Source organism: Dendrobates tinctorius, unplaced genomic scaffold (assembly GCF_039654945.1).
Source record: "Dendrobates tinctorius isolate UK_male_01 unplaced genomic scaffold, ASM3965494v1 ptg000151l, whole genome shotgun sequence".
NCBI classification, from domain to species: Eukaryota; Metazoa; Chordata; class Amphibia; order Anura; family Dendrobatidae; genus Dendrobates; species Dendrobates tinctorius.
The window spans coordinates 12,284,461-12,356,549 of NW_027361818.1; the positions used below are offsets into that span (position 1 = coordinate 12,284,461).

The following is a 72,089-nucleotide window of genomic DNA, read 5'->3' on the forward strand; positions in this document are numbered from 1 at the left end:
CTGTGACATAGCGCTCAGATATTCAGTGGGCCTCACACAATCCAAAAGTGTCCAGTGTCCACTAGTGTGAGCAGAAATTCAAAATCTCACTTATCCTCTAGTCACTTTGGTCACAGCTGTGCCATCGAGCCTGTGACATAGCGCTCAGATATTCAGTGGGCCTCACACAATCCAAAAGTGTCCAGTGTCCACTAGTGTGAGCAGAAATTCAAAATCTCACTTATCCTCTAGTCACTTTGGTCACAGCTGTGCCATCGAGCCTGTGACATAGCGCTCAGATATTCAGTGGGCCTCACACAATCCAAAAGTGTCCAGTGTCCACAAGTGTCTGCAGAAATTCAAAATCTCTCTTATCCTCTAGTCACTTTGGTCACAGCTGTGCCATCGATCATGTGACATAGCGCTCAGATATTCAGTGGGCCTCACACAAACCAAAAGTGTCCAGTGTCCACAAGTGTCTGCAGAAATTCAAAATCTCACTTATCCTCTAGTCACTTTGGTCACAGCTGTGCCATCGAGCCTGTGACATAGCGCTCAGATATTCAGTGGGCCTCACACAATCCAAAAGTGTCCAGTGTACACTAGTGTGTGCAGAAATTCAAAATCTCCCCTGTCCTATAGACACCTTGTACCTTGTTTTACATTACTATATAGTTTGTTGGATTTTGTCTACATTTCTACCAAAAATGAGAAAGGCTGGTGGAAGAGGCCGTGGAATTGGTCGGGGGTTGGCAGCTGGTAATGATGGTGTTGGTGGTGGATCTGATGGTAGTGGCAAGAGCAAAATAGGACCGAATGCAGGAGGTGTTGAGCCTGCATCATCGTCTGGCTCCATAAGGCTTCGAAGGCTTAGTTTTCTAGGAGTTGGCAAACCGCTTTTAAAGCCAGAGCATCAGGAAAAAGTTTTGTCTTACATTGCTGACTCAGCCTCCAGCTCTATCGCCTCCTCTTCTGAAGTTGTAAAAAGTAAAAGCACTGAGTCGTCATTGGAGGCTCATGTTCATGAACCACACCTTTCCTTGTGTCCTTCACCCCAACCAAGATTGAAGGATGACGCAGGCCATACTACTGATTACTCCATGGAGCTGTTTTCACATACCATGCCTGGATTATCAAGTCAAATGGTGAATTACCCAGGCCAAGATGAATCTGACATGGAGTGCACCGATGCACAGCCACTGATGGATGATTCTGCTGGTACATTCACTCAGAGCACTACATTGTCCTCGCAGTGTACAGAGCCAGATTCTGACCCTGATGAGACTCAGGTGCCCCTTCCCGCACACTATACCACCATACATGGTGACACAGAGGAAGGTGCACATGACATTGAAGAGGAGGTGATGGATGACCCAGTTGTTGACCCAGATTGGCATCCATTGGGGGAAGAGGGTGCTGCTTCCAATAGCTCAGATGAGGAGCATCCACAGCAGACATCGACATCGCAACAGCTGTTATCTGGCAGGCCCGGAGCACTCCAAAGACAGTCTCTCATCCGCGTACACTGGGTTTTTCTGTCACCCTATGTGTCATCAGGGGAAGGTGGGACAAAATCCTTGGAAACCCATGCGTGGTTCATTTTAATGAAGGTTAGATCATCCACATTTTGGGTTGACAGACGGGTCCTTTTTTCTGTCAGGATTGATCCAGCTGCACTGAAGACTCTTTCCGATAGCACACTTGCAGCTGGGCAAGCGAGCTCCTGTAAGGCATATTGTGCCAATTCAGGCAAGGTGTCCAGTTTAGCGGCCCAATAGTCAAAGGGGAATGACCTGTGTGGGAGAACATCAATATGGGAGGAAAAGTAGTTTGTAACCATAGTTGACAACTGCTGTCTCCTGTCACTTTCCATCGATGCAGTATTACCAGTTGTGTGAGCGGTACTTGAAAAATCAGTCCACAACATTGTCATGAAACCCCTGTCTCCAACGCCACTTCTGCTGTGTGCACCACGAACACCTCTGCCAAGCTGCCCCCGGCCCGCACGGCTCGTGTGAGAACCATCACCACCTGCTGTGTGCTGGGAATGCCTCAAGCAACCGATTTACCAGAGTTGCTTGTTTATTAGCCAACATTAGGTCAAGGTTCTCCTGTGGCATGATGTTTTGTAATTTGCCTTTATAGCGTGGATCCAGGATGCTGGCCAACCAGTAGTCGTCATCGTTCATCATTTTGGCAATGCGGGGGTCCCTTTTTAGGATCTGCAAGGCATAATCTGACATGTGGGCCAATGTTCCCGGTGTCAATGATGCACTGCGAGTACTGGTTGGAGGAGCACCTTCTGGCAAATCCACATCCCTCCAGTCACGCACAAACCCTGTACCAGACCTTGCCACGCCAACATTTTCACTTGCCCCACGAGATGCATCCTCCTCCCCTAAGTAATCATCCCCATCATCCTCCTCCTCCTCTTCTTCCTCCACCTCGTCCAGGAGAGGTCCCTGAGCAGACAATGGCTGAATGTCATCAAGGAATCCCTCCTCCTCTTCCTCCTCATCAAAATTGGCTGCAGAAGCCTGCTCCTTAAGGTGCGTCAAAGTTTGCATGAGCAGACGCATAAGTGGGATGCTCATGCTTAGGATGGCGTCGTCTGCGCTTACCAGCCGTGTGCATTCCTCAAAACACTGAAGGACTTTACAGAGGTCTTTCAGCTTCGACCACTGCACACCTGTCAACTCCATGTCTGCTCTCAAAGTGCCTGGCCGTGTATCCACAAATGCATTATGGCCTGCCTCTGCTCGCACAGCCGCTCCACCATTTGCAGGGTGGAGTTCCACCTTGTTGCAATGTCGATAATGAGGCGGTGGTTGGGAAGGTGGAGCAATCGCTGCAGTTTCTGCATACGAACGGAGTGTACAGGCGACCGGCGATGTGAGCGCACAGTCTTCGCACCTTCTGGAGCAGGGCTGTTAACTCCGGATAATTTTTGAGGAAGCACTGCACCACCAGGTTCAAGGTGTGAGCCAAGCAAGGTATGTGGCTGAGTTTTGATAGGGCTGTGGCTGCCACAAAATTACGGCCGTTATCACTAACTACCTTGCCTGCCTCAAGATGTACACTGCCCAGCCATGACTCAGTTTGTCGCTGAAAGTACTCGTCCAGCACCTCGGCGGTGTGTCTGTCGCCCAAACACATCATCTGCAACACAGCCTGCTGATGCTTTCCACTAGCTGCTCGATAGGGGGACACATTGTGTGCAACAGTGGCAGCTGCAGATGGAGTGCTCGTACGACTGCGCTCTGTGGACGAGCTTTCTCTTCTGGAGGAGGAGGAGGAGGAGGAGGGTGGAACGCCTACAGCCACCTGTTTCCTATACCGTGGGCTAGGCAGCACTGTCCCACCACCGCTGTCCCCTGTGGACCCTGCATCCACCACATTAACCCAGTGTGCAGTGATGGACACGTAACGGCCCTGGCCATGCCGACTGGACCATGCATCAGTTGTGAGGTGCACCTTTCCGCTCACTGACTGCTTGAGTGCATGGACAATGCGGTCTTTCACATGATGGTGGAGGGCTGGGATGGCTTTGCGAGAGAAGAAGTGGCGACTGGGTAGGTCATAGCGTGGTACTGCATAGGCCATGAGTTCGCGGAAAGCTGCGCTTTCCACCAACCGAAAGGGCATCATCTCAAACGAGATTAGTTTGGCAATGTGGGCGTTCAAACCCAGTGTACGCGGATGAGAGACTGAGTACTTTCTTGACCTACTCATAGTGTCTGGGAGGGTGAGCTGGACTTGAGAGCTGCATATGGTGGAAGTAGCGGTGGACAGGGCGGACTGAGAGAGGGTTGATGATGGTGATGGAGTTGGTGTTCTTTCTGATGGCCTAGAATCAGTCTTTCGTTGATATAACAGTGGGATTCCCTGACTGCTGTGGCATTGCAACGACACCTCAACATTTGCTGCTGTGCTAACCGGTGGGCTTACAGTGGGGGAAACAATGTAGTGTTGCTGACTACCTTCGTTGTGATCAGTTGCACATGTGGCACTTGAGGTTTGGTGTTGTGTCCACGCTTTTGTTCAAAAAAGTGCCACACTGCACTCTTCCTACTTTGGCAGACATTTTGCGGCCTAGCACGCTGTGATCTTTTGACCCTCTGGACAAGCTGTCCAGCAACTCTTTTGATGTTTGGAACCTGTCTTTGGAGTGCTCCGGGCCTGCCAGATAACAGCTGTTGCGATGTCGATGTCTGCTGTGGATGCTCCTCATCTGAGCTATTGGAAGCAGCACCCTATTCCCCCAATGGATGCCAATCTGGGTCAACAACTGGGTCATCCATCACCTCCTCTTCAATGTCATGTGCACCTTCCTCTGTGTCACCGTGTATGGTGGTATAGTGTGCGGGAAGGGGCACCTGAGTCTCATCAGGGTCAGAATCTGGCTCTGTACACTGCGAGGACAATGTAGTGCTCTGAGTGAATGTACCAGCAGAATCATCCATCAGCGGCTGTGCATCAGTGCACTCCATGTCAGATTCATGTTGGCCTGGGTAATTCACCATTTCACTTGATAATCCAGGCATGGTATGTGAAAACAGCTCCATGGAGTAATCAGTAGTATGGCCTGCGTCATCCTTCAATCTTGGTTGGGGTGAAGGACACAAGGAAAGGTGTGGTTCATGAACATGAGCCTCCAATGACGACTCAGTGCTTTTACTTTTTACAACTGAAGAAGAGGAGGCGATAGAGCTGGAGGCTGAGTCAGCAATGTAAGACAAAACTTTTTCCTGATGCTCTGGCTTTAAAAGCGGTTTGCCAACTCCTAGAAAACTAAGCGTTCGAGGCCTTATGTAGCCAGACGATGACGCAGGCTCAACACCTCCTGCATTCTTTCCTATTTTGCTCTTGCCACTACCATCAGATCCACCACCAACACCATCATTACCAGCTGCCAACCCCCGCTCAATTCCACGGCCTCTTCCACCAGCCTTCCTCATTTTTGGTAGAAATGTAGACAAAATCCAACAAACTATATAGTAATGTAAAACAAGGTACAAGGTGTCTATAGGACAGGGGAGATTTTGAATTTCTGCAGACACTTGTGGACACTGGACACTTTTGGATTGTGTGAGGCCCACTGAGTATCTGAGCGCTCTGTCTCAGGCTCGATGGCAGAGCTGTGACCAAAGTGACTAGAGGATAAGGGAGATTTTTAATTTCTGCACACACTTGTGGACACTGGACACTTATGGATTGTGTGAGGCCCACTGAGTATCTGAGCGCTCTGTCACAGGCTCGATGGCAGAGCTGTGACCAAAGTGACTAGAGGATAAGGGAGATTTTTAATTTCTGCACACACTTGTGGACACTGGACACTTATGGATTGTGTGAGGCCCACTGAGTATCTGAGCGCTCTGTCACAGGCTCGATGGCAGAGCTGTGACCAAAGTGACTAGAGGATAAGGGAGATTTTTAATTTCTGCACACACTTGTGGACACTGGACACTTATGGATTGTGTGAGGCCCACTGAGTATCTGAGCGCTCTGTCACAGGCTCGATGGCAGAGCTGTGACCAAAGTGACTAGAGGATAAGGGAGATTTTTAATTTCTGCACACACTTGTGGACACTGGACACTTATGGATTGTGTGAGGCCCACTGAGTATCTGAGCGCTCTGTCACAGGCTCGATGGCAGAGCTGTGACCAAAGTGACTAGAGGATAAGGGAGATTTTTAATTTCTGCACACACTTGTGGACACTGGACACTTATGGATTGTGTGAGGCCCACTGAGTATCTGAGCGCTCTGTCACAGGCTCGATGGCAGAGCTGTGAGCAAAGTGACTAGAGGATAAGGGAGATTTTTAATTTCTGCACACACTTGTGGACACTGGACACTTATGGATTGTGTGAGGCCCACTGAATATCTGAGCGCTATGTCACAGGCAGAAATTGGCTAGTGTATCACAAACTACAAGGTGTATGTAGAATTGGGCAGAATTGGAATCTCCCTAGAGTGCAGGTCTGTAAGAACGGAACATGTCCTCGACTTATTCTCACAGAGTAACTCACTGATAGCTTCACTGTGGCTGTGATAACAGCCGTTACACGGTACTGTGTGAGGAGCGTACACCGCTGTATGGTGTGAAAAAATGCACGCTCAGTACCTCAGCAGGACAAAAAAAAAAAATTGTGATTGCTTTTAAAAAAGCAGTTTGCGGAGCAGTGGGTAAACAGCAATGCAGGAATGTCAGGAAGCCTTAGAAGGCAGCCCAATAACCAAGACCACTGATACACCACTATATAGCCTCCCCTTGCACTGCACAGTGACTGGTGTATTGTACAGACAAAATCGCTAGCAGCAGAAGCAGTTTTTGGTGTCTTCTTCCCTGCCTAACGCTCTCCCTACAAAATCAGCAGCAGCAGCAGCTCTCTCTATTCTGAGATCAGCATGAGTAACATGGTGGTCGGCGTGCACGCCCTTTTATACCCCCTGTGACGCCCACCAAAGCAAGCCAATCACTTGCATGCCCTTCTGAAAGATGGTGGTGACCCGTGCCTATGTCATCACGTTGCCCACAGTGTCCGTGGATCCTGATTGGCTGAAAAAGAGCGCAAAACAAACTTTTGAAACGCGACTTTGGCGCGTAAGTCGCCGACCTCGTGGCCGACCTCATCCTAGGGTCGGGTTTCGTTTCATGAAACCCGACTTTGCCAAAAGTCGGCGACTTTTGAATTTTTTCGACCCGTTTCGCTCAACTCTAATCAGTTTGGCTATGTAGCCGTTCAAAGCCAGTGTACGCGGATGAGAGGATGAGTACTTTCTTGTCCTACTCAGTCTCTGCTAGGGTGAGCTGGACTTGAGAGCTGCATAGGGGGTAACTAGCGGTGGACATTAAGGACTGACAGGGGGTTGGTGATGGTGATGTGGTGTCGGTGATGACCTAGATTCAGTGTTTTTTTGCAAAAACTTTGTGATTCCCTGACTGCTTTGGCCTTGTGATGACACCTCAACATGTCTTGCTGGTGGGGTGCTTAGCGGTGGCCTTTCAGTGGGGGAAGCAATGGAGAATGGCTAGCTACCTTCAGTTGGAGCAGGTGAACATGTGCTACCTGAGGTTTTGTAGTGCGTCCACGCTTGCAAGTGCATGTTGATTAAATGTCTAAGCATGCAATTGGTGTTTAAATTTCAGAGATTTTTACCTCGGCTGAAGGTCCTTCCGCACTTCTTACAGATAACCTTTGCCTCATCAATAGGATTTTGGTCAAAAAAGTGCCACACTGCACTCTTCCTAAAATGGTATAAATTTTCAGGGCTTGCATGGTGTGCACATTTGACCATCTGGCCAAGCTGTCCTGCAACTCTTTTTGTTTTTTAACTAGTTTTGGTACAGCTACGGCCCTGCCAGAAGAACGCTGCTGCGATGTCGATGTCTGCTGCGGATCCTTCTCCTCTTCTGAGCTACTGCCAGCGGCACCCTCTTCCCCCAATGGATGCCAATCCGGGTCAACAACTGGGTCATCCATCACTTCCTCTTCAATTTCATCTGCACCTTCCTCTGTGTCACCGTGTAAGGTGGTACAGTATGCGCGAAGGGGCACCTGAGTTTCATCAGAGTCAGATTCTGGCTCTGCAGAGTGCGAGGGGAATGTACCAGCAGAATCATCTAGCAGTGGCTGTGCATCAGTGCACTCCATGTCAGATTCATCTTGGACTGGGGAATTCAGGATTTGACTTGATAACCCTGGCATGGTATGTGAAAAGAGCTCCATGGATTAATCTGAAGTGTATGCTGCGGCATCCTTCACTTTTGGTGTGGGTGAAGGACACAAGGAAAGGTGTTGTTCATGACCAGAAGCCTGCACTGACGACTCTGTGCTTGCAGTATTTGAAACTTCAGAAGAGGAGGCAATAGAGCTTGAGGCTGTTTTGGCAATGTAAGCTAAAACCTGTTCCTGATGCTCCGGCTTTAAAAGCGGTTTACCTACTCCCAGAAAAGGGAACCTAAAAGGCCTTCTTGTGCCAGACGATGACACAGGCTCAAACAGCAGATATACGATACTGTTACAGAAGCGGATAGCTCTATATGATGTATGCAAAAATGGAAATGTCTGTCTATGTAATTGCGGACTCGCACACACACGCGCTGTCTCTGTATAGATTGGACCGTAATCCAAAAAGCAGATATACGATACTGTTTGAGAAGTGGACAGCTGTATATGGTGTATGTATGGACAATTTTAAATCTCCGTCTATTTTTTACGGAGTCAAACACAGATAGCATGTATTTGTCCATGATACCAGCTGGTACACGGTAGTGTGTGAGGAGCGTACAGCTCTATACGGTGTAGGTATGGAAAAATGAAAATCTACGTCTATTTTTTTCCGTAGTCACACACAGATGCTGTCTCTGTATAGATTTGACTGTGATCAAACAGCAGATATAGGATACTGTTTGACAAGCGGACAGCTCGATACGGTGTATGTATGGAAAATTTTAATTCTCCGTCTATTTTTTAAGAGTTACACACACACACACGCTATCTTTGTATAGATTTTACCGTGATCAAGCAGCAGATATACGATACTGTTTGACAAGTGGACAGCTCTATACGGTGTATGTAAAAATTGAAATTTCCATATATGTATTTACGGAGTCTCACACACACACGCTGTCTCTGTATAGATTTGACAGCAATACAAACAGCAGATATATGATACTGTTTGATAAGCGGACAGCTCTATACGGTGTATGTATGGAAAAATGAAAATCTCCATCTATCTTTTTACAGAGTCACACACAGATAGCATGTATTTGTCCGTGATACCAGCTGCTACACGGTAGTGTGTGAGGAGCATACAGCTCTATACGGTGTGTGAAAAAATGAACCGTCGGTAACTGTGCAGACAAATGGAATACAATTTTTTTTGCTTTGAAAAAAGCAGTCTGCACAGCAGTGTGCAAACAGCAATGCAGCTATCAGGGAGCCTTATAAGGCAGCCTAATAACCAACAGAGCTGATACACAAACATATATCCTCCCCTGTCACTGCACACTAAGTGTTGTGTTGTACAGTGACAATCGCTAACAGCAGAAGCACAGTTTTTTTTTCCTGCCTAAACACTCTCCCTATTGAGAACGAGCAGCAGCACCTCTCCCTATGCTAAGATCGGCAGAAGTAAAATGGCGGTCGGCGGTCAGGGCTTTTATAGCCACTGTGATGCCACACAGAGCCAGCCAATCACTGCAATGCCCTTCTCAAAGATGGTGGTGGCCGCTCCCCATGTCATCGCATTGCCCCCAGTGTGCGTCCTTGCTCATTGGCAGAGAAAAGGCACTGGAAGCATTATGGGAAACACGACTTTGGCGCTCGAGTCGGCGACCTCATGGCCGACCTCACGCTATGGTCGGGTTTCGATCGGTGAAACTCGACTTCAGCGAAAGTCGGCGACTTTTGAATTTGACCGACCCGTTTCGCTCAACTCTACATGTCCTATTTTCTTTTTTTTTTTTACACAATTCCTCTTTCTATATATTTTTTAAAGAAGCACTCCTCCCTTCAATTTTTTATTCACTTACAATATTGCAATCTTCCTATTATGTGGCACTGAGTACTTACAATTGCTCATTTTGCCCTTCTACCCAATTAATTCTTTTATTTTCCTTTAGATCTATGACAGAATGTGATTAAATACTGACACGCTGATTCCTTCTAAGTTCTATATAGAAAGAGGTGATAAATTTTCCTTTTATGAATCATAAGTCACTTCAAAAGTCCCTGGCAGGAGCAGAGAGCAGCTGGGTTAGGAGTGAAAGAGGGGAAGGATTTTAGCAGAGAAATATGACTTTGTGTTTCTACCTATAGCAGAAAAAAGGAGAAGAATTAGCAGGGGAGAAAGGAAAAATGAACAATTGTACACATACAGTACTGCATAATATGATAATTGCAATATATTAAGAGGATAAAAACTTTAATAGGAAGAGGAGGGCTTCTTTAACCTTGTTCATTGCTACATAAGTGAATAATTATTGAAACTATAGATTGTTACATACATCAAGATATCATAGAATAACATAACATAGTTTTGAAGGCTGAAGGAAGACCTTATGTCCATCTAGTTCAGCCTATTTTTAGTGCAGCTGTTCTGCATTGTTGATCCTGGGGAAGGCAAAAAACCCACAGAGTAGAAGCCAATTTTCTCCATAGGGAAAAAAATTCCTTCCCCTAAGCTGGGTCAACCATCTACCTATAATATTATGTTGTTCTATACTGTTACTCACAAGAAAAGCATCCATTCCTTTCTTACATTCATTCAGTGAGTTGGCCATCATCACTTCCTCAGGAAGAGAATTCCAGAGCCTCACTGCTCTTACCGTGAAGAACCCTCTTCTATGCTGGTGCAGAAATTGTCTTTCCTCCAAACGAAGAGAATGCCCCCTTGTTCTTGTCACAGTCCTTGGTACAAACAGTTCATTGGAGAGATCTCTGTATTGCCCTCTGATATACTTGTACATATATATTAAGTCTCCCCTAAGTCTTCTCTTTTCTAGAATGTTAGAGTTGGAGGGGACCTCCAGGGTTACTGTATCCAACCCCCTGCTCAATGCAGGAGTCACTAAACCATCTCTGTCCAGCCTGTGTTTGAAGACTTCCGTTTCATGAGAACTCACCACCTCTCATTGCATCCTGGTCCACTGATTGATTACCCTCACTGTCAAAAGTGTTTTTTTTTTCTAACATCTAAACTGTATCTTCTCCCTCTCAGTTTCATTCCATTGCGTCTCAAGTTTCCACGTGCAAAAGAGAATAATGATGATCCCTCTACACTGTGACATCCTTTCAGATATTTGTAGACAGCTGTTAAGCCTCCTCTTAGCCTTCTTTTTTGCAAGATAAACATTCCCAGATCTTTTAACTGTTCCTCGTAAGACATACTTTGCAGAATGCTCACCATCCTCGTAGCTATTCTCTGAACTTACTCCTGTTTTTCAATGTCTTTTTTAAAATGTGGTGCCCAAAATCCAGTATTCCAGATGAGGTCTGACCAAGGAGGAGTAGAGGGGGATAATTATGTCACGTGATCTAGACGCTATGCTTCTCTTAATACATCCTAGAACTGTGTTTGCTTTTTTGCTGCTGCATCACACTGACTCATGTGCAGTCTGTAATCTATTAGTATACCCAAGTCTTTTTCACATGTGCTGTTGCTTAGTTTTTTTGCCTCCAATTGTATAGATGTCATTTTCGTTTTTCCTGCCTAGATGTACAATCTTTCATTTCTCCTCTTATATGCCATTCTATTAGTTGCTGCCCATAATTCAAGCTTTTCTTGATCCTTCTGAATAATAAGCAATAATAAACTGTTATACTAATGGAAGCCACATTTTCTATATTGTCACAAAGCCCATTGTTGTCTGCTGTTGGAACTGACACTTACTATTATAGGTGGGGTCTTCCTATTATGTATAGATCTGTAATCAATGATAATCTAAACACTATGTGACGGGTTCTGCTGTTTCGATTTCTAGAGTGGAACCCTCTGGGTCGTGGCCCCCACCCACCTAGGGCGAGCTGACCTTGTGAGGATCACCCCCTATACAGGGAGTATCAGGGGCAAGACCAAGGGGGTGAGCCACCACGACTGCTGGAACCAGATGGCCGGCTCATGGAAGACACAAGTGTGAGTGTCTGGCAACAGAGAACATGCAGGATACAAGCAGGGTACAAGCCAAGGCAAAGCATGGTCACAGGGCTACTCCGGTAAAGCATGGTGTCAGAGTTTCACCAGCTTCAAGACATAATAGCGAGGACACAGATGCATAGCAAGGCGTGTGTGAGAGCACGCCAGGGTCCAAGGCATGGTACGTGCTAGGTGGCATGCCAGGATCCAAAGTTCAAGGCAGGATGCGTGTTAGGAGACACGCCAGGGTCCGAGGTTCAAGGTAGGGTGCATGTTAGGAGACATGCCAGGGTCCAAAGTTCAAAGCAGGGTGCATGTTAGGAGACACGCCAGGGTCCAAGGTTCAAGGCAGGGTACGTGTTAGGAGACACGCCAGGGTCCAAGGTTCAAGGCAGGGTACATGTTAGGAAACATGCCAAGGTTCAAGTCATGGTTCTGACTAAGACGTAATAGCAAGGACACAGATACATAGCAAGGCGTGTATGAGGGCACGCCAGGGTCCAAGGCATGGTACGTGCTAGGTGGCATGCCAGGGTCCAAGGTTCAAGGCAGGGTGCGTGTTATTAGACATGCCAGGGTCCAAGGTTCAAGGCAGGGTGCATGTTAGGAGACGCGCCAAGGTCCAAGGTTCAAGGCAGGGTTCTGGCTAGGGCCTGCGCGTGCTTAGGAAGCACAGGGAGGCATGCCAGGGTGCAGGCAAGGGCCTGTGCATGCCAAGAGGCACGAAGTTCACAGTGCAGGAACAGTGTGAGTGCAAGGAAGCATGGAGGGCACGACTGCGGCACTAGCAGGCTGGTCACGCTGAGGCACAGGCAGGCGGGCACGGCTGAGGCACAAAGAGGCGGACACAGCTAAGTCACTGGCCGGTGAGCATGGCAGAGGCACAAGCAGGCGGGCATGACTGAGGCGGGCACCGCTGAGGCACAAGCAGGCAGGCGAGGCAAGACCAGGCACATTCAAAGGGGACGCAAAGAAACAATGCAAGGCAAGGTACAGAGCAAGGAGCGGAACATACGCTGAAGCACATAGCCGGGTACAAGACAGAGAAGCAGAGCATATGCTAGAGCCCAGAGCCGGGTCAAAGAAGGAACTAGGTACAAAGCTAGGAGCAGAACGTAGGTTGAAGCACAGAGCCGGGTACAAGAAAGAGAAGCGGAGCGTATGCTAGAGCCCAGAGCCGGGTCAAGGAAAAGTACTGAGTACGAGACAAGACTTGTGCTCAACGAGCACCATAGGACAGAATACAAAGATACAGCTTAAGGCAGAGTACATGGCCAAAGCACGTACAGACAGCACGGTGAGGCATGGTGCAGAAACAGGGTTATGCAAGAGAGCACGATAGGACAGAGCTTGTGCTAAAGGAGCACAAAAGAGGAGAGGAAAGGAAAGCCAGACAGGCAAGGTACAGGACACGAGGCTAAGTACAGGCCCCTCAATTTCCTCATGGGAACCATAGCCACAAGTGTCTATTAGTCTCATCAGACCTACTGTCAAAACTCCAATTAGGGAGGGAGGCACCATTTACTAATCTAAAAAGTAGTGAATAATAGTATAGTCAATGTGCCCTATTCCCAAGAAAATGGATGGCAGACCATCCGGTGATAAATGAGAAAACCAACTGAAGATGGTGAGAGGTATACCTAGCAGATTATATATGTGCAGTAAAAAAATATGAATAAAATCGCTTTGTTAAAATAGTCTTTATTTGTACAATTTGGCACAACAACATGAAAATATATATAAGTATGTTAATAATGCAATATTAGTGCATAAGGCAATTAACCGCTTTAATACAGAGAATATCAAAATATCAATATATATATGTGAGATCTTACAGACACATGTAATAGATCCACAATTATGCCAGGATAATAATTATACCTCACAAGCCTGATGCTGATAAAAATTTTGTGTGGGATCAAATATTATAGCAGCAATAAATGCAGAAACTGCAAAAAATGTGCAGCGTGTGTATGACAATGGATATTGATTGTTGAAAAGAATAATTGCACAAAATATATATATATATAAATATATATATATAAAATGTGTAAAAACACAAAAATATAGGGAGCAACAGTGCAAAAAAATGCAAAAGGGCAATAAAACGTAAAAAAGTAAATCGTACAAAAATATGCACAAAGTGTCAATTATGCACAAAATGTGAAATGTGCAAAAGAGTGCAAAATAAATAGTGATTAAAAACACATGTGTGACACACTTAGAGATGTGTATATGGTGCCACTATATAGAGAATATGTGACCTGTATTAAATGAAAAGAGGGCCAACCATGTGAAATTCATATATGGGTCAGTGCATTAACAAGTGAGGGAAGTGCCCTGTGGCTGCAGGTATAGATATATTTTCTGCCATCATTATCATTACCACACCATGGCTGGGTTGTTAGTGCACTGACCCATATATGACCAAGGAATAAATGGATGGATCTACATACTGAAGGCTACACACTAGTGGAAGAGATTGTCGACTCTGAAATGGCTCAACGATTGTCTCATTCTCATGAGACAAGAAACTGCTGGGGATAAGCCTGGAAAAAGATGTTCTGACAATCCAGAAGCAAGCATCCAAAGAAGAAAAGAGGATATGGACCCAAGATGGAGCCACACAGGATGAAATACACCTAAGGATGAAAAAAAGAAAAGTTTAAGGCCTGTAGGGATGCGACTCGCTTAGGTGCAGCGGGAGACAATCATGAGACAGGTTCTTCCCAAAGTTCCTGTGGTTTATTCACTTCATAAACCCACAAGGCAGCATAACACTGAAAAGTCACCTTCAGCTCAGGCCAACGAACACAAAACGTCTGTGGTTGGAGACTCGGACCGAGAGTCTCAGCACATGCTGGGAGGTGTAGTCCTCCCCATATACACTTTCTGTAGTGTCCCACCTGGACACATGGAAGTCTGTCCACACTCAGACAGACTCTCTCACACTCTCACATGTGCCAAACACCTCAATTACATAGCCCTGTAACCACACCCACAGGTGATCACATGGCTATGACATCACTAAAGGTTGTATTGCACATAGACACACCAGGCTTCCCTGACACAGTGTAACAGAAAGATCACCAGTACCTCTGCTGATCAATACACCCTGGAGCCTGCATCCCAAGGCCACCCACCTTGAGACCCATAATGGTCATTTAGGACCCTGCTCCTGTTACCACACTGAATGTGCCTGTACACCCGTCCTGGGACACCCACACAGTGCCCCCTAGCTGACATAGTGGTCACTACACCACATACCTCCCCCCTCTGTTCAAACTTGTGGGGTTGAACACATGACATCACCCAGGTATCTTGAGACCTGGCACCCATGTCACCTTGCCCTACAAGTCGAGAGGACCATCTCTGTCTGTTTCGGTAGTCATACTGCATCATATTTACGTTAGGCCTCCCCCGCCCCCAGCGGTCAGTATCTCCGCCTTGGGCTTTGGCTTTCCCGTCAAAGTCCGTCAGGGTGACCAGACACTCTTTAGTCTCCACCTGTCTGCCGTGCACTCCGTCACCCGACCTTTCTCTCACTGGCCAGCTCTCACAGTTCGTACGTTCATGAGTCCCATGTCCAGTTGGGCTAACTGCCTGGTCTGAGTCTGACCCTCTGTCGCTATGTCCACCACCGGGTCTCGTGCCTATGTCACTAAGATTAGACCGGCCACTTGCGGACTCTCGACGTTCTTGCCTTCGACTACCTGTCCTTTCATTCCTTGGGGGATCCCTTCGGGTCCTTACACCTTGGGTTGGAGGTGGACGCCACCTGACGTTCTCTATCTGCTCATTCATCTGCAGTCGATCCTGTCTTAGCTGCTCAATCTCCTTCAGGTACGCTACCCGATATTCCAGGAGCATGCGGAGCTTCCCAATGCTTTCCACCGAACCAACCACAATGACAGGAACCATGTCATCTTCAACAACGACTTGGATTTCACCAGCAGGTGGGATCCTCACTCTCTGCACACTGGATCGATTCACCATCTCCTGCATCACCTTTCCAAGTCTGCCAACGACTTTCCCCACCAGATTTCTGGGAACCGGAATTATGTCTTCCACAAAGCCCAGCCGACTTTGAGCTTCCCTTGCAAGCTCCAGACGTCGAGCGGCTTTCCAATTACGCTCCACGAGCATCTGTTTCGTGCGGAGACATTGTAGGTGCATCTCCTTCAGGACAGCCACCCTTCTCTCTGTGTCTTCCGTTTCTGCCAGTATCACCAACTGGTTTGTTTCTGGTGCCCAGCTCACACTATAGGCTTTTACTGCCCTTTTAAAGGTCTCATGCACACCTTCGCTGGCACACGCTTCTCGCACGTCTTCGGGTACCTCCATCACGCACTTGAAGGTCATGGACTTGCTCTCATCCTGGACAGATGGCTCTGGGTTCCCCACGGACACTTCCCTCAAGGTATCTGCCAAGACCGGGTGAGTGTCTTGTGCAGCTCTTGGCTCACCATCTTCCTGAGATTTACAGTCCTCAGGACCCTTTTCCAAGATGGGCTTTGGCAGTTCTGCCTTGCTATCAGTCGGGCACGGCCGCTGTACGTCTTCGCCCATCCACTTCTCCTGTAGAAGACCTTTTACTACTCCACTGAGTTCTTGCAGAACTTTATCTCGCTCCTCTGCCAGGTAGCGACGCTGATCCGCTCTCCTGAGAATCTCCTGTTGATGCTTCTCTTGGGCCTCTCTGAGCACCTCCATATCTTCCAACAGGGTCTTGTTCATGGTTTTACAAGCTGACAGGTGACCTCTGAGCTCAGAGACTTCCTTCTCCAGCTCATCCACTCTGTGCTCAGCTGCTTGCCTTAGGACTCTTTCCCGTTCGACATGTTCTGTTACAGTCTCCTTTATCAGCTGTATCTCACAATCTTGTTCTCTTTTGTCCATCACGTGTCGCACCACTACCTCTTTAATTATATCGTTAAAGGGTACCACTGGGTCAGTCACCCCAGTCGAGTGAACCCTCCAGTTACCATCCAGCACCAATATGTCTAGTCCAGTCGTCTCATCCCCCAGCCCACCATCTGTCTTATCACGAGACGTCAGGTCCGTCAGTTGGGCAGATGTACTTCTTCCTCTGGTCAGTTCTACCTCTGACCTGTCCATGTCAGGAGCCGTCATTGTCTCAGTGTCCGCTGGCCCCACATTCGAAGCATCTCCATCATCCGACCAAATGTCATCAAACAAAAGAAAGTCCTGGCCCCTCTCCCAGGCATAGACTAAGTCCCGTGGTATCCCTCTACCTTGGCACTCACCACCTTTGGTCCCCTCAAACACTACTCTGTCTACTGCGTAGTTCACCGTGACCCCGTGTTTACAGCGAACCCTGACATTTTTCTCGGTCAGAGAGAAAACGAGAGGAGTTCCTGTCAGAGTCACCTGACTCTCTGATTCCAGCCGACCAAAGGCTCCTTCCCGATGCAGCATCACTGTACACATCTGTGGCCCATCATTACTCTCCGGGAAGGATATTCCACATTCTGAAAAAGACCTACACATACACTGCGATACTCCAGACATACCTACTGAGTCACTCAGTGCTGTCACTTCTGCTGTCTGCAGAACCTGCAGGGCACAAATCAGATTAGCTAAAGCTGAAAATGAACTGAGGCTTGCAAGAGATGTCAAAAGCAATAATAAAGGATTTTGGGGATATGTCAAAAGTAAAAGAAAAGTCAAAGATGCTATAGGATTTTTACAGGATGAAAATGATGAAATGGTAAGACAGGATGTTGAGAAGGCTGAACTTTTAAATTCCTATTTTGCATCTGTTTTCTCTCAGAAAGGAAATGCAACATCAACTGTTATTCACTGTCCTATTAAGGGAATAGAAGAATCCAGGATATCTATAAACAGAAAGATAGTGAGGAAACACTTAGCTAACCTAAATGAATTCAAGTCTCCAGGTCCAGATGAATTACACCCCAGAGTACTGAAGGAGATAGCAGAAGAAATTTTTGAACCCCTCTCCATAATCTTTGAAAATTCTTGGAGAACAGGAGAAGTGCCAGAAGACTGGAGAAGAGCAAATGTTGTTCCTATCTTCAAAAAGGGGAAGAAGGTGGACCCAGGCAACTATAGGCCGGTGAGTCTGACTTCTATACCAGGAAAGATCTTTGAACAAATTATTAAACAACATGTATGTCAATACCTGGATAAGAATGAAGTGATTAAACAGAGTCAGCATGGGTTTCTAACTAATAAGTCATGTCAGACTAACTTAATTTCCTTCTATGACGGTATCACTGATTGGGTGGATCAAGGAAATGCTGTAGATATAGTATATCTTGACTTCAGCAAAGCATTTGACAAAGTCTCTCATACAATCCTTATTGAAAAAATGACTAAGTATGGAATGGACAAGGCAACTGTTAGGTGGATTCATAACTGGCTTAGTGATCGGACCCAAAGAGTGGTCGTAAATGGCTGCACATCCAGTTGGAAGAATGTCTCAAGTGGGGTACCACAGGGCTCTGTCCTGGGCCCTGTATTGTTCAACATCTTTATCAACGATTTAGATGAAGGAATTGAGGGTAAACTGATTAAATTTGCTGATGACACAAAGCTAGGAGGGATAGCTAATACTAGAGAAGAGAGAGAGAGGATTCAAAAAGATTTAAATAAACTGGAGAAGTGGGCAGCAAGTAACAGAATGGTTTTTAACAGGGAGAAATGCAAAGTACTACATCTGGGCAATAAAAATGAAAAAAGCATATATAGAATGGGAGGAATAGGGCTAAGTGACAGCACATGTGAAAAAGACTTGGGTATACTAATAGATCACAGACTGAATATGAGTCAACAGTGTGATGCAGCAGCAAAAAAGGCAAATGCAATTCTAGGATGTATTAACAGAAGCATACAGTCTAGATCACGTGAAGTCATTATTTCCCTCTACTCCTCTTTGGTCAGACCTCATCTGGAATATTGTGTCCAGTTTTGGGCACCACATTTTAAAAAAGACATCAACAAACTGGAGCAAGTTCAGAAAAGAGCGACCAGAATGGTGACCGGTCTGCAAACCCTGTCTTATGAGGAAAGGTTGCAGGATTTGGGAATGTTTAGTTTGCAAAAGAGAAGACTGAGAGGAGACTTAATAGCTGTCTACAAATATCTAAAGGGCTGTCACATTGTAGAAGGATCAACTTTATTCTCATTTGCACAAGGAAAGACTAGAAGCAATGGGATGAAACTGAATGGGAAGAGACACAGATTAGATATTAGAAAAAACTTTTTGACAGTTAGAGTGATCAATGAGTGGAACAGGCTGCCACGAGAAGTGGTGAGTTCTCCTTCAATGGAAGTCTTCAAACAGAGGCTGGACAGACATCTGACTGGGATGATTTAGCGAATCCTGCTTTGAGCAGGGGGTTGGACCAGATGGCCCAGGAGGTCCCTTCCAACTCTACGATTCTATGATTCACACTTGGCCCCTTTCTGGACCACCACCCCACTTTGGGTTGCCACTCCAATTTGGGTCACTGCCCCCTTTTGGGACTCCACCCCTTTTGGGTTACCACTCCAATTTGGGTCACCGCCCCCTTTTGTGACCCCACCCCTTTTTGGGTTACCACTCCAATTTGGGTCACCACCCCCTTTTGTGACTCCACCCCTTTTTGGGTTACCACTCCAATTTGGGTCACCGCCCCCTTTTGTGACTCCACCCCTTTTTGGTTATCACTCCCTTTTTGGGTCACCGCCCCCTTTTGGGACTCCACCCCTTTTTGGGTTACCACTCCTTTTTGGGATTTCCCCATGTCCGTTCTGCAGAACTTCTTATGCCACAGTTCACACAGTACAGTTTGTCTTTTAACGATACCACACAAGTCTTTGTTGGCACCACCACAGCTCCTGCTGTCACTGATCACCGGCACCTCCGGCTGCTGTTCACACACACACACAGCGGCTGGTGTCACTGCAGCTCCTGCTGCGCCATCTTCATGGACCCGCCGATCCACCGGAAGCCGCTTGTCACCTTCGTAACCCCGCCGGGTTACTGGAAGCAGCTTGTCACCCTCAAAGATAAAAAACCACAAAAGTGCGCCCATAGGGCCTTACCAGTGCAGGTATAATGGGTTATGAAGCAATCATACAGGGTACTCACCCTCAATAGTTGTGTAAAGCCACAACTACTGTATCCGCTTAGTCACATGCAATAAAGCTGCAGCAGGATGGTGTAGACAGACAGCGTCTGCTACCAATGCTCAAGGAGGAGAACCCAACAAGAAAACACCAGGTCCCTGTGCTGCGAGACCTTTGTGACCCCACTGAGCCACAGCAAGCACCTTCAGGTTTTGTAGAGGAAAAGAGAAAAAAAAAAAAAGAGAAAAAAAACACATGCACAGTCTCTCACGTGTCCTGTTCGTGTGCCACTCAGGACGTACCGTCTCCACCTGAGAACGTCCAACACACAGGGCACACCGGGTGCTATTCAGGGAGCCGACCCTCCTCCCAGGGTCTCCCAACACACCCGTCTCACCAGGTCCAGGGGTTCAGCGGGTGCTCTTCAGGACATCCGTCTCCGCCTGAGACTGCCCAACACACGCCTCACCGGGTCCAAGGTCATATCACCTGTTCCAGGGATCCGATTCCTCTCCCAGAACCTCCCAACACTGACCCTCCAGGACCTTGCTCACTGACCCCTCCAGGAACACAGTCTCTCACTGACCCTGGTCAGTGCAACACAGACTCCTGTCTGTTACCTGTGTCGGCCACACAGGTTCTCGGATGCCTCTTCTCCTCAGAGGTATCCCACAAATATTAACACAGTCACTTTCTCTGACCTCGGTCAGTATTACTCACGGTTGTCAGATCGTCTGCTCTCCTGTCTCAGAATTGCCAGCACTGCCACACGTACTTCTGGGAGTTGCTGCCCGCAGTCTGTCACCAATTGTAGGGATGCGACTCGCTTAGGTGCAGCGGGAGACAATCATGAGACAGGTTCTTCCCAAAGTTCCTGTGGTTTATTCACTTCATAAACCCACAAGGCAGCGTAACACTGAAATGTAACCTTCAGCTCAGGCCAAGGAACACAAAACGTCCGTGGTTGGAGACTCGGACCGAGAGTCTCAGCACATGCTGGGAGGTGTAGTCCTCCCCATATACACTTTCTGTAGTGTCCCACCTGGACACATGGAAGTCTGTCCACACTCAGACAGACTCTCTCACACTCTCTCACATGTGCCAAACACCTCAATTACATAGCCCTGTAACCACACCCACAGGTGATCACATGGCTATGACATCACTAAAGGTTGTATTGCACATAGACACACACAGGCTTCCCTGACACAGTGTAACAGAAAGATCAGCAGTACCTCTGCTGATCAATACACCCTGGAGCCTGCATCCCAAGGCCACCCACCTTGAGACCCATATTGGTCATTTAGGACCCTGCTCCTGTTACCACACTGAATGTGCCTGTACACCCGTCCTGGACACCCACACAGCACCCCCTAGCTGACATAGTGGTCACTACACCACAGGCCTCAGAACTAAAATGCTGGACAGGAACAGGGGAGCCATAGCAAGAGTTTTAGTCTTCCCCTTGGGTATCACACACATTAGCAGGTCCAACAAAAAATAGCCCCTATAAGATCGTATTTCTAAATACTCACAGATTAGGATTGTAATGTATTATAAGATATATTTAATTGGAGGTGACGGGAGTTTTTGGAATTTCCCTTTTATTAATTTAACAATTCGTGGAACCGTATCCTGTTAGTGTGTTTTGGCCAGGAAATGCATTTGGCCTCAACATATTTAGACATTTATTATAAGAGAAATTTGGAACTGACCACTGGCAGAATTATCCTACCACGTAGACAGATGATAACAATTAAAATGGTGTCAAGGGTTACCAGTTGTTTTTCAGTTATTTTTCTAGAGTTTAGAGAACTAGGATTAACCTTTTCTTTGACAACTCCCCTCTTTTTATTATCTGTCTACTGGGGGGGTCTACCTACCTCTATCTTTCCTTGCCTTTATCCGAGGCCTGCAAGATAACCCTACTTCACAAAATACACAGCTTATCCTATGTATATCGTGGGATACCAGCCTTGCTGTGCATCCATTCAGATTATACCTGTGAATCAGACCTCCTTTCCCTACTTCTCTTTCAATTCTTGCCCTATCTCAGAGGAATACAGATTTTATTGAGGGGAGTTTATGTCTGTTTTGTGTGTAACGTGTTAATAAGATATAGTAAATTCATAATTACTGTAATACATGGTAACATATATTTTGATTTATTAGTATATATATATTTTTATTTATTAGTAAGTGTTAATCATTTAAAGTCCATAATGCATGTAATCTTCATCGTTGTAGTTCTTTGTAGAGCTTTTGTCTTTGCTCAAACCAGTGGTTTTCCACAATGCATACAATCAGCCTGGTCCACTGAAGTTTGCTTGTTGCAGAATATACATTCACGCTGAACAGTGGTTATGAATGTTGTCATCACTTGGGTTGGCTTGATCTCTGAATCGATATCACTTTTATTACTACATTTACCTGGAAAACATTTACAATTAGAGCCACGAATTTTCTTTATGAGTGAAACAAATATTCTTATCATTACTGCAATGATCAATATCACAAAAACTGCTTGAATTAGGAAATCAATTACACCCGATATTCATCCGCCTATTCCTTTGAACAAATTCAAAGGATTTAACCATACGAGCCCTTCAGGGAGGGGCAGGTCTTCCGGGGAATTAACCTTCCGTGTTCCTTCCTTTATCAGCCTAGCTTGTTCTATGTCATGAGTGACTCTCATCAGTCCGGATGGATCGATATAGTGGCAGCAGGCAGGTCCCACTACCTGACAGAATCCCCCTTGAGATGCAGTAAGATAGTCAAGCACCATAGAGTGTTGGTTAGTTATAACAATCAACTGTCTCATATAAGCAGATCCTACATTGATGGCGTCAAATAAATACTCAGTTACATTATCAAAGATATCACCTAATTCTTCATTTGAGCATTTCTTAGAGTTCCGAACATAATTACCAAAGGACCAGTGAGAACCATCCCAGTTTTAAGATACCATGGAGTGTGCATTAAATGCTTGGGTGGCTGGGGAGAGGGTGCACTACGCTTTGCAATCATGTGATCAGGGACATTTTTATAAGGGAAATCATTCTCATTCCATACCCAGGTGACTGGCTCTAACCTAGCCAGTGTACATGCACCTTCAGCTCCTTTAGGAATCCACCTATATGCATTACTCCCACATACTATGTTTATAAACTGAAATTCATTAAGAACAGCTATTGTCATTGAAACTAACCGGGTAGTGTCAGTGTAAAGACACCAAGAGTCGTCTAAATCTGTAGTGAATGCCCTTTAATATCGTAATGACTGGCATTCTGGGTCAGTATTTATACTTATGGACATCTCAGCAGCTCCATCTCCATACTGACCTTATCTGGTTTCTTCATCTACGTAAACTGCCGCTATCTCTCAATAGAGTTACAAAATATTGCATAGTTTTTGCAGCAATTGGGGCATGTGAACAAATCCAGCAATTGGATAGATTTCTGACCTGGGCAATATAGTTATGGTTCTGGATAAATTTATTAGCCCACCGTTTTGACACATCACTTTCCCATGGTTCGAAGACATCATTATTTATTTTTTTATTGAATAGATAATCACAGTGAGAAGCAAGAATGGATAGCACTTCCCAAATTCCATTCTTTTAATTCTTGTAGAATTTCTTACAGTGAGACATGTGAATCCAGGCAGACTTTCCTTCCAGCTTAACAGATGTGGGCGTGATCAGCTGGACTTGATAGGGTCCTTCAAAGCGAGGATCTAGACTTTTCCTCAGGTGCTTTCGCGTTACCACCCAGTCTCCACGCTTAAGGTCATGTGAGCCTGCTAAGGAGGATGGATCTGAAAGGGAACTGAAAACACACGTATGAATTTGCTGCAACACCTGTTGTAATGCGCCCACATAGGCCGTCATATTTGAATGAGAGGCCTGCATCTGCTGGGGAAAGTACAATCCTGTCTTGGGAGGGCTCCCAAACAATACCTCATATGGACTTAAACTTGTCTTTCATTTGGGAGTTACCCTAACTGTTATGAGTTCATTTTTCCCTTCACCATTGAGGTCTGATGAACTCCCTCCTCTGGTGAAGGAAGGTAGTGAGGCTGATTACCAAACACATGGGCAGCTAGATGATGACTGGGTGGCTGGAATTGAGGACTGGATATAAGGCTGCCGACGCCCTTCTTCCTGGCTGGTGATTTTCCTGCTGGATTCTTGGAGACCAGTCTGATTCCTGCATCTCAAAGCTAAGTTTTTCTGCTCTGCTTTGTACTCTTCAGTTTTGTTTTTGTTTTGCCTTGTTTTTTGGGAGTTCTGCTATCCCCGGCCGGGGGTGAGCTGAACTCCATTTTTGTCTCTGATCTGTTGATATTTTGCTCTGTCTTCAGAATATACCTGAGTGCTGATATAGTCTTTTGAAGCCTAGCGACTTCAGGGCCTGTTTTTCCTATCAGTCGGCTCTTTTTGATAGGGTTTTTGCGGATGGCAGACAGCAGCTTTCCTATCCTGTCCTATGTAGTTAGCTTGGGCCCCATCATTTGCTCAACCTATCTTTCTATCTGTGTTAGTGTTTTCATCTTGCTTCACCGTCATTATATGTTGGGGGCTGCCTATTGCTTTGGGGTCTGCTCTGGGGCAGTTTAGTTTTTCCCCTTTCTGTCTTTAGGCTATATAGTTCTCCGGCTGTGATCGAGGGGTCTAGGGCACCGTAGGAACCCACCACGGCTACTGCTAGTTGTTGTGGATAGGTTCAGGGGTCTGCAATCCGATAGCTGCCAATCTCTCTGGTTTTTCTGGACTTAGCTGGTATTTTGTTTTTTCCTCCTTCGGTGACTCATCATAACACCTAACAGTGTACAATGCAATGGGAAGACACTCAGTCCATGGTTTTCCTGTTTCTGCCATTGCTTTCTGAATTTTCAATTTCAGTGTACCATTTAACCTTTCCACCCTGCCACTGCTCTGAGGATGATAAGGAGTGTGAAATGATTGCTCCATCCCTAAGGCTCAGGTGATTCCTTGGCACACCTGTGACGTGAAATGACTACCTCAGTCACTTTCTATTACCTCTGGCACTCCAAACCTGCAAATAACTTCTGACATTAGCTTTTTAACCACAGTGCGTGCATTTGCATGAGCACAGGGCCATGACTCTGGCCAATTGGAGAAAAGATCCACACATACCAGCGTATATTCATAGTTGCCTACTCTTGTAAGCCGAATGAAATCAATCTGCAGTCACTGAAAAGGGTGCAATGGCCTGGAGGTGCACTTTGGTGGCACCTTCACCGTTTTTTTCCCCCTACATTATGGCATGCACAGAATTCACAACCCTGTTCAAATTTTGCAGCAGCATAATGGAACCCTGGTACGACCCAACTTGCTTTTACCTGGCTTACCATTCCATCCTTGGATTGGTGTGTTAGTCCGTGGGAGAGGGAGCACACCATAGGGAACAATGCCCTGGGCCAGCAATACCTACCGTCCGTTCTCCACAATCCATCTTCTTCCTTCGCACCTACGTGCTTTTGCCATTCTTCCTTTTCTGGTGCAGAGGCCTGGTCTTGCAGGCTCTGGAGTAATTGAAGATCCACCTCAACGACACCTGTACAGTGTATGTTCCTGCGGGAAGAGGGAATAAAGCAGCAGCCTTGGCTGCAATATCAGCTCGGTTGTTGCCTTCAGCTTCCTTAGTGCGCTCTTTAGTGTGAGCTTGCACTTTCACTATAGCTCCAATGCTTTGAGAAGCTGAGCCACCAAATCTGCATTTTTAATGGACTTACCAGAGGAACCAACAAACTTTCTGCTCTTCCATGGGACCATAATCATGGCAAATGCCAAATGCATAGCGGCTATCTGTGAAGATATTTGCTGTCAAATGTTCAGCGATTACACACACCTCAGTGAGTGCTTTCAATTCAGCTTCTCAAGTAGACATCCAAGAAGGCAAAGCTTTACTTTGTACCACCTTATGTTGATCAACCACTGAATAAATAACCTGTATAAGGTACTTCATTTTGGTAAACCTGTGACACATCTACATAAAACTCTTGATCTACATTAGGGATTGGTGTCTCTTGCACATTGGCAAGTAGCCATGTTAAAAATACAGTATACCCTTAGCATGTCCCCCCATTCATGACAGTGCAAATGGAAGTGGAGGTCATAATTTGGGATTCCTAGAGCCGAGGCTGAGAGAATGGCTTCCTTCAGGTCCTTGAACCCCTCTTTTGCTTCCGGGGTCAGTTGGCATGACTTCTCTACAGTAGCTGGTCAGCCCCAGGAATATACTCAGTGGCAGATGGAAGTGAGCTCCATTGCTTGGCTTATGGCTTTTTCTTCTGGTGTTATGTGTTTCAGCTGAGGTGAAATGCAATGACCTAAGAAAACAACCTTTTCCTTTGCTATTAGCAGTTACCTCTTTAGACCTTAAATCCTTCATGGTACAAAAATATTAACAAGGAAGCTGTTTCCATTAGACATACAGTACCTGTTTGATCTCTCTGCTCAGGCGATATCGTCTAATACGCATCGGTACAGTTCCTGGCTTCAATCTGATGAATACTGGTACTATCCTAAACCAACCTATGTCTTTTCCTTTACCCATACTGCAGGTGGTACCTGATCGAACATTTGCCAAATGTCCTCATCTTGGTCAGTTGCAGTTTTTCTCGCCATCTAGCTAAATTAGCAACATCATGATGAGAGGGTTGCTTAAGACAACAGGCCTGTAACAGTAATGCATTTCTTCCAAACTTAATAAAAAACTGCATTCATAGCACTCAAGATATCAGCACCTATCAAGACTATAGGACATTTATCTGAGACTAGCAATTAGGCACACAAGCATGTGGTACGTGCTATTCACACATTCATGGGTTCTTGTTAAATATTAATAATCCGTTAATATTTCTTATTACACCCAGTTCTGTACATTGCTAGCTGACACGACATAGGCTATTTTTGTAAGCTTGGCTCATGGTAAATGTCAAACTCCATATATACCGAGATCACGTGCTTTAGGAGACGTATATAATTCATGGCTAACTCTAGAGGTCGCGCTTGCTCCCTCCCCATCATGAGACACAGACGCGAGGATGTCATCTCTGCACGGATATGGCATTGAATGGACAGACAGCTGGTATGTCACTTGATGGCTATGTGAGAAGCCGAACAGAGACAGACGCCATTTGCCATGCGGGATCCCAGAGAAAGATGAATACATGTTGCTTTGCTATGAACTAATGGACAATCTCTCTTTCATCTATTTTTTATGTTTTTCTGTAATAATCTCTTCTTTGATGAAAGAATCCAAATAAACCACTACGTCAAGGTTAGATTTCAGAAAGGCAGATTTTAAGGGATTCAGAAAGAGAATTGGAGGGATCCAATGGCTGGATATCCTTAAAGACAAAAATGTCCAGGAAGGATGGGAAATCTTGAAAAATGAAATTCTCAAAGCACAGTTGTTAACAATTCCGAAAAGAGGGAAGAATAGGAAGCATTTAAGGAAACCAGGATGGATGAACACAGAACTTAAGCACATGCTAAAAAGGAAGCAAAAAATGTTTATAAAATGGAAAGAAGGAGGCATATCTAAAGAAGAATATAATGCTGTCTGCAGAACCTGCAAGGCACAAATCAGATTATCTAACGCTGAAAATGAATTGAGGCTTGCAAGAGATGTCAAAAGCAATAATAAAGGATTTTGGGGATATGTCAAAAGTAAAAGAAAAGTCAAAGATGCTATAGGATTTTTACAGGATGAAAATGATGAAATGGTAAGACAGGATGTTGAGAAGGCTGAACTTTTAAATTCCTATTTTGCATCTGTTTTCTCTCAGAAAGGAAATGTAACATCAACTGTTATTCACTGTCCTATTAAGGGAATAGAAGAATCCAGGATATCTATAAACAGAAAGATAGTGAGGAAACACTTAGCTAACCTAAATGTATTCAAGTCTCCAGGTCCAGATGAATTACACCCCAGAGTACTGAAGGAGATAGCAGAAGAAATTTTTGAACCCCTCTCCATAATCTTTGAAAATTCTTGGAGAACAGGAGAAGTGCCAGAAGACTGGAGAAGAGCAAATGTTGTTCCTATCTTCAAAAAGGGGAAGAAGGTGGACCCAGGCAACTATAGGCCGGTGAGTCTGACTTCTATACCAGGAAAGATCTTTGAACAAATTATTAAACAACATGTATGTCAATACCTGGATAAGAATGAAGTGATTAAACAGAGTCAGCATGGGTTTGTAACTAATAAGTCATGTCAGACTAATTTAATTTCCTTCTATGATGGTATTACTGATTGGGTGGATCAAGGAAATGCTGTAGATATAGTATATCTTGACTTCAGCAAAGCATTTGACAAAGTCTCTCATACAATCCTTATTGAAAAAATGACTAAGTATTGAATGGACAAGGCAACTGTTAGGTGGATTCATAACTGGCTTAGTGATCGGACCCAAAGAGTGGTCGTAAATGGCTGCACATCCAGTTGGAAGAATGTCTCAAGTGGGGTACCACAGGGCTCTGTCCTGGGCCCTGTATTGTTCAACATCTTTATCAACGATTTAGATGAAGGAATTGAGGGTAAACTGATTAAATTTGCTGATGACACAAAGCTAGGAGGGATAGCTAATACTAGAGAAGAGAGAGAGAGGATTCAAAAAGATTTAAATAAACTGGAGCAGTGGGCAGCAACTAACAGAATGGTTTTTAACAGGGAGAAATGCAAAGTACTACATCTGGGCAATAAAAATGAAAAAAGCATATATAGAATGGGAGGAATAGGGCTAAGTGACAGCACATGTGAAAAAGACTTGGGTATACTAATAGATCACAGACTGAATATGAGTCAACAGTGTGATGCAGCAGCAAAAAATGCAAATGCAATTCTAGGATGTATTAACAGAAGCATACAGTCTAGATCACGTGAAGTAATTATTTCCCTCTACTCCTCTTTGGTCAGACCTCATCTGGAATATTGTGTCCAATTTTGGGCACCACATTTTAAAAAAGACATCAACAAACTGGAGCAAGTTCAGAAAAGAGCGACCAGAATGGTGACCGGTCTGCAAACCCTGTCTTATGAGGAAAGCTTGCAGGATTTGGGAATGTTTAGTTTGCAAAAGAGAAGACTGAGAGGAGACTTAATAGCTGTCTACAAATATCTAAAGGGCTGTCACATTGTAGAAGGATCAACTTTATTCTCATTTGCACAAGGAAAGACTAGAAGCAATGGGATGAAGCTGAATGGGAGGAGACACAGATTAGATATTAGAAAAAACTTTTTGACAGTTAGAGTGATCAATGAGTGGAACAAGCTGCCACGAGAAGTGGTGAGTTCTCCTTCAATGGAAGTCTTCAAACAGAGGCTGGACAGACATCTAACTGGGATGATTTAGCAAATCCTGCTTTGAGCAGGGGGTTGGACCAGATGGCCCAGGAGGTCCCTTCCAACTCTACGATTCTATGATTCTATGATTCTATGATTTTTATCTGGTAACTAGTCCTAAGTATTTTACAAGAATACGCATTATTTTACATTGGAGAGCCAGCCAGATCTGAATTTTTGTACTTTTTTGCGGATTTCCCTCAACTTGCCCAAAAGGGGGATGGAACTTTTCTAACGTCATATGTGCAAGTTATCAGGAACGCCACTATTCACAAGAATCAGACAGAACCTAGAAGTGAGGACAAAGAATTGCCAGATGGATTGAGAAGTACTACAAGTGCCAGACGTGCTGAAGGTAGACGTGTGAAGACCGGAGCCCAGCGTTGTCCATCAAAGGAATTACAAGACATTTCAAGGTAAGAAATGGATGTCATTACTTGTTTTTCTAAGCAGAGTAAACTGAAATGTAAGTCTGTAGAAGAGTCTAATTTAGACATTTTATGGCTCAGCTTATATGCAGAATGTGAAGTGGAAAATCTGAAGATAGATTCTAAGCTGGTGTCGTTAAATAGAGAAAGAGATAAATTAAAAAATATTCTACAAATGGTAGATATATTTCATAGGTCGGTGTCAGAGAAATCCGAAAATGATTGCTGTGTGAAGGAAAATAGTGATGTTCCCGAGATTGGCTGTAAAGTTAGGGAGATTGAACAAGACTGTAATCAAGTGTCTGTAGCAGCCATTGAAGGTGACCTTGCAGACGTGGAACAAGATGGAGAAGTAGGAGGAGACTTCAGAACTGACGTAGATGTCGTACAAGGGAAAGACGGACCACTAAGAATAGATCACTCAGAGGCCCAACTCCGAAGTAAAGTAAGGAAAAATTTGCTAAAAATATGCAAAATCATTCCTGCATATGATAACAAAATCCATGTTTGTAGAACTCTGAGGTTTTTGAAAGCTGTGTTGACAAATTTGATTTATCCAACGAGGAGAAGAATCAGGTGTTTAAAATGTGGATCCCTGTAAACTTTGCCAGGAGGTTATCTTTAAAGATATCTGGTGAAACACATGAGAACTTAAATGATAAAGACAGATTAAAAATTCTGATTTTTTGTGCATCAAATGAAGATTATCCAGATATTGATATTCTTCAAAAATTAAGGATTGGTCGGCAGGGCCGGTTTAAGGCAAAGTGGGGCCCTAGGCAAAGTTTAAAATGGGGCCCCAAATGCTACTGTAACATATTGCACATCACACAGAAGCATTTCGGTTGTAGTTATATGCGCTGAGTTCAGGCCGCTAAATGAGTGAGATTGACAATATTGAAGTCATTCAACGCTTGTTTCCCGGCCTCTTTCCCCCATCTGAGAGAGAATGATGGGGACAGAATCATCACTAATGGATCACCACACAGTATCATGTTATCAGCAGCACATCTACAGTTTACACCCCATAGTCCTCCATACAGTATAATACACTCCTCAGTCCTCCATATAGTATAATACACTACCCATAGTCCTCCATATATTAAAATACACTGCTCAGTCCTCCATATAGTATAATACACTCCTCATAGGCCTCCATATAGTTTAATGCACCGCCATAGTCATCCATGTAGTACAATTCACTTCCCATAGTATAATGCACCCCATAGTTATTCATATAATGTATTCCCCATGGTACTCGATACAGTATAACGCAGCCCACATATAGTATAATGCAGCCACCCCATAGAGCATAATGCAGCCCCGCCATACAATATAATGTAACCCGCCATAGAATATAATGCAGCCCCCCAAAATAGTATAATGCAGCCCCTCCATAGAATATATGCAACCCCCTCAGAGTATAATGCAGCCCCTTATATAGTATAATGTAGCCCCTCCATAAAATACAATGTAGCCCTCCTCATATACAGTATAATGCAGCCCCTACAGAATATAATGTAGCCCACTCATAGTATAATGAAGCCCCCATACAATATAATGCAGCCCCCCATAAAATACAATGTAGCCTCCTCATATAGTATAATGTAGCCCCCTCAGAGTATGATGCAATCACCCCAATAGAATAAATATAATACAGCCCCCCATAGAATATAATGTAGCCCCCCCATATTATATAACAGCCTCCCCCATAGAATATAATGAAAAATGTACCCCCCATGGTATATAACACAGCTGCATATTATATAGCCCAGCACCAGATGGTATACAGCCCAGCATGGTACACAGCCCAGCATGGTACACAGCGTGGTATATAGCCCAGCATGGTACACAGCGTGGTATATAGCCCAGCATGGTACACAGCGTGGTATAGAGCCCAGCATGGTACACAGCGTGGTATAGAGCCCAGCATGGTACACAGCGTGGTATAGAGCCCAGCATGGTACACAGCGTGGTATAGAGCCCAGCATGGTATATAGCGTGGTATAGAGCCCAGCATGGTATATAGCGTGGTATACAGCCCAGCATGGTATATAGCGTGGTATAGAGCCCAGCATGGTATATAGCGTGGTATAGAGCCAAGCATGGTATATAGCGTGGTATAGAGCCAAGCATGGTATATAGCGTGGTACACAGCGTGGTATAGAGCCCAGCATGGTATATAGCGTGGTATAGAGCCCAGCATGGTATATAGCGTGGTATACAGCCCAGCATGGTATATAGCGTGGTATAGAGCCCAGCATGGTATATAGCGTGGTATAGAGCCAAGCATGGTATATAGCGTGGTATAGAGCCAAGCATGGTATATAGCGTGGTACACAGCGTGGTATACAGCCCAGCATGGTATATAGCGTGGTATACAGCATAGTATACAGCCCAGCATGGTATATAGCGTGGTATAGAAACCGGCATGGTATATAGCATGGTATAGAGCCCAGCGTGGTATACAGCCCAGCTTGGTATATAGCCCCCCCCCGAGAGTGGCCCCACAGTCCAGTACTCACAGTGATTAAAAAAAACCAAAACAAAACAAAACAAAAAAAAACACACACTCTCTTTACCTCTTCTCCTCGCTCCCGCGCTGGTCCCAGCTCCTGGCTCAGCCTGCACTGCCTGGAACACAGTGAGCGCGTGATGATATGATGTCATCGCGCACCCGCTGTCTTTAAGAGGCAGAGCGGGGAATGATGGGAGAGGGAGCGTCAGCTGATGCCCTCTCCTCCATCATTGCGGTGAACTATACCGGCGTCTATGATGCCGGTATAGTTCAATGCGGCGGTGGGAGTTGGCGCTGGGGGCAGGCGGGGCCCCCTGCCTCACAGGGGCCCCATAGCGGCTCCATGATGTTCCGCTAGCTGGGGGCCCCTGGGGGAGCGGGGGCCCTAGGCTCCTGCCTGGTCTGCCTGCCCCTAGCGCCGGCCCTGTTGGTCGGAAGGAAAGCACTTATACATTTATGTCCATATTTGACCGCTTGTACAGAACAGTCATTGAGAATGTCAAAACACAGTCCCTGATGAAGACTTTTGTAAGCAAATTTGGTTTTCTGAATCCTGCATCTCGTGTTATTGCGTCACAAAAAGATTCTTTATTTGAATGTGCGCAATCCCTTGATTTTTTCCAGAAAACACGAGAATCGTGAAAGGAAAGTAAATCGTGCTAATTTTGAAAAGACAGGCAGAGTAAAATGTTATCAGAAGCCTGTATCAAACTATCCCTGTAATCAAAGGGAGGAGACACAGATTAGATATTAGAAAAAACTTTTTGACAGTTAGAGTGATCAATGAGTGGAACAGGCTGCCACGAGAAGTGGTGAGTTCTCCTTCAATGGAAGTCTTCAAACAGAGGCTGGACAGACATCTGACTGGGATGATTTAGCGAATCCTGCTTTGAGCAGGGGGTTGGACCAGATGGCCCAGGAGGTCCCTTCCAACTCTACGATTCTATGATTCTATGAAATCTATGAAGAACGAAGAAAATTGCACGTTTGCTTTATACCGTATGAAATTATGCAAAGGACCACTGAAAAAACTTCACAGATTGAGTCAAGATCAGTTCGAAGTTCTGATCTTCTTTCTGTAAAAAAGGTGGCGGAATTTGACAGACAGAAGCAGGTGGTGAGTGACATCATGGCCTGTAAACTGAACACTCTGCTCAGAGAATCCATCAGTTACAAAGAAATAAGTCTGGGTTTAGGAATTGGCTAAAAAAGTAATTAAATGTTGTGTAAAAGTGTTATACAATGTATTAGTCAGTTATATGTAATTATTATATAGCGTATAATTCTGTAGTTCTATAGTTTGGTAGATACAGTCATGGCCAAAAGTATTGACACCCCTGCAATTCTGTCAGATAATATTCAGTTTCTTCCTGAAAATGATTGCAAGCACAAATTCTTTGGTATTATTATCTTCATTTAATTTGTCTTAAATGAAAAAACACAAAAGAGAATGAAGCAAAAAGCAAAACATTGATCATTTCACACAAAACTCCAAAAATGGGCCGGACAAAAGTATTGGCACCCTCAGCCTAATACTTGGTTGCACAACCTTTAGCCAAAATAACTGCGACCAACCGCTTCCGGTAACCATCAATGAGTTTCTTACAATGCTCTGCTGGAATTTTAGACCATTCTTCTTTGGCAAACTACTCCAGGTCCCTGATATTTGAAGGGTGCCTTCTCCAAACTGCCATTTTTAGATCTCTCCACAGGTGTTCTATGGGATTCAGGTCTGGACTCAATGCTGGCCAACTTAGAAGTCTCCAGTGCTTTCTCTCACACCATTTTCTAGTGCTTTTTGAAGTGTGTTTTGGGTTATTGTCCTGCTGGAAGACCCATGACCTCTGAGGGAGACCCAGCTTTCTCACACTGGGCCCTAAATTATGCTGCAAAATTTGTTGGTAGTCTTCTGACTTCATAATGCCATGCACACTGTCAAGCAGTCCAGTGCCAGAGGCAGCAAAGCAACCCCAAAACATCAGGGAACCTCCGCCATGTTTGACTGTAGGGACCGTGTACTTTTCTTTGAATGCCTCTTTTTTCTCCTGTAAACTCTATGTTGATGCTTTTGCCCTAAAAGCTCTACTTTTGTCTCATCTGACCAGAGAACAGTCTTCCAAAATGTTTTAGGCTTTTTCAGGTAAGTTTTGGCAATCTCCAGCCTGGCTTTTTTATGTCTCGGGGTAAGAAGTGGAGTCTTCCTGGGTCTCCTACCATACAGTCCCTTTTCATTCAGATGCCGACGGATAGTACGGATTGACACCGTTGTACCCTCGGACTGCAGGGCAGCTTGAACTTGTTTGGATGTTAGTGGAGGTTCTTTATCCAACATCCGCACAATCTTGCATTGAAATCTCTTGTCAATTTTTCTTTTCCGGCCACATCTAGGGAGGTTAACCACAGTGCCATGGGCTTTAAACTTCTTGATGACACTGCGCACGGTAGACACAGGAACATTCAGATCTTTGGAGATGGACTTGTAGCCTTGAGATTGCTCATGCTTCCTCACAATTTGGTTTCTCAAGTCCTCAGACAGTTCTTTGGTCTTCTTTCTTTTCTCCGTGCTCAATGTGGTACACACAAGGACACAGGACAGAGGTTGAGTCAACTTTAATCAATGTCAACTGGCTGCAAGTGTGATTTAGTTATTGCCAACCTCTGTTAGGTGCCACAGGTAAGTTACAGGTGCTGTTAATTACACAAATTAGAGAAGCATCACATGATTTTTCGAACAGTGCCAATACTTTTGTCCACCCTCTTTTTTATGTTTGGTGTGGAATTATATCCAATTTGGCTTTAGGACAATTCTTTTTGTGTTTTTTCATTTAAGACAAATTAAATGAAGATAATAATACCAAAGAATTTGTGTTTGCAATCATTTTCAGGAAGAAACTGAGTATTATCTGACAGAATTGCAGGGGTGTCAATACTTTTGGCCATGACTGTAGATACATATTCATACAGTATATATAGAGTGTTTGTAGAAGTAGAGATTGTAGAACTGTATTTTTTAGTGAAAATTAAAATCTATTCCAGTAATAATATTTAGAATTATGAATATGATATTAACCTTCTCTTTTATTTTTCCTTAGAATTTTCATTTCAAAGCAGGACTTAATCGGAAAAATTCTCTTACAAGGATTTATGCCTTTATTTACACAGGAAGTTGCAATAATTGCATGATTTTATATATATTTAACACTTAAAAGAAAATTAACTGCATTTTAAATGTTCTGTGTGTGTGCCTTTACTGCATGGCTTGAAATTCCCACGCAGCAATGCCATAAAGTGAGACTAGGGACTTTTTTTTACAGTGGTGGAGGAATACAATGCGGAAGGATACCTACCTGCTGTCATTGTATTCCTGGAGCTCGTAGAGAATGGTAGCATCAGCTGATGCTGCTGTTCTCCACGCAAGATCGTCGTGGGACCCTCGTGGACTTCTGCGGATCAGGGGTAAGTATATTGGTGTTTTTTTATTTTAATATTTATTCCTCAGACGACAATGGCTTCAGGGATCAAAGTGACAAGTGACGGTGAGTATGTACTCTATGTTATATGTACTGTATGTCTATATGTATGTATTGTATGTAGTATATATGTATGTTGCATGCATGTAGTATATATGCAGTATATATGTAGTATGCATGTTGCATGCATGTGGTATATATGTAGTATGTATGTTACATGTAGTATATATGTAGTATGCATGTTGCATGCATGTAGTATATATGTGGTATGTATGTTACATGTAGTATATATGTAGTATGCATGTTGCATGCATGTGGTATATATGTAGTATGTATGTTGCATGTAGTATATATGTTGCATGAGTATGTATGTTGCATGAAGTATGTATGTATGTTGCATGCATGTAGTATATATGTAGTATGCATGTTGCATGCATGTGGTATATATGTAGTATGTATGTATGTTGCATGCATGTAGTATATATGTGGTATGTATGTTACATGTAGTATATATGTAGTATGCATGTTGCATGCATGTGGTATATATGTAGTATATATGTTGCATGCATGTAGTATGTATGTTGCATGCATGTAGTATATATGTAGTATGCATGTTGCATGCATGTAGTATTATTATTATTATTATTATTATTATTATTATTATTTATTGTTATAGCGCCATTTATTCCATGGCGCTTTACATGTAGGGAGGGGTATACATAAAAACAAGTACAATAATGTTGAACAATACAAGTCATAACTGGTACAGGAGGAGAGAGGACCCTGCCCGTGAAGGCTCACAATCTACAAGGGATGGGTGAAAATACAGTAGGCGAGGGTAGTGCTGGTCATGCAGCGGTTTGGTCGATCGGTGGTTACTGCAGGTTATAGGCTTGTCGGAAGAGGTGGGTCTTCAGGCTCTTTTGAAGGTTTCGATGGTAGGTGAGAGTCTGATATGTTGTGGTAGAGAGTTCCAGAGTAGGGGTGATGCGCGAGAGAAATCTTGTATGCGATTGTGGGAAGAGGAGATAAGAGGGGAGTAGAGAAGGAGATCTTGTGAGGATCGGAGGTTGCGTGCAGGGAAGTACCGGGAGACAAGGTCACAGATGTATGGAGGAGACAGGTTGTGGATGGCTTTGTATGTCATGGTTAGGGTTTTGTACTGGAGTCTCTGGGCAATGGGGAGCCAGTGAAGGGATTGACAGAGGGGAGAAGCTGGGGAATAGCGGGGGGACAGGTGTATTAGTCGGGCAGCGGAGTTTAGAATAGATTGGAGGGGTACGAGAGTGTTCGAGGGGAGGCCACTGAGCAGGAGGTTGCAGTAGTCAAGGCGAGAGATAATGAGGGCATGGACTAGGGTAGTATATATATGTTGCATGCATGTAGTATATATGTAGTATGTATGTTGCATGCATGTAGTATATATGTAGTATGCATGTTGCTTGCATGTAGTATATATGTAGTATGTATGTTGCATGTAGTATATATGTATGGCATGCATGTGATATATATGTAGTATGCATGTAGTATATATGTAGTATGTATGTAGTATGTATGTAGCATGCATGTGGTATATATGTAGTATGCATGTACTATATATGTAGCATGTATGTAGCATGTAGAATGTATGTAGCATGTATTTATTTATTTTTTTACATTCAACACATTAGCCGGATGATGGGACTACTACTGTCCCATCATTGGCTAATGTGTCAATCACTGTCATGGTAGCAGGCATCGCCCGACGGGACTTGTAGTCCCATCGGACGATGCCTGCACAGACCCCCGGAGCCTGCACAGACCACCGGCAGGCCGGCAGAGCCCCCCGGCAGGCCGGTACAGACCCCCGGCAGTCCGCACAGACCCCCGGAGCCTGCACAGACCCCCGGACAGTCGGCACAGCCCACCGGCAGGCCGGCACAGCCCCCCGGCAGGCCGGCACAGCCCCCCGGCAGGCCGGTACAGACCACCGGCAGGCCGGTACAGACCCCCGGCAGTCCGCACAGACCCCCGGGCAGTCTGCACAGACCCCCGGACAGTCGGCACAGACCACCGGCAGGCCGGCACAGCCCCCCGGCAGGCCGGTACAGACCCCCGGACAGTCGGCACAGACCCCCCGAAGGCCCGAACTGACGGCGCATCATGATGCGCACAGACAGCGCATCATGATGACGTCATTTTGGCAGCCAATCAGAGCCACAAAAGTGGCTCATTGCATTTGGGACTTCTGATTCCGGTATCCGATACGAAAAAAGTATCGGAAGTCAGTATCGGAATTCCGATACAGCTAATATCGGCCGATACCCGATACTTGCGGCATCGGAAAGCTCAACACTAATTATCACGTAATATTGTTTTATTATTTCAAACATTGAAATCAATATATGGTGCAAATTCTGATAATAATCATATGGATATTACTGATTGCTATGGTACGCTGTGATATTATAGGTTAGGGAAATTACCAGATTTGGTATAGAATAGGGAATGAAGACTTCAAGCAAGATACTGAAATGATGTTAATAAAGACTTTTCATATTTCTAAATTCAATTGATTCTTATCAGTTGCAAGAAGAAGAATGCCGCTATCCAGAAGTCCCAGAAGGTAACAAAGCTATGATTTCTGAGTAACAGACTGTGTTAATTACAAGTGCAGTATCCACCACTGACAGTCACAAGTGCAGTATCCACCACTGACAGTCACAAGTGCAGTATCCACCACTGACAGCCACAAGTGCAGTATCCACCACTGACAGTCACAAGTGCAGTATCCACCACTGACAGTCACAAGTGCAGTATCTATCACTGACAGTCACAATTAAAGTGTCTAACCTGACAACCAGAGGACGATGATCCTATGATGCTGAGATGAACTATGTTATCACGTTCTTACCAAGTTCCAGTGGTTTCCTATCACATGAAAAGCTTCAATGAAGGCTGGTGAACAATAAGGTAATTGTCAGGAAGCTACAACCCTGACATGCGTCCTGTGCATTAGGACTGAGGACTGGTGCTATGTTTAGCAAGGAAGAGTCATTTTAACCCTTGCTTTGCTGACCAAAGACGTCACACCTGTTCAAAGACCAGTACCGATGGAGGATTCCTGAAATATCCAAGGCGAGCCAATGTAAGCCCAGGTTTTTAAAGGTGACACTGCACAGATATTAAAGCTGCATTTCATCTATAGACTTTGTTTTCTTATCAACATTTGAATTTATGGACTTTGATTTTATACACAACACGATTTCTACAACATCTATATGCTAAAGAAAAACTGTGTTTTTAAAAGAACCAAGAAGAAGACAGAAGACATCAAAAAGAAGACCAGATGACATCAGATGATGATGACTGAACCTGAGATGCTTCAATTTAGACTTAGGGAAGTATAATTATACATATTTTATATGAATATTGTTCACGGCTTACCATAACATGAATTCACATCAATTATGTCATTGAGTACGTATAACGGTAATCTGATATTATTATTATTATTATTGATATTAAATTATTTTGTCAAAGAAGAAGAAAAGAAGAAAAAAGATCTCATTATATTTTGAGGGTTCCAGTTAATGTCTGTCTCCTTCAAAAGGGGGAATTGTTAAATATTAATTATCAGTTAAATTTCTTATTACACTCAGTTCTGAACATTGCTTCAGCTGACATGACATAGGCTATTTTTGTAAGCTTGGCTCATGTTAAATGTCAACTCCATATATACCGAGATCACGTGCTTTAGGAGACGTATATAATTCATGGCTAACTCTAGAGGGGGCTGGCCTGCCTTCACCACCATGAGAGACAGACTTGAGACATCATCCTTGCTGGACCATGACATTACGAACAGCTGGTATGTCACTTGATGGCTACGTGAGAAGCCGAACAGAGACAGAAGCCATTTGCCATGTGGGATCCCAGAGAAAGAAGAATACATGTTGCTTTGTTATGAACTAATGGACAATCTCTCTTTCACCTATTTTTTTATGTTTTTCTGTAATAATCTCTTTTGATGAAAGAATCCAAATAAACCACTACATTTTTATCTGGTAACTAGTCCTAAGTATTTTGCAAGAGTATGCATTATTTTACAGCGGCCCGGATGAAAAAACATGCCGATAAGAGACGGAGGGATCTCCCACGATACCATCCAGGAGGTAAAGTCTGGCTGTCAACCAAGCACATCCGCTTGAAAATCCCTTCATATAAATTGGGTCCCCGGTACATCGGTCCCTTCGAGATTCTTGGAGGCATCAACAATACGGCCAATAGATTGAGGCTGCCTGCTTCACTGCGGGTCCATAACGTCTTCCATGTCTCGCTCCTGAAACCGGTCATCCTCAATCAGTTCTGTCCTGCGCCTCCTGTTGTTCCTCAGCCAGTAGGGGCCGATGACGTCTTTGAAGTGAGAGATATTTTGGCCATGAAAACGGTTAGGGGAAAGACCTTTTTCCTCATCGATTGAAAAGGGTTCGGTCCTGAGGAGAGGTCTTGGGAGCCGCGAGAGAATGTGGATGCTCCACGCATCATGGACCGATTCTTGGCCAATCTCAGAAGGAGGAGACGTTAAGCGTGGGTACTGTCACACCAGCGCCGCCTGTCAGGTTGGGTTGGGGTTGGCATCACCTGTCTCGCCGGGTCCCGCTCTGCTTGCCCCTGCTCCCGGGGTCTCCCCCCAACTCCTCGTTCACCACTCCAGCCGGCGCACAGTGCCCCCCGTCTCCCGTCCTGCATGGGCCTTCCTCCTCCTCCTCTGCTCCTGTCCCGGGCATGCGCCTTAGACCACGGGCGCGCGCTCTTCCCCTCACTTAACTCCTGCTGCACCAGCCCTGTGGAGCGATTACCAATCAAGCTCCAGCACAGGGTATATCAGGCGGCTCCTCCCTCATGGAGGCACCTGATTATCGTGTGCCTTCCGTACGGTACTCTGGCCCCGTCTGGTCTCCTGTCTCCAGTCGCTCCTGACTCTAGTCACTCCTGACTCCGGTCGCTCCTGACTCTGGTCGCTCCTGACCCTCTGCCTTGTTTGTCTCATCCGCACCTGAGCCGGCCCTCTTGGTATCAGCTGTCGCGGTATTCGACTCCTTCGGGCCTGCTCCTAACGGTTCCTGTATAGGGGTCGGCACCACCTGGCCAGCTCGCCCCAGGGATCCCGGTACCGTGACCCAGAGGGTCCACTCTTGCTACTCCTTACAGAAGGTTGTGAACAACTTCAGGGATTAATTTAATCCATGTTCTTCCTTTTTTCCTATATTTTTTGTAGCTTGTCTGACTGGTCACGCAGGAGCTCTGAGCTCACACGTCCGCCATCCAGCTGAGCTCAGGCCATGCCCCAATCAAACTGCCTGTAATGAGTAATTTCAACAGTGTGCTCTATTTCATTACCAAAAAGACTTAAAATCCAGGAAATTCAATTTTTTGGGAAGGAAAAAGTGAATTTAAGGTTATCGTCATTATTATTTAAATGATTGATAAATTTAATAGCCTCCTCCTGTGTACCCCCACACAAAGAGCAAGTCATCTATATAACAACCGTACCAAACAACATGATTGCAAATATCATTAATATCATAAAAAATATGATTTTTTTCCCATTTCGACATTACAATATTTGCCAACGAAGGCGAAAATTTTGCTCCCATGCTAACACCTGTTTGCTGTTAAAAAAATCTATTGTCAAAACAAAAATAGTTATGACTTAACAAAGAATCTACTGCCGATATCAAAACATTTTTTGTGTCTTTATTGTAAGCAGAATATGTGTTCAAATGATATAATAAACAAGATAATGCCACAGAGTGGGGAGTGGATGGACACAATCCCACCACATCACATGTTAACCATGCATATTCATTTTTCTAATAAAATTTATCAAAAGCAGCAGTTATATATTTTGAGTCTCGTATAAAACTGGGAGTATTTTGTACCAATAGTTGCAGGTAATGATCCAACCAGGATCCCAATTTTTCCCCTAAGGACCCAATACCCGCAACTATTGGTCTCATTGGAGGAGGGAATAGTTCTTTATGAATTTTAGGAAATGAAAGGTAGATCGATGTTATAGGATGATAATTTTTTAAATATTCCGCTACTTTTTCATCCCAAACATTCATATGTATGTGACACGCACACCAGGGCCATGGGGTACTCGGAACCGGGTCGGACAGTTCTTTGGGGAAGTCACGTGGCTGTGACCTGACTCCATGGTCCTCGCTGTGCTGTAAAATGGGGAATATGTATATGGGATTTAACGTGACGCCACCTGTGGTGTTCATCAACAGATGGCCAATGATGCTAAAGGAGACCACTGGGGCTGATGGTGATGCAGCTGGGATGGTTCTGCTCCCCACAGGTGGAACTGGGCCCTAGGGCTACTCGTTTTGTTTATGTTAGGCTTCATATACCTTGTGGTGCAGGACCCAGGATGCAAGAGATCACTAGAGGACACAAGGGCTGTAGTTTTCTTTTCCTTTAGTTGATGGTTGATAGTACAGACCAGTTGATGGTTGATAGTACAGACCAGGGCACTGGTAACTGATCATGATGGAAAGTCAGGCAGACTGGAAGCAATTTTGGATACACCTGGCCAGGTAGGTACGGAGGCCTTCTTTCTGCTCTGTCCTCCCTTTCTCCTTGCTTGCTGCGTAACAACTCATCCTCCTGCTGCTGCCACTCTTTGTTTTTAAAAACAAACTGTTGCCCGCATGGCTGGCAGCTCAAGCCTATCACAGGTGCTGCTCCTTTGTGTCAGCTCCAGGCTCGGTATGCTGCTGTGCAGCTGGGTATTAGATCAGACTAGGAGACATGCAGTCCCCTGCCCTCCGGATTTAGCCGCCGGGACTTCAGTACCCACATAACCATGGACTCTGGTATACGGTTCCTAGCGCTCAACTCTGGGGCGAATTTAATCACAGCTCCACTCCCCAGGTTCTGCTCGACTTCTCTAGTACTGACACCTGGTAAGGGGACCCCTCCTTGCTTCCAAGCATGACATTACTCCCTATGAGCGAGGCAAAGCCACTGTGGAAACCGGACTTCTGGGGTGCCTCATATGCCTTCTGTGTTGTAGTGACCACTGTGTCCTCTAGGGGGCTCTGTGTGGATGTCCCAAGACGAGAGTATAAGCATTTCCAGTGTCCTGACCATTATGTATCTCAAGGTGGGTGGCCTTGGGATGCAGGCTCGAGTATTGATCAGCAGAGGTACTCCTGACGTTTCTGTTACAATGTGTCAGGGAAGCCTGTGTGTGGCTGTGTGTAATAGGACGTTTAGTGAGGTCATAGCCATGTGATCACCTGTGGGTGTGGTTATGGACCATATAAGGTACCTGAGGTCTGGTCACGAGTGAATGCAGGGACCCGATTGGTCCTGGAGGGAAAGGACGTCTGCAGTATGTAGAAACATCCATGAGGGAACCCTCATGGGTGAGATAACTGTGAGGCTGAAGAGCCTGCGTATGGAACACTGCATACCCTGTGTGACCACAGGGATTACAGAGCTGAACTCTGTCATGGACGCTATGCTGTTTATATGAACTTTATGTTGCTGCTGTGGTTTATGATGCCTGAATAAACCGCATGGACTGTTTTGGTTTTATGGAAAACCTGTGCCGGATGTGATTTATTGCCTGCCAAGCGAGTATCCCCTACCCGAATGACAGCGCTACCTTACAATAGGTGGAGAATGCTATGGGCAATGTTGTAGCCTTGTTGCTAGGAGCAACGGAAGAGGACTGCAAAATTCGGTTGCTAAGGGCAACGGTTTCCAAAAACGCATGTTGCAGTGCTGGCAACGTTGAGCCAAGAGGGCTGACGGTATGGAAAGCCGTGTGATATGCTGACTGGAGTCAGTGGAAAAGACTTATAGGACACCTCTGCGGTAGAGGGGTCCGAGAACCTGCGCGGCCAGCAGGTGACAGTCGTGAAAGCCGTGTTGTACTGACCGGGGTCAGTGAGAAAGAGACTGCTGATTTCTAGGGTGCCTCTGCGGATAAGAGGTACCCGAGGACCTGTGTGGCCAACACAGATAACAGACAGGTGTTCGTGTTGTACTGACCTGGGTCAGTCAGTAAGACTGTGTACCTGGAGGGTTCAGTGAGCAAGGTCCTGGAGGGTCAGTGTTGGGAGATTCTAGGAGAAGAATCGGATCCCTGGAGCACGTGGTATGACCTTGGACCTGGTGAGGCGTGAGTGTTGGGCAGTCTTAGGTGGAGACGGATGTCCTGAAGAGCACCCGCTAAGCCCCTGGACCTGGTGAGGCCGGTGTGTTGGGAAATCCTGGGAGGAGAGCCGCTCCCTGAATAGCACCCAGTGCGCCCTGTGTATTGGACGGTCTCAGGCGGAGATGGAACGTCCTGAATAGCAACAGACAGGACACGTGAGTTTTGTGTGGTGTGTTTTTTTTCTTATTTTCTCAACTCAGCCTGCGGTGGCTCAGTGGGAGTCAAGAAGGTGACAAGCAGCTTGCTGTAGCTCGGTGGGGTTACGAAGGGGACAAGTGGCTTGCTGTAACTCGGCGGGGTTACGAAGGAGACAAGCGGCTTCCTGTAACTCGGCGGGGTTACGAAGAGAACACCAGCAGCTGTGTGTGAACAGCAACCGGTGGTGTCGGTGATCGGTGACAGCAGGAGCTATGGTGATGCCAGCAAGGACTTGTGTGGTATCGTAAACTGTGTTGTGTGAACTGCGGTCTAAGGAGACCAGTAAAACGGACATGGGGAAATCCCGAAAGGGGGCGGTGGCCCAAATCGAGGTGGTAGCCCAAAAAGGGGTGGAGTCCCAGAGGGAGGCGGTGACCCAAAGTGGGGTGGTGGTCCAGAAAGGGGCCGAGTTTGAAGAAATGACAGCACTGGTTGGCTCAGTGGGTATGTCTGGGGAACCGCAGTGTGTGTATCACTTGGTCAGAATGTGGGATATGCTTTCCGGATAGTAACGATGGGCCACAGGTGTGTACTGTGAGGTTGCGCCGGAAGAGAGTCTCTGGTCGGCTGGACTGAAAGAGTCAGGTGACTCTGACAGGAACTTCGCTCACTTTCTGGCTGACTGAGAAAATGGTCCAGGTTCACTGTAAACATGGGATCATGGTGAACTATGTGGTAGACAGAGTAATGCTTGACCCGTCCCACAGCGTTGAGTGCCAAGGTGACGGTATACCACCAGACTTAGTGTATGCCTTGGAGAGGAGCCAGGACTTTCTTTTGTTTGAAGACATAGGGTCAGACGATGGAGACGTTTCAACTGTGGGGCCAGCAGACACTGAGACGGTGATGCCTCCTAAAGTGGACAGGTCAGATGTAGAAGTGACTGGAGGAAGGGGTACATCTCCCCAACTTACGGACCTGACGGATGGTGGGCTGGGAGATGAGACGACTGGACTAGACCCACGAGTGGACGGTAACTGGAGGGTTCACTCGACTGACAGGGCTGACCCAGTGGTACCCTTTGACGATGTAATTAAAGAAGTAGTGGTGCAACACGTGCTGGCCAAAAGAGAACAAGATCAGGAGATGCACTTAATAAAAGAGACAGTGAAGGAACATCTCGAATGAGAAAGAGTCATGAGACAAACGGCTGAGCACAGAGTGGAGGAGCTCGAGAAAAAAGTCTTGAAGCTCAGAGGTCACCTGTCAACATGGCACAGCGTGAACAACACCTTAAGAGAAGATGTGGAAGGGCTCAAAGAAACTGTAAGAAGTCTTCTGCAGGAGAAGTTGGTGGATGAAAACTTACAGCGGCCCGACCTGAGTGAGGACAAGACGGAACTGCCAGTACCCATCTTGGCAAGGGGTCTCAAAGAGGTAAAATCTCCTGAAGATTTGGAGCGGAAAGCTGAACAAGATATTCCCCCGGTCGGGACAACTGTATTAAGGGAAGTGTTCAAGGGGGAACCCAGAGCTGCCTGTCCAGGATGAGAGCAAGTCCACGACCTTCAAGTGCGTGATGGAGGTACCCAAAGACGTGCGAGAAGCATGTGAAAGCGAGGGTGTGCATGAGACCTTTAAAAAGGCAGTAAAGGCCTATAGTGTGAACTGGGCACCAGAGACAGACCAGTTGGTGATACCGGCAGAAACGGAAGACACAGAGAAGAGAGTGGCTGTGCTGAAGGAGATTCACCTACAATGTCTCCGTACGAAACATATGCTCATGTTGCATAATAGGAAAGCCGCTCGACGTCTGGAGCTTGCGAGGGTTGCTCAAAGTTGGCTGGGCTTTGTGGTAGACATAATTCCGGTACCTAGAAATCTGGTGGGGAAAGTCATTGGCAGACTTGGAAGGGTGATGCAGGAGATGGTAAATCGATCCAGTGTGAAGAGAGTGAGGATCCCACCTGCTGGGATCCAAGTTGCTGTTGAAGATGACATGGTTCTAGTCATTGTGGTTGGTTCAGTGGAAATCATTGGGAACCTCCGCATGCTCCTGGAATATCTGGTAGCGTACCTGAAGGAGATAGATCAGCTAAGACAGGATCAACTGCAGATGAATAAGCAGATACAGAATGTCAGGTGGCATCCATCTCCAACCCAAGGTGTAAGGACCCGAAGGGATCCTCCAAATAATGAAAGGACAGGTAGTCGAAGACAGAAACGTCGAGAGTCCGCAAGTGGCAGTTCTAATCTTAGTAGTAGAGTTGAGCGATTTTTGTTTTTTTAGGGTCGAGTTTCGTTTCGTGAAACCCGACTTTTCCAAAAGTCGGGTCGAGCAAGATCGTCCGATTATAGGGAAAAGTCGGGGTCGTCCCGAAACACGAAACCCAATGTAAGTCAATGGGGAATAAAAGTCTGCAGTGAGAGGAGGACAGGAAACACACCTACAGTGCCCATTTGAATGCCAAAAGCATCAATTCTTCTTACTTAAGCTTGTCAACCTTAATTAACTTCATAATACAAGTTACGCACTGAAAAATGGGGGTTATTTGGCTACAGTTGTGTGGGGGGGAGGGCTGGCTCCAGGTTTTCATGTGCCCTGGGCGAAAGAGCGCCCCTTTAACACATACCAAAACTCATCATGCTCCGATACGGCAGAGAAATAGCGGTATAGTACAATGAAAAATACTTCACTTTTTACATCTCATGACGAGGCCCATCTATTTCTCCATACAGAATCATTGGTCCCATATAATGTTTGAAACAGTATATGATGAGCTCCACATAATGCTACAGTATATGTTGGTCCCCATGGATGAAGCTCCACTGTCTTATGGGCCCAAATAATGCTCCAAACATAATGGGCCCCATTTCTAATGCTCTAGTGTATAATGGGCCCTGTAAATGCTGCTCCAGTGTCTGATGTCCACCTTTGGAATGTTCCAGTGTATGGTGGGCCCCATCTATCATTCTCCAGAGTATAGTGCTCCCCAAAAATTGCTGTCCCAACATTGAAAACAATGAAATAAGTCTCCTCGCTAGGGAATCCCTGTACTAGTCTGGACTCCTCGTCGTCCCCATCTTCCATCTCACTTCACAGTATTTCAACCTTGCAAGTGCTGTGATCCTGAGCAAGCAGGGGGGGCCCACTCGTTGGCGACGGCACTGGCACAGGGCCCCTGATAGTACGGTGGTGTGTCTGATGGCGGGTGGGCCGAACCTGCACTTTCATCTGCAGCTTCCTCTTTGTCACCGTGTAAGATGGAACTGTATATGGGAAGGGTAACCTGAGTTTCATCAGGGTCAGATTCAGGCCGTGTAGCGTGCGAGGGGAATGTAGTGGTCTGGGTCAATGTACCAGCAGATTCATCGAGCAGTGGCTGGGCATCAGTGCACTTGTGTCGCCCCCAGGAGTATGGTCGCCACAGTGGCATTACCTTCCTCCTTGGGAGTGTGATGTCATGCTTGGGAGCAACGAACGATCTCTCTAGCAGGTTAACTGATTGGGCGGCATTATTCCCACGAGTCATGACCCTCCAAACAGCGTTCATGAAGGCAAAGTGTTTGTTTTACGTGGGCAGTATGGTTGCAAACCTGAACCTTAAAGGAATGTCCAGAAGGGCACCACCAGGAGTGGAGCCTACAGTTAAATTCGACTCCACCTGGGAAACCTCAACCATGCCAGCTACAGAAAAGATGCACACATTGCAAGCTTAATTCCGTTAACGAACGAGACTCCGTCATGCCCCGCTGTCCGAGTCCGGCTTACTAGAGGGACACGTGAGGCTCTGGCACATGAGATTGGCCAAAAACTGGTGTGTCATGCCCTTACATGTCCGTGGCTGCATGTGCGCTACACTGAAAAGGCCAGCGTTTGTCGCTTACAGGTGCAGATAACCCGCTGAACAACATTAGTGATGGGGATCTGTGATTACAATTATTACCCGCGAACGGTGATTTCCCAGTAAGTGCAGGTCAACCGCAGTTCCGGAATTAGGCCTAACTGTCTTTCCTGAAAAAATGAAAAACTTACGTGTGCAAATCACAGGTGCTGTAGCTTGCTTAACAGCTCGCCAGCCGTTCTCACGCCCAGTATGGATTGCACGTGATTGCACAAAGGTGAGAAAGGGTACCGTATCCCCAGATAACATGCATGGATAGCGTACACATTCAAAATATATGTCTATACATCAGGAGGCAGGCTCAGACGGTGTTAGGCCCAGTATGGATTGCACGTGATTGCACAAAGGTGAGAAAGGGTACCGTATCCCCGGATAACATGTATGGATAGCGTACACATTCAAAATACATGTCTATAGATCAGGAGGCAGGCTCAGACGGTGTTAGGCCCAGTATGGATTGCACGTTATTGCACAAAGGTGAGAAAGGGTACCGTATCCCCAGATAACATGTATGGATAGCGTACACATTCAAGATATATGTCTATACATCAGGAGACAGGCTCAGACGGTGTCAGGCACAGTATGGATTTGACGGCCCAGACTACACAGCGGAGAAGCAGGGAGAGGTAAAGATTGCAAATGCTGGGGCCCTGCCCAAGCAAGGGGGGCCCACTCGTGGGCGTCGGTACTGGCACTGGGCCCCTCATAGTACGGCGGTGTGTCTGACGGCGGGTGTGCACCACCACCGTCAGAGACACTTGATTGCACTATGAGGGACCCTGTGCCAGTGCCCGCGCCCAAGAGTCGGCCTACCCACCTGTCCAGGGCAACGGCACTCGCACGGTGTCGTGCGCTAGGTGGTGACCACGGCTTTGGGGGGGGAGGCAGCACAGTTAGGGAGTTTTTGAAAGTGGCATATGTTGATGTTGGACATTCAGCTGATGCAAAAGGCGAAATAGGTCAAGTCCCAGGAAGAGGTGGACCAAAGCAAGCCATTTTTCTGTCACCCTATGTGTCATCAGGGGAACGTGGGACAAAATCCTTGGAAACCCATGCATGGTTCATTTTAATGAAGGTTAGATCATCCACATTTTGGGTTGACAGACGGGTCCTTTTTTCTGTCAGGCTTGATCCAGCTGCACTGAAGACTCTTTCCGATAGCACACTTGCAGCTGGGCAAGCGAGCTCCTGTAAGGCATATTGTGCCAATTCAGGCCAGGTGTCCAGTTTAGCGGCCCAATAGTCAAAGGGGAATGACCTGTGTGGGAGAACATCGATATGGGAGGAAAAGTAGTTTGTAACCATAGTTGACAACTGCTGTCTCCTGTCACTTTCCATCGATGCAGTATTACCAGTTGTGTGAGCGGTACTTGAAAAATCAGTCCACAACATTGTCATGAAACCCCTGTTTCCAACGCCACTTCTGCTGTGTGCACCACGAACACCTCTGCCAAGCTGCCCCGGCCCGTACGGCTCGTGTGAGAACCATCACCGCTGCTTTATGCTGGGAATGCCTCAAGCAACCGATTTACCAGAGTTGCTTGTTTATTAGCCAATATTAGGTCAAGGTTCTCGTGTGGCATGATGTTTTGTAATTTGCCTTTATAGCGTGGATCCAGGATGCTGGCCAACCAGTAGTCGTCATCGTTCATCATTTTGGCAATGCGGGGGTCCCTTTTTAGGATCTGCAAGGCATAATCTGACATGTGGGCCAATGTTCCCGGTGTCAATGATGCACTGCGAGTGCTGGTTGGAGGAGCACTTTCTGGAAAATCCACATCCCTCCAGTCACGCACAAACCCTGTACCAGACCTTGCCACGCCAACATTTTTACTTGCCCCACGAGATGCATCCTCCTCCCCTAAGTAATCATCCCCATCATCCTCCTCCTCCTCTTCTTCCTCCACCTCGTCCAGGAGAGGTCCCTGAGCAGACAATGGCTGAATGTCAACAAGGATTCCCTCCTCCTCTTCCTCTTCCTCCTCGTCAACATTGGCTGCAGACGCCTGCTCCTTAAGGTGCGTCAAAGTTTGCATGAGCAGACGCATAAGTGGGATGCTCATGCTTAGGATGGCGTCGTCTGCGCTTACCAGCCGTGTGCATTCCTCAAAACAATGAAGGACTTTACAGAGGTCTTTCAGCTTCGACCACTGCACACCTGTCAACTCCATGTCTGCTCTCAAAGTGCCTGGCCGTGTATCCTCCCACAAATGCATTATGGCCTGCCTCTGCTCGCACAGCCGCTCAACCATGTGCAGGGTGGAGTTCCACCTTGTTGCAATGTCGATAATGAGGCGGTGGTTGGGAAGGTGGAGCAATCGCTGCAACTTCTGCATACGAATGGAGTGTACAGGCGACCGGCGGATGTGCGCGCAGTCTTCGCACCTTCTGGAGCAGGGCTGTTAACTCCGGATAATTTTTGAGGAAGCACTGCACCACCAGGTTCAAGGTGTGAGCCAAGCAAGGTATGTGGCTGAGTTTTGAAAGGGCTATGGCTGCCACAAAATTACGGCCATTATCACTAACTACCTTGCCTGCCTCAAGATGTACACTGCCCAGCCATGACTCAGTTTGTCGCTGAAAGTACTCGGCCAGCACCTCGGCGGTGTGTCTGTCGCCCAAACACATCATCTGCAACGCGGCCTGCTGACGCTTTTCACTAGCTGCTCGATAGGGGGACACCTCGTGTGCAACAGTGGCAGCTGCAGATGGAGTGCTCGTACGACTGCGCTCTGTGGACGAGCTTTCGCTTCTGGAGGAGGAGGAGGAGGGTCGAACGCCTACAGCCAACTGTTTCCTATACCGTGGGCTAGGCAGCACTGTCCTACCACCGCTGTCCCCTGTGGACCTTGCATCCACCACTTTAACCCAGTGCGCAGTGATGGACACGTAACGGCCCTGGCCATGCCGACTGGACCATGCATCAGTTGTGAGGTGCACCTTTCCGCTCACTGACTGCTTGAGTGCATGGACAATGCGGTCTTTCACATGATGGTGGAGGGCTGGGATGGCTTTGCAAGAGAAGAAGTGGCGACTGGGTAGGTCATAGCGTGGTACTGCATAGGCCATGAGTTCGCAGAAAGCTGCGCTTTCCACCAACCGAAAGGGCATCATCTCAAACGAGATTAGTTTGGCAATGTGGGCGTTCAAACCCAGTGTATGCGGATGAGAGACTGAATACTTTCTTGACCTACTCATAGTGTCTGGGAGGGTGAGCTGGACTTGAGAGCTGCATATGGTGGAAGTAGCGGTGGACAGGGCGGACTGAGAGAGGGTTGATGATGGTGATGGAGTTGTTGTCCTTTCTGATGGCCTAGAATCAGTCTTTCATTGATATAACAGTGGGATTCCCTGACTGCTGTGGCCTTGCAACGACACCTCAACATTTGCTGCTGTGCTAACCGGTGGGCTTACAGTGGGGGAAACAATGTAGCGTTGCTGACTACCTTCGTTGTGATCAGTTGCACATGTGGCACTTGAGGTTTGGTGTTGTGTCCACGCTTGGAAGTGCATGCTGGCTAAATGTCTAAGCATGCAACTGGTATTCAAATTTTTCAGATTTTTCCCTCGGCTAAAGGTCTTTGCGCACTTCTTACAGATAACCTTGGCCTGATCATGAGGATTTTGTTCAAAAAAGTGCCACACTGCACTCTTCCTACTTTGGCAGACATTTTGCGGCCTAGCACGCTGTGATCTTTTGACCCTCTGGACAAGCTGTCCAGCAACTTTGATTTTTGGAACCTCTCTTTGGAGTGCTCTGGGCCTGCCAGATAACAGCTGTTGCGATGTCGATGTCTGCTGTGGATGCTCCTCATCTGAGCTATTGGAAGCAGCACCCTCTTCCCCATTGGATGCCAATCTGGGTCAACAACTGGGTCATCCATCACCTCCTCTTCAATGTCATGTGCACCTTCCTCTGTGTCACCGTGTATGGTGGTATAGTGTGCGGGAAGGGGCACCTGAGTCTCATCAGGGTCAGAATCTGGCTCTGTACACTGCGAGGACAATGTAGTGCTCTGAGTGAATGTACCAGCAGAATCATCTATCAGCGGCTGTGCATCAGTGCACTCCATGTCAGATTCATCTTGGCCTGGGTAATTCACCATTTCACTTGATAATCCAGGCATGGTATGTGAAAACAGCTCCATGGAGTAATCAGTAGTATGGCCTGCGTCACCCTTCAATCTTGGTTGGGGTGAAGGACACAAGGAAAGGTGTGGTTCATGAACATGAGCCTCCAATGACGACTCAGTGCTTTTACTTTTTACAACTAAAGAAGAGGAGGCAATAGAGCTGGAGGCTGAGTCAGCAATGTAAGACAAAACTTTTTCCTGATGCTCTGGCTTTAAAAGCAGTTTGCCAACTCCTAGAAAACTAAGCCTTCGAAGCCTTATGGAGCCAGACGATGACGCAGGCTCAACACCTCCTGCATTCGGTCCTATTTTGCTCTTGCCACTACCATCAGATCCATCACCAACACCATCATTACCAGCTGCCAACCCTCGCCCAATTCCACGGCCTCTTCCACCAGCCTTCCTCATTTTTTGTAGAAATGTGGACAAAATCCAACAAACTATATAGTAATGTAAAACAAGGTACAAGGTGTCTATAGGACAGGGGAGATATTGAATTTCTGCACACACTAGTGGACACTGGACACTTTTGGATTGTGTGAGGCCCAATGAATATCTGAGCGCTATGTCACAGGCTCGATGGCACAGGTGTGAAAAAAGTGACTAGAGGATAAGGGAGATTTTGAATTTCTGCACACACTTGTGGACACTGGACACTTTTGGATTGTGCGAGGCCCACTTAATATCTGAGCGCTATGTCACAGGCTCCATGGCATAGGTGTGAAAAAAGTGACTAGAGGATAAGGGAGATTTTGAATTTCTGCACACACTTGTGGACACTGGACACTTTTGGATTGTGTGAGGCCCACTTAATATCTGAGCGCTATGTCACACGCTCGATGGCACAGGTGTGAAAAAAGTGACTAGAGGATAAGGGAGATTTTGAATTTCTGCACACACTTGTGGACACTGGACACTTTTGGATTGTGTGAGGCCCACTTAATATCTGAGCGCTATGTCACAGGCTCGATGGCACAAGTGTGAAAAAAGTGACTAGAGGATAAGGGAGATTTTGAATTTCTGCACACACTTGTGGACACTGGACACTTTTGGATTGTGTGAGGCCAACTTAATATCTGAGCGCTATGTCACATGCTCGATGGCACAGGTGTGAAAAAAGTGACTAGAGGATAAGGGAGATTTTGAATTTCTGCACACACTTGTGGACACTGGACACTTTTGGATTGTGTGAGGCCAACTTAATATCTGAGCGCTATGTCACACGCTCGATGGCACAGGTGTGAAAAAAGTGACTAGAGGATAAGGGAGATTTTGAATTTCTGCACACATTTGTGGACACTGGACACTTTTGGATTGTGTGAGGCCCACTTAATATCTGAGCGCTATGTCACAGGCTTGATGGCACAGGTGTGAAAAAAGTGACTAGAGGATAAGGGAGATTTTGAATTTCTGCACACACTTGTGGACACTGGACACTTTTGGATTGTGTGAGGCCAACTTAATATCTGAGCGCTATGTCACACGCTCGATGGCACAGGTGTGAAAAAAGTGACTAGAGGATAAGGCTACTTTCACACATCAGGTTTTCGGCGTCAGGCGCGATCCGGCGTCGTGCCGGAATGCCGGATCCGGCAAATGTTTTGTAAAACCTGATGTGCCGGATCCGGTTTTCTGCCGGATCCGTCTTGTTCTTGACAGACAAAACCGGATCCGTCTCATCCGGTTCATCCGTTTTTCTATCCGTTTTTCGACGGATTACGCTGGATCCGGTTTTTAAAATTGACCCTTGTGGCCTTCCGAACGGGATTGGCTACTGGAAAACTATATATAGCATGTTCCTACAGCCCTTCTTTGACAGGTTGTAGAGGAGAAAGTGCAGGTTGGAGAGAAGAGCAAGTTACTGGCGAAGATGGATGTTGTCATTGGAAATATTTTGAAGAATTTGGCGGATTTTATAGCGGAGGCGAATCGTTTGAGGGTGATTGTTCTGGAGAAGGAGAGAGCGAGACAGCAGCGCATCAGGCATCGTAGACGACGTTTGTGGATCCACCCCATCACAGCCAAGAGAATGACTCGTGGGGTCTATTCTACACTCTGCATGGACCTTCGACGAAATCCGGATACATTTTTTGGATATGTTCGGATGAAAATGGAGAATTTTGATTACTTGGTGGAGCGCATTGCACACCTCATAAGAAAAGCGGACACCTATTGCCGCTTCTCTGTTTCACCCGCAGAGCGTCTGATGGTGACTTTAAGGTAAGCCACATTTATTGGATGTGATCGCATCAGAGCACACTTTCACTGCAATCTTGTTGGTGGTAGTTTGTATCTCCAAGTGTTATAGCTCAGTTTTGGTATGTAATGCTGTGATTTAAAACTATTTATTGTTTTTTAATTCCCCACAGATTTCTTGCAACTGGAGAATCCCTTTCGTCACTGCATTTCCAGTACAGACTCGGGATTTCCACCATATCTGGAATTGTGAAGTACACATGCCGTGCACTGTGGGACTCCTTAGCTGAAGAGTTTTTACCAGAGCCCACAACAGAGAGGTGGATTGAAATTGCTGACAAGTTTCAACAGATATGTCAGTTTCCCAACTGCTTGGGCGCTGTGGATGGGAAACATATCCGCATTGTAAAGCCAGCCGGATCAGGATCGGAATATTTCAATTACAAGAAATATTTTTCAATTGTCCTCATGGCCATCGCTGACGCGGAATACAAATTTATTGCGGTTGATATTGGGGCCTATGGCCGCTCCAATGACTCTCAAGTTTTCAAACTGTCTGCCATGGGGCGTAAACTGTATGGAAACACCTTCCAGTTCCCACCACCTAGACCGCTGCCGCAAACATCTGGTCCACCTATGCCATTTGTCTGTGTAAGGGATGAAGCCTTCCAGCTGTCAGAACACCTTTTGAAACCGTACTCTAGCAGAGGATTGACAAGACCAAAACGCATTTTTAATTACCGACTCACAAGAGCAAGAAGAATGGTTGAATGTACCTTTGGTATTCTGACAGCCAAATGGCGGGTCCTATTGACTGCGATCAACCTCAAGACAGAAACTGTGGACGAGGTGATCAAAGCTTGCGTGGTACTCCACAATTTTGTTATCTGCAAGGAACCCATTTCCATTGAGGACACCTCTGAAGAAACCACCTTGCAAGATTACCATGACATTACCACTAGAAGTTCTGTGACGGTTTCAGTAATGAGTAGTGTTGAGCATTCCGATACCGCAAGTATCGGTTATCGGCCGATATTAGCGGTATCGGAATTCCGATACTTAATTCCGATACTTTTGTCATATCGGATTCCGGAATCGGAATCGGAATAGGAAGTTCCCATCATGCTATGAGCCTGCTTGCTTTGATTAAGCCAATGGGAATCCTCCGAAGTGTGGGCACATCCTGTTAGGCATGTAGGCATGTTAACTATTGGCATGGCTGTGATTGGCTGCCGAAATGATGTCATGATGCACTATAAAAGCCACCGCAGCCGCCATTTCTGGTTCACTCTGCTGTGAATTCAGTTAGGGAAAGGCTGCTGTAGAAGACTGTGAGGGACAGTTAGAAATAGCGATTCCACCAAACATCTAGTGCTTTACCCAGGCTACATAAACCACCACTGTAGCCTTCTTTGCCCTAGCAGCAGTGTTCACAGCTGTCTGCAAGGGCTGTGTGAGTGCAGCTCACGCTGTGGAGTGAGTCCTGCAGCCACGTCAGGCTGTAGGCCACCCAGTGTGATCACTGCTGCCTCATACATCTTTTAATTTTTGAGCTGCATTTTTTACATAATTTCAATCTAGTGTGCTTCCATCCGTATCCATATACGTTGGTTGCAAACACTAGTAGTAGACAGCGGAGCCTTTCTGCAGCCTTTCAGTGCTAGTGTCCACTTTGCTGCACTGTTCACGGCTGTCTGAGAGGTCTCTGACTGTGTGTGAGTGCAGCTCACGCTGAGTAGTGTGTCCTGCAGCTACGTCTGGCTGTAGGACGCTCAGCGTGCGTCAGTGCCTCACACATATTTTTATTTGAGTGCAGCTCATTTTTTCTTCTATTAGTGTGCATCCATCCGTCTCCATCTACGGTGGTTGCAAACACTATAAAGGAGTACACAGCGGAGCCTTTCTGCAGCCTGTCAGTGCCAGTGCCCACTTAGCTGCACTGCTGACGGCTGTCTGAGAGGCCTCTGACTGTGTGTGAGTGCAGCTCACGCTGAGTAGAGTGTCCTGCAGCTACGTCTGGTTGTAGGACGCTCAACGTGCGTCACTGCCTCACACATATTTGTCTTTGAGTGCAGCTCATTTTTTCTTCTCCTATTAGTGTGCATCCATCCGTATCCATCAACATTGGTTGGTTGCAAACACTATATAGGAGTAGATAGAGGAGCCTTTTTTTCTGGCTTGTGCCCTGCCGGCGCAGCCAGATTAGTATTACCCAATTTTTTTGGAGCCTCATCTTTTGCATTGTAGGTTACCTGCCTGCATTGTAATAGCTCCAAAAAGTTGGTGATACTATCAGTTTCAATTCTTTGTTCACATACTTTGAGTTTGTTTCCAACAAAGAAACCACAAAAAAAGTTCACCAAACACTACATTTTGAACTTGTGTAGGCCACATCAGCTCCTATTAAAGTCTAGTCCACACACACACACTTCATAAAATTAGTGTTTCTTGTACCTGTAACCAGCTGTTCAGGAATAAGCACACTAAGGCCCCCCTTTGTACTTTTTTGCCTATCTTAAGCAGTCTTGCAAGATGAAGAAGGCAGGGAGTAAGGCGCGTGGGCGTGGGCGTGGGCGTGGAGTTTCAGCAGGGAGAGGACGTGGGGATTCTGCAGGGAGAGGACGTGGGGATTCTACAGGTAGAGGACGTGGGGATTCTGGGCCTGCTGCGGGCACCAGTGGATCAGCATCCCCCAGTTTTAGCAGGCAACAGTCCTTTATGCGCAGCTTTGTAGGACCTCAACGTACCCCACTGCTGCGGGAGGAACAAATTGAAGCCGTTGTCGGATGGATGGCAGCTAACGCATCGACTTCAATTACTTCCGCATCCTCTCAGGGTCAGAGCACCGAAGAGCAACCATGTGTCTCTTCACCACCTGCCAAAGTGCCCAGGCAGTCAGAGAGACATGGACAGGAGCCATCACAGTCTCTACTTCTGTTCTCGGAATCTGTTGGCTTGGAAAGAGGGGGCCAGCCAAGCAGCATTCCTGAATGTGAAGAAGAGGGAGTATGCAGTGATGCGCAACTTCTTTGTCCCTCTGAATCTGAAGAGGCGAGTGGGCCAGTGCCTATGGTCAGCACACCTCAGTACGCATCAGATGATGACGAGACTCAGTTGCCACTTTCTGGTGCGTACGGTGCTGGCGAGACAACCCCGGAGAAGCAGCTGTTTGAAGAGGGGAGGGAAGATGATGAGGTCCTTGACCCATCATGGCGTGAGCAACAGGAAGGTGGTGGGAGCAGCTCGGAGGAAGAGATTCCCCTACCGGCCAAAACAGGAGGCAGAGGGAGGGGGAAGACTTGGTTGCCTGTACCCTCCACTTCGGCACCCGTTAGGAGCATTCCTCCTTCCAAAGGCAAACCGGGCGCTCACAAGAGTTGCAGTGCGTGGTCCTTTTTTGACACAGTTGCAGATGACATTTGCTTTGTCAAATGCAAGCTGTGTCATCAGAGAGTCAAAAGAGGGAGAAATGTCAGCAACCTCAATACCACAAATATGTGGAAACATGTGCGCACCAAGCACGAGTTGGAGTTGCAGAGACACCCTGAAGACGTAGGCCAACGTACAGCACCACCTACCACCTCTTCAGTTCGTGTTGGGCCCTCTTCCTCCAGCTCACACACTGCTGGTTCGGCTTCCTCACAGGATCGCCAAGGAAGAACCTCTGCCACTGTTGTCCGGAGACCCTGTCAGATTACACCCATAGCAGCACGTTCCCATCCATCACAGCCATCGGTAGCACAGGCATGGGATAAAAGGCGCCCTTACTCGGCAAACCATCCCCGAGCACAGTCTCTGAATGCTGGCATTGCCAAACTTCTGGCAGTTGAAATGCTGTCATTCAGGCTGGTGGACACTGACACCTTCCGGGACTTAATGGCATTGGCAGTCCCCCAATACAACGTGCCCAGCCACTTTTATTTCAGCAGGCGAGCCGTCCCTGCCCTGCAGAAACATGTTGAGGGCAAAATAAAACATGCGCTACTAAACGCCGTTAGTAGCAAGGTCCACCTGACCACCGATGCGTGGACCAGTAACCATGGACAGGGACGATACCTTTCCCTCACTGCCCACTGGGTCAATGTTGTGGAGCCGGGTACGGATCTGGAGAGTGGAGCTGTACGTGTTCTTCCAACGCCACGGATTGCAGGACTCCAGTCTGTACACATAGACTCCTCCTCCTACTCAAGTTCCTCAGAAACAGCAGAGCAGGAGCCTGTTACGACCGATATGAGCACAGCCGTGGCCAAACGTCAACAGGCTGTACTCAAATTAATTTCTTTGGGGAATCGAAGCCACACAGCGCAGGAGCTCTGGAATGCTATCAAGCTGGAGAGCGATGTGTGGTTTGGGCCAGCGAATCTCCAGCCGGGCTTGGTAGTGTGTGACAATGGCCGAAATCTGGTGGCAGCTCTTGGCCTAGGCAACCTCACACACATCCCATGTCTGGCACATGTTCTTAACTTGGTCGTGCAGAGCTTTCTGAGGGAGTATCCGGATCTTGCTGCACTGTTGCACAAGGTCCGCATAGAGTGCGCTCACTTGCGACGTTCCAGCACGGCAAGATCGCGCCTCGCTGCTCTGCAGCGACGATTTGGCCTTCCGGAACATTGCATCATATGTGACCTACCCACCCGGTGGAATTCAACATTACATATGTTGGAGCGGTTGTGTGAGCAGCAGGCAGCAGTCATGGAGTACCAGCTGCATCAGGCGCAAACAAGTCGCACTGTGCGCCGTTCACACTTCAGCACCACTGAGTGGGCCTCTATGAAGGACATCTGCCTCGTTTTGCATGCCTTCAATGAATCCACGCGGATGGTGAGTGCAGATGATGCACTAGTCAGCATGACTGTCCCCCTTATCTGCCTGCTTCAACAAACACTGCAAGCACTAAGGGATGAGGTTTCAGAAGAGGTGGAGGATGAGGAGTCCCAAATGCCATCTGCTTCTGGACAGTCTGCGCTACGTGTTTCCTCACAAAGGCCTAGGCAGGGGACACTTTGTGAGGAGGATGAGGAGGAGTCGATGGAGGAGGAAGACATCTCTCCAGAGGAGGGAGGTACACAAACCTCTACTCAGTATGTACAGCGAGGGTGGGGTGATGCAGAGCAGGCCGAGGTCACGCCTCAAACAGGGGACAGCGGTTCTTTGGCAGTTGGGAGTCTGCAGCACATGGTTGATTTCATGCTGCAGTGCCTGAGAAACGACCGCCGCATCGCCCACATTCTCGTCTCGGCTGATTATTGGGTGTATACCCTCCTAGATCCTCGCTACCGGGACAGCGTACAAAGGCTCATACCAACGTTGAACCGGGAGCGTAAAATGCGGGAGTACGAAGAGTCACTGGTGCAGTCCATAATGTTTTCCATTCCACCCGACAGCATTGTTGCTAGTGCTTTACAAAGCAGCTCTGTGCGTCGAGGCAGTGGAGGAAACTCTGCACAAAGAGGGAGCAGAGGCAGCGCCGCAGCACAAGGCAAGACCACTATGGCCCAAATGTGGCAAAGTTTTGTGTGTCCACCACAATTGTCTACACCATCAGCGACGCCTCGAGTCAGCAGGAGGCAACGCTTCCGTCAGATGGTGTCAGACTACATGTCTTGCCCTGTCGCTGTACTCCCAGATGGCTCTTCCCCCTTCAAGTTTTGGGTCTCTAAGCTGGATACATGGCCAGAGCTTAGCCAGTATGCATTGGAGGTGCTGGCTTGCCCTGCTGCCAGTGTATTATCGGAACGTGTCTTTAGTGCCGCAGGTGGTGTACTAACAGACCGTCGCACGCGACTATCTTCCGATAATGTTGACCGGCTGACTTTTCTGAAAATGAACAAGGCCTGGATCTCCAAAGACTTTGCCATTCCTCTTACAGACTAAATTAGTGGTTGGCAACTGTATCCAGGTCTGCTGGTGTGTTCATTTTTCTACCACCTGAACTATAATCCCTTTGCTTCAACACAGCCAGTTGTCGCTCAGATGTGTCGTCTGCACAGAGAAACACACTAGCTCCTGTGTTAGTGGGGTTCAGTAATGCCAGCTGATCCCCTGCTGTGTGGACGGCAAAGTCACCAGCTCCATCAACATTCAAACCACTACTGATTTTTAACCGTGCCCAACTTAGGTCTCTGGCTCCACTGTCTCTACTATTTCCCCTGACCTCCAACCCCGCCATCTACATCTCTGAAGTGGCGTCAGCACAATCTACACTTGTTCCTGTGTTCCTGTGGCTCAGTCCCATCAGTTTATCCCCTGATGTGTGTCCGGCAAGGTCTCCTGCTCTGTCCACATTCCCATAACCAGTAGTGGGAATGAGGACAGAGCTGGCGAACTTGCCGGACAAACATCAGGGGATCAACTGACGGGACTGAGCACCAGTAACACAGGAACAAGTGTAGATTGTGCTGACGCCACTTCAGAGATGTAGCTGGCGGGGTTGGAGGCCAGGGTAAATAGTAGAGACAGTGGAGCCAGAGGCCTAAGTGGAGCATGGTTAGAATCAGTAGTAGTCCACAACCTCCATAAAAACCGCTGCCCATTGGCCTCTGCATGCGGCATGCGTAATCCTGGGCTCCAACAGCTTCAGTTGGTGTTCAGAAGTGTCGTCTCCACAGAGCCAAACACATTCGTTAGAGTGTTAGTGGGGTTCAGCACTGCCAGCTGTTCCCCTGCTGTGGAGATGGCAAGTCTCCTGCTGCCTTCACCTGCCAAAATCCAGTAGGCCCCAGCCTGCTCCTCGCCTAATCCTGGGCTCCAACAGCGTCAGTTGGTGTTCAGAAGTGTCGTCTCCACAGAGACAAACACCTTCGTTAGAGTGTTAGTGGGGTTCAGCACTGCCAGCTGTTCCCCTGCTGTGGAGATGGCAAGTCTCCTGCTGCCTTCACCTGCCAAAATCCAGTAGGCCCCAGCCTGCTCCTCGCCTAATCCTGGGCTCCAACAGCGTCAGTTGGTGTTCAGAAGTGTCGTCTCCACAGAGCCAAACACATTCGTTAGAGTGTTAGTGGGGTTCAGCACTGCCAGCTGTTTCCCTGCTGTGGAGATGGCAAGTCTCCTGCTGCCTTCACCTGCCAAAATCCAGTAGGCCCCAGCCTGCTCCTCGCCTAATCCTGGGCTCCAACAGCGTCAGTTGGTGTTCAGAAGTGTCGTCTCCACAGAGACAAACACCTTCGTTAGAGTGTTAGTGGGGTTCAGCACTGCCAGCTGTTTCCCTGCTGTGGAGATGGCAAGTCTCCTGCTGCCTTCACCTGCCAAAATCCAGTAGGCCCCAGCCTGCTCCTCGCCTAATCCTGGGCTCCAACAGCGTCAGTTGGTGTTCAGAAGTGTCGTCTCCACAGAGCCAAACACCTTCGTTAGAGTGTTAGTGGGGTTCAGCACTGCCAGCTGTTCCCCTGCTGTGGAGATGGCAAGTCTCCTGCTGCCTTCACCTGCCAAAATCCAGTAGGCCCCAGCCTGCTCCTCGCCTAATCCTGGGCTCCAACAGCGTCAGTTGGTGTTCAGAAGTGTCGTCTCCACAGAGCCAAACACCTTCGTTAGAGTGTTAGTGGGGTTCAGCACTGCCAGCTGTTCCCCTGCTGTGGAGATGGCAAGTCTCCTGCTGCCTTCACCTGCCAAAATCCAGTAGGCCCCAGCCTGCTCCTCGCCTAATCCTGGGCTCCAACAGCGTCAGTTGGTGTTCAGAAGTGTCGTCTCCACAGAGCCAAACACATTCGTTAGAGTGTTAGTGGGGTTCAGCACTGCCAGCTGTTCCCCTGCTGTGGAGATGGCAAGTCTCCTGCTGCCTTCACCTGCCAAAATCCAGTAGGCCCCAGCCTGCTCCTCGCCTAATCCTGGGCTCCAACAGCGTCAGTTGGTGTTCAGAAGTGTCGTCTCCACAGAGCCAAACACCTTCGTTAGAGTGTTAGTGGGGTTCAGCACTGCCAGCTGTTCCCCTGCTGTGGAGATGGCAAGTCTCCTGCTGCCTTCACGTGCCAAAATCCAGTAGGCCCCAGCCTGCTCCTCGCCTAATCCTGGGCTCCAACAGCGTCAGTTGGTGTTCAGAAGTGTCGTCTCCACAGAGCCAAACACATTCGTTCAAGTGTTAGTGGGGTTCATCATTGCCAGCTGATCCCCTGCTGTGGAGATGGCAGTCTCTCCTGCTGTCTCCGCATTACAAAGACAGTAGGCCTCTGCCTACACCCTCCTATTTCCTGGGCTTCAACACAGCCAGTTGTAGTTCGGAAGTGCCGTCCACACGGAAAGAGATACTTGCTCCCGTGTCTCAGTGGGGTTCAGTAACGTCAGCTGATCCCCTGCTGTGTGGATGGCAGTCTCTCCTGCTGTCACCTCATTCAAAATACAGTAGGCCTCTGCCTACACCCTCCTATTTCCTGGGCTTCAACACAGCCAGTTGTAGTTCGGAAGTGCCGTCCACACGGAAAGAGATACTTGCTCCCGTGTCTCAGTGGGGTTCAGTAACGTCAGCTGATCCCCTGCTGTGTGGATGGCAGTCTCTCCTGCTGTCACCTCATTCAAAATACAGTAGGCCTCTGCCTACACCCTCCTATTTCCTGGGCTTCAACACAGCCAGTTGTAGTTCGGAAGTGCCGTCCACACGGAAAGAGATACTTGCTCCCGTGTCTCAGTGGGGTTCAGTTAAGTCAGCTGATCCCCTGCTGTGTGGATGGCAGTCTCTCCTGCTGTAAACTCATTCAAAATACAGTAGGCCTCTGCCTACACCCTCCTATTTCCTGGGCTTCAACACAGCCAGTTGTAGTTCGGAAGTGCCGTCCACACGGAAAGAGATACTTGCTCCCGTGTCTCAGTGGGGTTCAGTAACGTCAGCTGATCCCCTGCTGTGTGGATGGCAGTCTCTCCTGCTGTCACCTCATTCAAAATACAGTAGGCCTCTGCCTACACCCTCCTATTTCCTGGGCTTCAACACAGCCAGTTGTAGTTCGGAAGTGCCGTCCACACGGAAAGAGATACTTGCTCCCGTGTCTCAGTGGGGTTCAGTTAAGTCAGCTGATCCCCTGCTGTGTGGATGGCAGTCTCTCCTGCTGTAAACTCATTCAAAATACAGTAGGCCTCTGCCTACACCCTCCTATTTCCTGGGCTTCAACACAGCCAGTTGTAGTTCGGAAGTGCCGTCCACACGGAAAGAGATACTTGCTCCCGTGTCTCAGTGGGGTTCAGTAACGTCAGCTGATCCCCTGCTGTGTGGATGGCAGTCTCTCCTGCTGTCACCTCATTCAAAATACAGTAGGCCTCTGCCTACACCCTCCTATTTCCTGGGCTTCAACACAGCCAGTTGTAGTTCGGAAGTGCCGTCCACACGGAAAGAGATACTTGCTCCCGTGTCTCAGTGGGGTTCAGTAATGTCAGCTGATCCCCTGCTGTGTGGATGGCAAAGTCTCCTGCTGCCTACACAGTCGTACCACTACTGATTTTTAACCGTGCTCCAATTAGGCCTGTGGCTCCACTGTCTCTCGTATTTCCCCTGTCCTCCAACCCTGCCAGTTACAGCTCCGAAGTGGCGTCTGCACAATCCACACTTGTTCCTGTGTTACAGGTGTTCAGTCCGGTCAGTTAATCCCCTGATGTGTGTCCGGCAATGTCGCCTGCTCTGTCCACATTCCCATTATGGGAATGTGGACAGAGCAGGCGACATTGCCGGACACACATCAGGGGATTAACTGACCGGACTGAACACCTGTAACACAGGAACAAGTGTGGATTGTGCAGACGCCACTTCGGAGCTGTAACTGGCGGGGTTGGAGGACAGGGGAAATACGAAAATCAGTGAAGCCACAGGCCTAAGTGGAGCTTGGTTCAAATTAGTAGTCTACAACCGATCTTAAAATTTCTTCAATGCAGCCTAAGCCTGCTCCGTGCTTGTCCCTGGGCTTCAACACAGCCAGTTGTTGCTCGGAAGTGCCGTCTTCACAGAGTAAAACACTAGCTCCTGTGTTTGTGGGGTTCAGTAATGTCAGCTGTTCCCCTGCTGTTTTGATGGCAATCTGTCCTGCTGCCTCCCAATTGACAGCACATCAGGCCTCAGCCTGCTAAGTGCTTGTCCTGGGCTCCAACATCGCCAGTTGCTGCTCATAACTGACTTTGGCACGGGTACTCCCTCCTGCCCAGCTTGGTTCCAGCCCTGCCTGCTGTTTCCGGGAAGTGTCAATGTCAGTTTGCCACCCCAAGTTGCCATGTCGTGTTGCGGTTGGGTTAGCCGAGGCTAGGGTGCCAGCAGTTTAGGTGCTTCCTATGTGGACTGCGGGTTCTGGTAAGAAAGGTTTGTTCCATAGTGCCAGTAGGACAAGCACCCCCTGTAGGACTGTGTGATTCGGTAACTGCGGCCAGCTTGCGGCATGCCAACTTTGCTTTTCAGGGGTAACTTCTGATACCCCTCCGGGTTCCAGCACCGTCAGCTGGTTCTCATCAGAGCCTTTGGCCTAGGTGCCTCCATCTCGGTATCCGAGTTCCGGCAACGTCTGCTGGTCCTTGGTAGTGCTTTGTAGCACAGGTACCTCCTGCTTAGTAACCGGGTTCCAGCACCGTCAGCTGGTCCTCGGTTGTGCCATTGGCTCTTATTCCTTCTGCTGCCCCTCCGGGTGCCAGCACTGTCAGCTGGTCCTCGCTATTTCCATTTGCTCTTGCAGCTTATGCTACCCCTCCGGGTTCCAGCACCGTCAGCTGGTTCTCGGCAGAGCCTTTGGCCTAGGTGCCTCCATCTCGGTATCCGAGTTCCGGCAACGTCTGCTGGTCCTTGGTAGTGCTTTGTAGCACAGGTACCTCCTGCTTAGTAACCGGGTTCCAGCACCGTCAGCTGGTCCTCGGTTGTGCCATTGGCTCTTATTCCTTCTGCTGCCCCTCCGGGTGCCAGCACTGTCAGCTGGTCCTCGCTATTTCCATTTGCTCTTGCAGCTTATGCTACCCCTCCGGGTTCCAGCACCGTCAGCTGGTTCTCGTCAGAGCCTTTGGCCTAGGTGCCTCCATCTCGGTATCCGAGTTCCGGCAACGTCTGCTGGTCCTTGGTAGTGCTTTGTAGCACAGGTACCTCCTGCTTAGTAACCGGGTTCCAGCACCGTCAGCTGGTCCTCGGTTGTGCCATTGGCTCTTATTCCTTCTGCTGCCCCTCCGGGTGCCAGCACTGTCAGCTGGTCCTCGCTATTTCCATTTGCTCTTGCAGCTTATGCTACCCCTCCGGGTTCCAGCACCGTCAGCTGGTTCTCGTCAGAGCCTTTGGCCTAGGTGCCTCCATCTCGGTATCCGAGTTCCGGCAACGTCTGCTGGTCCTTGGTAGTGCTTTGTAGCACAGGTACCTCCTGCTTAGTAACCGGGTTCCAGCACCGTCAGCTGGTCCTCGGTTGTGCCATTGGCTCTTATTCCTTCTGCTGCCCCTCCGGGTGCCAGCACTGTCAGCTGGTCCTCGCTATTTCCATTTGCTCTTGCAGCTTATGCTACCCCTCCGGGTTCCAGCACCGTCAGCTGGTTCTCGTCAGAGCCTTTGGCCTAGGTGCCTCCATCTCGGTATCCGAGTTCCGGCAACGTCTGCTGGTCCTTGGTAGTGCTTTGTAGCACAGGTACCTCCTGCTTAGTAACCGGGTTCCAGCACCGTCAGCTGGTCCTCGGTAGTGCCATTGGCTCTTGTTCCTTCTGCTGCCCCTCCGGGTGCCAGTACCGTCAGCTGGTTCAAGAGGACAAAGAACAGGAAGACAACCACCAAGATGCAGAACAACAAGAGAGAGAAGACAAAGAAGCATAAAAAAAACAAAGCAGAAGAAAATTAAGCATAAGACTAATACTCTGAGCAAATGATATTATCTTATTTATAAGCAGAAGAAGACTAAGCATTGTATGGGGGTGAGTCCGTTCCTCCTCGTGGTGCCCCTGGAAAAGGCCTGCTGCTGCAGGCCAAACTGAACGCGGACAAATCCTGTTGTAAATCTTTTGTGACAGGCAGAACGGAAGGTGTAAACTTCTAACTTTTCTAGATAACAACTACAGGAATGCCTGACACAAACAAGAATATGATGAAGAAGAATAGGAAGAAGATGAAGAAGCTGAATATGTAGAATAATAATTGTTGAATAAGAAGAATATGAAGAATGTAAGAAAAGGAAGAAGAAGAAGAAGAAGAAGAAGAAGAAGAAGAAGAATGTAAAAAAAGGAAGTAGAAGAAGAAGAAGAAGAATGTAAAAAAAGGAATAAGAAGAAGAATGTAAAAAAAGGAAGTAGAAGAAGAAGAAGAAGAATGTAAAAAAAGGAAGTAGAAGAAGAAGAAAAAGAATGTAAAAAAAGGAAGTAGAAGAAGAAGAAGAAGAATGTAAAAAAAGGAAGTAGAAGAAGAAGACATACATGTCTGGCAAAATATAAATGAGGCTAACATAGTCAATATCTTTGTAACTCCTAACATCTTTAAAAAAAAAGTTTAATTCCTGCTATTCCATTTGATTGGGCTAAACCTCTATGGCTTTAATGTCTCCTCCACCTCCCACAATACATTCTACATTATTCTTAGTTGTTTTTCTTCATGTTGAATTAACCTACAAGGAAAGAAAGGGTTTTTTTTAATTCCGATATTTTGGCCCCATTGACTTGCATTGGTTCCCGGTATCGGAATCGGCGATACCGATACTTTTTTTAAAGATCGGCCGATCCATTCCGATCCGATATTTTCAAGTATCGGCTGGTATCGCTCAACTCTAGTAATGAGGGACAATTTTGCACTATACTTTATGTCACCTCAAGGCAGAGTACACTGGCAGGATGACAGAGTGTGAAAGATTTGTGCCCTAACCAAACTTGTGTACCTTCTGTACCAACAGTATATACCTTTGCCAACCAAAGTTGGCTATCTTGTCATGGTCTCTATTTTTACCTTTAGGCCACAGGTGTGTACCTGGTTGTGTTTTATGCAAAGTATTTCACCTTTTAACAAAAGTTGTGTACATTGTTAGGAAATCACCAACAATAAACACAACTTTTCAGGTGAAATACTTTGCTTCAAACACAACCAGGAACACAACTGTGGCAAAAAGCTAAAATTTACCCACAGTTATATACCTGGTTTTGAGAACCTTTTTACCTTTTGAAATACCCTGTATTTAACCTTTTTTTTTAAACATATTTCGCCACAGAAAGAAATGACAGACAACCAGTGTAAACAATAATTTAACTTTTATTTAAAATATTTTTTTTTTGTAAACTGTTTTTAAAGTTAAAAAAACTTTTTTAATAAAGGTTTGAAACCAACCAAATGGGCATTTTTATTACAAAAAAAACATTATAACTCGGTGTAGTGTGGGGTGGAAATACTGCTGGAGGGGCTGCGGGACACTTCGACAATGGGAGTGTGGAGAGAGGATTGGGATCGTGGTGGGGAAGGAACAGTTAGAGGTGATGGTGTGGAAAAAGCTACAGAATGGGTGGACATGTGGGAGGCAGAAGAGGTGGTGGGCGGTGGAGTGGAGGGTTGGGCAGGGACTGTAGGAGCAGATGATGTTGATGGAAAGTTGTATGGGGAAGGAGTTTGGTACGGGGAAGGAGTTTGGTACGGGGAAGGAGTTTGGTATGGGGCAGGTTGCTGGAAGTGGGGAGATGTCTGGTACTGGGGAGGTTGCTGGTACTGGTGAGGTTGCTGGTATGTAATAGGAGGGGGAGGATGGAAAGTGGCTGGAGGGGGTGCAGATGTAATAGGAGGGGGAGGATGGAAAGTGGCTGGAGGGGGTGCAGGTGGAGGAACTACAGTGGTGGGAGGTGGAGGTTGGGAGGTAACCTGCTGTAGAGCACCGTGGCACGAATGCATTACATGCATCTGCTGGGTAGGAGATAGTGTTGCCATGCGCTCCACAACAGACCTGAAAAAGGTGTGGTTTGGCGAAGATCTTGCTTCTGAATGCATGGTTTGCAGAAGTGTCTTCACCTCCAGAATGCTGGAGTTGATCTACTGAAAGCCAGCGGAGATTTGCTCTGACAAGACTTTTAGACAGTTCTGGAAAGATGCATTCAGATGCAAGAACTCTGGAGCATAACTCTTTTCCTGACCCCTCTGCCGCTGCCGCCCAGTACCCGCAGGTGTACTAGAGGTGGCAGGGGCAGAAGGGTGGGGTAAAGGGAAAGCGATCTCCTCACCAGCAGCTTCATGTAATGTAGGCGGCCACGATGCTCCTGTGCTGGTGGATGGGACAGATGGGTCGAATGTGTGGGAAGGCTGGGAAGGTGCAGATGTACCAGGGCGGTCGAAGTGTCCCTCGGTGCCGGTCTCCTCAGGGATCGCCTCAGAAGGGTCCAATTGTGCAGGCTCCCGAGTGCTGCTCACCGTGCTGTGGAATAAAGAGAAAAAAAAACAATTAAAATAGTGACATTGTATGGCCCTGGCTGAAAAAAAAAAGTTACATCTAAACATTTTTTTGTCACATGTGGTGTGTAATATTTACCTTCTAGTGACCATTGTTTCCCGGAGGAACGACAGGGCTCGTGCGTACTTGTACTTGCTCCTGCGTCCTCCAGATCCACTCGGGGCCCGCATCTCTTTATTGAACTCCTTCTTGAAACGATCCCTCACAGACCGCCACCGCTTCACAATTCTCTCCCCTGAAACGAGAAAGGACAAAGTGGTTAGTATACAACATCAGTGTTTCCCAAACTCCAGTCCTCATGGTCCCCAGGGGTCATGTTTTCAGGATTTCCAAAGTAAATAGAAATCCTGAACACATGATCCGTGGGGACCACGAGGATTGGAGTTCGGGAAACACTGGTTTAAATCAAGCAACCGGTACTGTATATACTTACGCTCTTTAATCTGGGCCCGAGCTTCGAGGTCCTCCCAGCGGTCCACAAGGAGCGAACAGATTTCCTCCCAGAGTCGTCGGGTAACGATAAGGTCAGCATGGCGGCAGTCAGCCATATTCCAGAGCGGCTCCCTTTCTCTGACGAGATCGATGAGGTGGTCCACATCGAGTCCTCCATCCTCACCGTCAGAGTCGGGAGCACGCTGTGAAGGCTGTTAAAGAAAAAGACAAAAATAACATAATTAGCCTCCACAAAAGAAATGAAATAAAAAGTGCAAAAAAACAAAGCAAAAATATTTATACTTACACGCTGGTGACCGCCGCGTTGCTGTCGCCGACGACCCTGGGAGACACTGCGAGGACCTCTTGGCCGAGCACCAGATTGGGAAGACTAGAGAAGAAAACAAAAAATGTTATGTCTTTGGATGTAGGCATTTGTTTGCTGTGTGTGGTCTGCAGAACATTGTTTTCTATGTGTTGTGTGTAGTGTGATGTTGTGTTTCTGCGTTTGATGCAAAAAAACTTACCAATTGTGAGCCCACTCCAAGTGTCTGTCCACCCCTTCCTTCTTCTTCTGGGAGCTCCTCTTCATCTTGTGATTCCTGTTTTGAAATAAAAGGCAATGAATAGACATATATTACAGAGATGATGGATTTTGGAAATAAAAACTTACCGTCAAATGCTGACGATGCGAGGGAGGGCTCCCAGAAGATGATGTGCTGTCTTCCTGGTGGCCAGACTCCATGGCTGTGGGTGGTGTTCCAGCTGCTGCCATTGCTGCTGCTGCTGCTGCATCTATTGGGCGGCTGTTGAATAAAGAGAAACAAAGGGCCAATGAATATCTTGATATTCAATAGCCCTAGTTTGGAGGAATGGGGGATTTGATAATTACCGTCTCTCATCTGCTGCTGGACTCCCCTCCCGTTGTTCAGCATGCTGCTCCATTTGCGGTGGTGCTGATGGTGCTGCTGCAGATGTCTGCTGCCTTCTCCTGCTCCTGGTTCTTGGCTTGGGTGGCATGTTGGGTGTGGCTGAGGGTCCCACTGTCTTGCTTTTATATATGTCTTGTGGGCAGAGCTACTGAGCATGCTCAGACCAAAAAAATTTGCGGTGCTCATAGGCTTTCATTGTATGAAAAAGCCGGACACGCCGGATCCGGCGTGTCCGGCTTTTTCGCCGGAGACAAAAAACGTTACAGTAGCCGTTTTTTCCAGACGCCGGATCGCGTCACATTGCCGGATCCGGCGAAAATCGGATGAAACGCATGGCCATCCGGCTCGATCCGGCTCTAATGCAAGTCAATGGGGGGGAAACCGGATCCGGCATTGCATTTCGCCGGATCCGGTTTCTGTCAAAAGCACCGGATCGCGCCTGACGGCGAAAACCTGATGTGTGAAAGAGGCCTAAGGGAGATTTTGAATTTCTGCACACACTTGTGGACACTGGACACTTTTGGATTGTGTGAGGCCCACTGAATATCTGAGCGCTATGTCACAGGCTCGATGGCACAGGTGTGAAAAAAGAGACTAGAGGATAAGGGAGATTTTGAATTTCTGCACACACTTGTGGACACTGGACACTTTTGGATTGTGTGAGGCCCACTTAATATCTGAGCGCTATGTCACAGGCTCGATGGCACAGGTGTGAAAAAAGTGACTAGAGGATAAGGGAGATTTTGAATTTCTGCACACACTTGTGGACACTGGACACTTTTGGATTGTGTGAGGCCCACTTAATATCTGAGCGCTATGTCACAGGCTCGATGGCACAGGTGTGAACAAAGTGTCTAGAGGATAAGGGAGATTTTGAATTTCTGCACACACTAGTGGACAATGGACAATGGATTGTGTGAGGCCCACTGAATATCACAGCCCTATGTCACAGGCAGAAATTGGCTAGTGTATCACAAACTACAAGGTGTATGTAGAATTGGGCAGAATAGGAATCTCCCTAGAGTGTAGGTCTGTAAGAACGGAACAAGTCCTCCACTTATCCTTCCACAGTGACACACAGATAGCTTCACTGTGGCCGTGATAACAGCCGTTACACGGTACTGAGAGGAGCATGCACGTACACGGCTGTCCGGTGTACGTTAAATTGTCAAGCTCCGTGTTTTTTAAGTATACGGACTGACACGCGCTGTCTCTCTATAGTTTTGAATGCGATCAAACAGCAAATATATTTAACTGTTTGAAAGCTAGACAAAACTAGTAGGTGCAGGTCTGTGAGAACGGAACATGTCCTCGACTTATTCTCACAGAGTGACACACAGATAGCTTCACTGTGGCCGTGATAACAGCCGTTACACGGTACTGAGAGGAGCGTGCACGTACACGGCTGTCCGGTGTACGTTAAATTGTCAAGCTCCGTGTTTTTTAAGTATACGGACTGACACACGCTGTCTCTCTATAGTTTTGAATGCGATCAAACAGCAAATATTTTTAACTGTTTGAAAGCTAGACAAAACTAGTAGGTGCAGGTCTGTAAGAACAGAACATGTCCTCGACTTATTCTCACAGAGTGACACACAGATAGCTTCACTGTGGCCGTGATAACAGCCGTTACACGGTACTGTGTGAGGAGCGTACACCGCTGTATGGTGTGAAAAAATGCACGCTCAGTACCTCAGCAGGACAAAAAAAAAATTGGGATTGCTTTTAAAAAAGCAGTTTGCAGAGCAGTGGGTAAACAGCAATGCAGCTGTCAGGAAGCCTTAGAAGGCAGCCTTACAACCAACACCACTGATACACCACAATATAGCCTCCCCTTGCACTGCACACACAGTGACTGGTGTGTTGTACAGGCAAAATCTCTAGCAGCAGAAGCAGTTTTTTTTTCTTCTTCCCTGCCTAACGCTCTCCCTACAGAATCAGCAGCAACCTCTCCCTATGCTAAGATCGGCAGAAGTAAGATGGCGGTCGGCGTGCACGCCCTTTTATACCCCCTGTGACGCCCCCCAAAGCAAGCCAATCACTTGCATGCCCTTCTGAAAGATGGTGGTGACCCGTGCCTATGTCATCACGTTGCCCACAGTGTCCGTGGATCCTGATTGGCTGAAAAAGAGCGCAAAACAAACTTTTGAAATGCGACTTTGGCGCGTAAGTCGCCGACCTCGTGGCCGACCTCATCCTAGGGTCGGGTTTCGTTTCATGAAACCCGACTTTGCCAAAAGTCGGCGACTTTTGAAATTTTTTGACCCGTTTCGCTCAACTCTACTTAGTAGCATAGG

The 72,089-nt window shown here is 47.0% G+C and overlaps 1 long non-coding RNA gene across 1 annotated transcript; it reads right to left on the reverse strand.

Annotated features, from left to right (window-relative positions):
• Window positions 1–21,857: 21,857 nt before the first annotated feature.
• On the reverse strand, window positions 21,858–27,845 carry LOC141050258 (uncharacterized). Its single transcript, XR_012220502.1, has 2 exons — window positions 23,358–27,845; window positions 21,858–22,145 (listed from the first exon to the last, which is right to left on the reverse strand). It is a non-coding gene; the product is annotated as an uncharacterized lncRNA (long non-coding RNA).
• Window positions 27,846–72,089: the final 44,244 nt, after the last annotated feature.